Genomic DNA, 72,089 nt, shown 5'->3' with positions numbered 1-72,089 from the left:
CCTCCCCGAGGGATCCCACAACAGTGACACCCACTTGGTTTGTGTGTGAGGGAGGGGAAACATACGAGGCCAGCCTCAAGCACAGGGTTCACACCTGGCAACTACACAACCCTCACCACAACCTCCCATAGCCCACCACTGATCACCTCCCCTGGACATGACAAGAGGATATGAAAAATGCTTAGCGGGGGAAGAGTTGTTGTGTATGCATGCCTGTTTACTGTGTGATGTCTGAAACACCGTTATGCAACACTGAATGTACCCTTACACTGTACACACCTTATCTGCACACTGCAGGTAACCCAGTATAAAAAGGAACTCACAGCTTGTTGTCAGCACTCAGAAGCTGCAAATAAAGGACTACAGGTCTCCACAGTTTAAGTATCATACCCTGCCTCATTCTTGCAGGGATCATTAAGGCGGATTGCAAAAGTTTCTATAGATATGTAAAGAGAAAAAGGTTAGTAAAGACAAACATGGGTCCCCTGCAGTCAGAATCAGGGGAAGTCATAACGGGGAACAAAGAAATGGCAGACCAATTGAACAAGTACTTTGGTTCGGTATTCACTAAGGAGGACACAAACAACCTTCCGGATATAAAAGGGGTCAGAGGGTCTAGTGAGGAGGAGGAACTGAGGGAAATCTTTATTAGTCGGGAAATTGTGTTGGGGAAATTGATAGGATTGAAGGCCGATAAATCCCCAGGGCCTGATGGACTGCATCCCAGAGTACTTAAGGAGGTGGCCTTGGAAATAGCGGATGCATTGACAGTCATATTCCAACATTCCATTGACTCTGGATCAGTTCCTATCGAGTGGAGGGTAGCCAATGTAACCCCACTTTTTAAAAAAGGTGGGAGAGAGAAAACAGGGTAATATAGACCGGTCAGCCTGACCTCAGTCGTGGGTAAAATGATGGAATCAATTATTAAGGATATCATAGCAGCGCATTTGGAAAAAGGTGACATGATAGGTCCAAGTCAGCATGGATTTGTGAAAGGGAAATCATGCTTGACAAATCTTCTGGAATTTTTTGAGGATGTTTCCAGTAAAGTGGACAAGGGAGAACCAGTTGATGTGGTATATTTGAACTTTCAGAAGGCTTTCGACAAGGTCCCACACAAGAGATTAATGTGCAAAGTTAAAGCACATGGGATTGGGGGTAGTGTGCTGACATGGATTGAGAACTGGTTGTCAGACAGGAAGCAAAGAGTAGGAGTAAATGGGTACTTTTCAGAATGGCAGGCAGTGACTAGTGGGGTACCGCAAGGTTCTGTGCTGGGGCCCCAGCTGTTTACATTGTACATTAATGATTTAGATGAGGGGATTAAATGTAGTATCTCCAAATTTGCGGATGACACTAAGTTGAGTGGCAGTGTGAGCTGCGAGGAGGATGCTATGAGGCTGCAGAGTGACTTGGATAGGTTAGGTGAGTGGGCAAATGCATGGCAGATGAAGTATAATGTGAATAAATGTTAGGTTATCCAATTTGGTGGTAAAAATAGAGAGACAGACTATTATTTGAAAGGTGACAGATTAGGAAAAGGGGAGGTGCAGCGAGACATGGGTGTCATGGTACATCAGTCATTGAAGGTTGGCATGCAGGTACAGCAGGTGGGTAAGAAAGCAAATGGCATGTTGGCCTTCATAGTGAGGGGATTTGAGTACAGGAGCAGGGAGGTGTTGCTACAGTTGTACAGGGCCTTGGTGAGGCCACACTTGGAGTATTATGTACAGTTTTGGTCTCCTAACTTGAGGAAGGACATTCTTGCTATTGAGGGAGTGCAGCGAAGATTCACCAGACTGATTCCCGGGATAGTGGGACTGACCTATCAAGAAAGACTGGATCAACTGGGCTTGTATTCACTGGAGTTCAGAAGAATGAGAGGGGACCTCATAGAAACGTTTAAAATTCTGATGGGTTTAGACAGGTTAGATGCAGGAAGAATGTTCCCAATGTTGGGGAAGTCCAGAACCAGAGGTCACAGTCTAAGGATAAGGGGTAAGCCATTTAGGACCGAGATGAGGAGAAACTTTTTCACCCAGAGAGTGGTGAACCTGTGGAATTCTTTACCACAGAAAGTAGTTGAGGCCAATTCACTAAATATATTCAAAAGGGAGTTAGATGAAGTCCTAACTACTAGGAGGATCAAGGGGTATGGCGAGAAAGCAGGAAGGGATACTGAAGTTGCATGTTCAGCCATGAACTCATTGAATGGCGGTGCAGGCTAGAAGGGCTGAATGGCCTACTCCTGCACCTATTTTCTATGTTTCTATGTTTCTATGTTAAATGGAGTCATTACTAAAGTTGCCTGCATACACTACACCCTCAATAGCAAGGACGTCCTTCCTCAGATTAGGAGACCAGAACTGAACACAATATTCCAGGTGAGGCCTCACCAAGGCCCTGTACAACTGCAGTAAGACCTCCCTGCTCCTATACTCAAATCCCCTAGCTATGAAGACCAACATACCATTTGCCTTTTTCACTGCCTGCTGTACCTGTATGTCAACTTTCAATGACTGATGAACCATAACACCCAGGTCTCGTTGCACCTCCCCTTTTCCTAATCTGCCACCATTCAGATAATATTCTGTCTCCGTGTTTTTGCCCCCAAAGTGGATAACCTCACATTTATCCACATTGTACTGCATCTGCCATGCATTTGCCCACTCACCTAACCTGTCCAAGTCACCCTGCAGCCTCCTAGTGTCCCACTCACAGCTCACACTGCCACCCAGTTTAGTGTCGTCTGCAAACTTGGAGATATTACACTCAATTCCTTCATCCAAATCATTGTTGTATCTTGTAAAGATCTGGGGTCCCAGCACTGAGCCCTGCTGCACTCCACTCGTCACTGCCTGCCATTCTGAAAGGACCCGTTTATCCCGACTCTCTGCTTCCTGTCTGCCAACCAGTTCTCTATCCACGTCGGTATATTACCACCAATACCATGTACTTTGATTTTGCACCCCAATCTCTTGTGTGAGACCTTGTCAAAAGCCTTTTGAAAGTCCAATACACCACATCCACTGGTTCCCCCTTGTCCACTCTTCTAGTTACATCCTCAAAAAATTCCAGAAGGTTTGTCAAGCATGATTTCCCTTTCACAAATCCATGCTGACTTGGACAGATCCTGTCACTGCTTTCCATATGCGCTGCTATTTCATCCTTAATAATTGATTCCAACATTTTCCCCACTACTGGTGTTAGGCTAACCGGTCTATAATTACCCGTTTTCTCTCTCCCTCCCTTTTTTAAAAAGTGGTATTACATTAGCTACCCTCCGGTCCATAGGAACTGATCCAGAGTCGATAGACCAGGTTACCAGGTGTCACCCTCCCAACAATCCTCCCATCCTCAGGGTGCACCCTGCCAAGCAAGTCTCTGCAGCCCACAATGAGGCCTACAGATCTCCACTAAAGAGTCAGATCTGAAAGTTGTACAAAAAGTTCTGTCAAAACCTCTGAGGAGCACTCAGCAGGTTTAATGGAGTCAAAACAATTAATACAACTTACTGCACTTTTAATTCAAATTAAAAATGAATGAAACTATTTTCCGACCAAAAGGCCCCGATCATGGCAAAACTCCAGCGGTATCGAGTTCGTTCACTGACTGGAAATCCTTGCACGGGCACTACCTGAAGAAGTCCTCTGTTTTTGTAGCTGAAAATCGTGGGTGTGGCCGTTTTCCAGTGGCCCACCCGCTGACAACCTCACCGTGCCACTAATTCCTTCACCCTGCCGATTCCGGCGGAAGTGTGCACCCCTCAAATCCCCCCGAGCTGAATATGGCTGGGGGAGGGAAAAACACCCGATCGCCATGGCCTTCAGGGACGGTGAATTTCGGCTCCAGCATGTAAACACTCTCTCAAGCAATTCTAAGCGATTAAAGGATTTGCCTCAAGTTACTTCCCTTCCAGAGTGTGATGCTGTGCGTAAGGTCCCAAGGTGCCTGCGCTTGAGTTAGTGAAGTAATCGCATTTGTTGCATGCATATGCAATTATAAAGAAAGACTTGCATTTATATAGCATCTTTCATGATATGATAGGTCCAAGTCAGCATGGATTTGTGAAAGGGAAATCATGCTTGACAAATCTTCTGGAATTTTTTGAGGATGTTTCCAGTAGAGTGGACAAGGGAGAACCAGTTGATGTGGTATATTTGGACTTTCAGAAAGCTTTCGACAAGGTCCCACACAAGAGATTAATGTGCAAAGTTAAAGCACATGGGATTGGGGGTAGTGTGCTGACATGGATTGAGAACTGGTTGTCAGACAGGAAGCAAAGAGTAGGAGTAAATGGGGACTTTTCAGAATGTCAGGCAGTGACTAGTGGGGTACCGCAAGGTTCTGTGCTGGGGCCCCAGCTGTTTACACTGTACATTAATGATTTAGACGAGGGGATTTAATGTAGTATCTCCAAATTTGCGGATGACACTAAGTTGGGTGGCAGTGTGAGCTGCGAGGAGGATGCTATGAGGCTGCAGAGCGACTTGGATAGGTTAGGTGAGTGGGCAAATGCATGGCAGATGAAGTATAATGTGGATAAATGTGAGGTTATCCACTTTGGTGGTAAAAACAGAGAGACAGACTATTATCTGAATGGTCACAGAATAGGAAAAGGGGAGGTGCAAAGAGACCTGGGTGTCATGGTACATCAGTCATTGAAGGTTGGCATGCAGGTACAGCAGGCGGTTAAGAAAGCAAATGGTATGTTGGCCTTCATAGCGAGGGGATTTGAGTACAGGGGCAGGGAGGTGTTGCTACAGTTGTACAGGGCCTTGGTGAGGCCACACCTGGAGTACTGTGTACAGTTTTAGTCTCCTAACCTGAGGAAGGACATTCTTGCTATTGAGGGCGTGCAGCGAAGGTTCACCAGACTGATTCCCGGGATGGCGGGACTGACCTATCAAGAAAGACTGGATCAACTGGGCTTGTATTCACTGGAGTTCAGAAGAATGAGAGGGGACCTCATAGAAACGTTTAAAATTCTGACGGGGTTAGACAGGTTAGATGCAGGAAAAATGTTCCCAATGTTGGGGAAGTCCAGAACCACAGTCTAAGGATAAGGGGGAAGCCATTTAGGACCGAGATGAGGAGGAATTTCTTCACCCAGAGAGTGGTGAACCTGTGGAATTCTCTACCACAGAAAGTTGTTGAGGCCAATTCACTAAATATATTCAAAAAGGAGTTAGATGAAGTCCTTACTACTAGGGGAATCAAGGGGTATGGCGAGAAAGCAGGAATGGGGTACTGAAGTTGCATGTTCAGCCATGAACTCATTGAATGGCGGTGCAGGCTAGAAAGGCCGAATGGCCTACTCATGCACCTATTTTCTATGTTTCTATGTTTCTATGTTCACGACCATCGGATGTCTCAAAGCGCTTTACAGCCAATGAAGTACAAGTATAAAACATGTGTGAAGACATCACTAACACTATGCGTGCGCACATCAGGAAACAGTGAGATCAGGAAAAACTTTGTCTCTTTGCTGATTAGAATCAGGAAGAAATTAGTTTTTTTTAGCGATACGTCAGAGTCTGTGAAGTGATGGAAATGAATAAAATCAATTTTAAAGGGCTCCAAGCATAATGTACTAAACCTACTGTACTACCTAGTCCCCTATGTGACTGTGCCACTTGGTTCCTTGTTCTATATTTTAATAATGATATTCATTGGCTGACTATGTAGTAGCATAGCGAGCTGCAAACAATTATATCCTGCAATGCACTAATGTTTAATAAATTTAAACTGACTGAAAAATTGGTTAATTTGTCATAGTAATATCGCAGATGGAGATTCTAACCTCTCTAAGCAGCCTGCTGTGGGCATTATTTGAAATTGGCCTGGCAGAACAAACAAACAGCAATGCTGAATGGACGGATTCTTTCTGCTTTAATTACAAAAATGCTTCTCACCCATTTCGCTGTCAAATTTACTTAAAAGCTACTTGTCAGTAGTTATAGTATTAAATAATGGTTGATTCACTTCCCTATGTTACATTGCCTCTGGCATTAGATTGTCTCACTGCCATTTTCCTGCTTAGGTGAAGTAGGTAACAATTAAAATATTTAAATTGTTAATGTTGATGGACATGTTCCTAATCCCAAATCCCCTTTCATCACCGTCCTTTTCTATCGAGAAACTGTAACAAACGTTTAGTGATTTACAAAAACCACCAGTCATTAAATCCCTCCAAATATTTGCCCTCTTGCTGATTTTTAAACAATTTCTCTTTTCGTGTAAATTTCTGTTATCCGTACATGGAAATTATAATTTATTGTTCAATTATCTTTACTGTTGTAGAATATTCTTCTTGTAAGTTTCATGTCACTTTCATGTCAGTTTCATAAATTCATTAATGAATCAATGCAGAACAACCCATATACATAATGCAGGCATTTGTATCTGTCTTTCTGTGAGCTGGAGAGAGAGAGTGATTTAAGCTTTGCTCTGTTGACATTTGCAACTAATTGTTTCTGTGTATTTGCATTATACACCATAATATTCTAAACAGCAATTTGTGAGGTATTTCTATGGGGTATACCATGGTTACCGTCATGTCACTGTGCTGCTTGTTGTGGTTTGAACCAGAAACCTGTGTAGCCATGCCTGGCCACTGTTTGCAGCTAATGCCTGTGATGGAGCCTTGCTATTCTTCACACTGAATACAGAGGCGGTGAAATTGGTCTTGGGTGGGAGCGCAAAACAGGCGATAGCAAATCGGCAGCCCGTCCTGCTCGATTTTCTTTTCTATTGACTTCTCAGGCCACCACAGGAAACATGCTAAAATCACAAAACTGCAATGCAAAACGGACAAAACAGGCTTGTAAATTTTTTATCAATACAGGCTCTTTTTTTCATTTCTGTTGCCTTATAAACTCAAAATGAACATGATTTAATTGAGACAGAAGGCAGGTCACTGATGGAGCTCAATATGCTTAGTCTTAATGATTATCATTGGTTATTAAACACTGGTTCTGTCAATCATCGAGCCTTAGAATAGAAGAAAGAATGCGGGTAAATAGCCTAAGTGCAAAACAGATTGAAAAATAGTATGGGGGAGAAATTGGGGAGCGTCCCGTCTGGGCCCTTATCTTTTAAAAGTTAAAAAAATTACCGCTCGGCTAATGTTTTCAAAGCTTTAAAAAAAATTGCCGTTTGCAAAATCAAGTCCTCCATTTCCTTCCTGGAGTGGAAGAGGCAGCAGGTGGGGCGTTAACTGTGCAGCGCTGTACACTGGGCCATGCAGTGCTGCTGCGTTCGAAGGCCATCGCTGCAGGCTCTGCAAAAGAAGACTTACCTGGACCCCAACGGCTGCCGCGATCCGGCCCAATCAGCCCGATGCACTACAGCAGAATGCTGGGCTGATCGATCGCGGGCAGGAAATCAGGTAAAACATTTGAAACTGAGATTTGAACATGTTTTCCTACTTATCTTAGCCTCCTCGCCTTTAAGCATCGCCCCTGAAGCACCCAGCCCCCCGATGGACGCCTCCTGCAGCTGTCGGTGTTTCCGCTTGGCGATGCTGCCGGGGGCGGAATACAACTTCGGGTCGGGGGGTGCTACTGGGGTGAAGTGCACGGCGATGATATGATCTCCAGGCTGTACCACCACTGCAAAACTCCAGTCAAATATGGCAGGAGTTGATGTTATCGCTGCACCTGGTCAGAACCCAGTTAGCGCCCCATTATCATCCCCCGGAGGCTATAACAGGAGGTGCTAAGGAGGCCAATTTCTAGGTCAGTTTGTGTTAAAAACTTACTTCAATACCGATGATGTGGGTAATTAAATATTTCTCTTTAGCCGATCCTTGTACATGAGAAAAAAAATTATTGTGGGAGAACTGCTGTACCTTATGTAAATGTTAGCAGGCCCCCTGATGGCTCAGTGAGTTTATCCGATAAGTAGTTGATCCGTACAGACCAATCTCTATCCTTATCTACGTTGAAATCAGCTGGTCTCAGTTTGGGCTGTAATAGGGGCAGTTGGTCTCAGTGCCCCATAGTATACAGGTCAATGGTCCCTTTTCCCAATCAGTGACCCCTATTGGAAGTGTACATGTGTGGAGAGGTATCAGATGAGGGCAGGGTCAGCTGTGATAACATCTCTGATGAAAGGGGCTATCAACATGCACTGTCAAGGCTCACATATCAATACTGATTGGTTTGGAGGGTGCTTATTGCGATGAAACTGAACCCCAATGAGGTGTCAATCCTTCAGAAGATGAGCAGAGGTGCAAATTAGTTATGAAAAAAAACTAGGATCCTCGCAATGACATTGGTGCAATGCATCGATCTTATAAAAGTAAACTAGAGTGAATATTGTAAAAAGCATGGACAAATAAAGGTAATAATACTTCAAATAGCTTTTAGAAGCTTTTGATTTAGATTTTGGAATCAAAAACACAATTTCTAAATTTACAAATGACACCAAATTGGGGGAAGATAGTCAATACATAAGAACATAAGAAATAGAAGCAGGAGTAGGCCATATGGCCCCTCGCGCCTGCCCTGCCATTTAATATGATCATGGCTGATCTGATCATGGACTCAGCTTCACTTCCCTGCCCGCTTCCCATAACCCCTTTATTCCCTTATCACTCAAATACTGAGGAGGACTGCAACAAATTACAGGAGGACACGAATAAACTTGCAGAATGGGCATATAATTGGCAAAAGAAGTTCAACACAGATAAATATGAGTTATTACATGTTGGGAGGAAGAATATGGAAGGTGTGAGTCTAGGTGGGACAGAGGAACAAAACAATCTCAGAATACAAATACACAAATTGCTAAAAGTTGCGACACAGGTTAGCAAGGCTGTAAAAAAAAAAGCAACCAAGCACTAGGTTTTACTTCTAGAGGTATAGGGGCCGAATTTGGGCAAGGCCACCGCCCACCCGAGTGCCACCCAAAGCGCCACCAATGGCTGCCGAGGTACCGGACAGTATTTTGGGCAGGGTATTCATTGCCGAGGTCCCTCGAAGGTCAGCGGGTGGCAAATGAACGACATACGCTGCCAATCTGGGCGCTAGCGGGCGGGAGGTCTCATTCTCGCCGACAGAGGCGCTTGCCGCCCAAATGATGCCCATGATGGAGTCGGGCCCATGGTGGGTCAAACAGCTGAAAAAAAAACCATCAGGGAAAAAAAAAAGAAACTATCGGAAGCCCTTCAGGGGACCCCATCCAGATAAGTCGCTGTGGAAAAAAACTATATAAAATGTTCACTAACCTTTTTTTCATGATTTTCATACTTACCGTCGGAGACAGACCAGTCTCCAGCTAGTGGTCCACCCCTGTTCTGATGCCAACTCCGGCCCGCATCAATATGGGAGCTTGGTGGGCGGGAGGTCAGTTGCACCACACAGCCATTGGCTGACATCAGCAGGCGGTTCCCGGCGGCTCTCCCCTTCCGCCCGCTCCAGGCCACATCGAAAATAGCACTGGGCGGATCTTCACAAGGAATGTCGACGCGAGTGGCTGGCAGTCAGCGGCAGTGGGCGGTGAGTTGATCAATTTCAGCCCCACAGAATTAAAAAATGTAGGGAAGTTATGCTTAAACTGTATCGAACATTAGTTAGACCACACTGAGAGTACTGCATACAGTTCCAGTCGCCATATTATAAAAAGGATATAGATGCACTGGAAAGGGTCCAGAGAAGATTTACAAGGATGACACCAGAAATGCGAGGGTATACACATCCGGAAAGGATGAACAGGCTGGGTCTCTTTTCTTTTGAAAAAAGAAGGCTGAGGGATTACATAATAAAGGTCTTTAAAATTATGAAAGGTTTTAATAGAGTGGATACAGAGAGAATGTTTCCACTTGTGGGGAAGAGCATAACTAGAGGCCATCAATACAAGTTAGTCACCAAGAAATCAAATAGAGAATTCAGAAGGAACTTCTTTACCCAAAGAGTGGTGAGAATATGGAACTCGCTACCACAGGGAGTGGTTGAAGCGAATAGTATAGCTACATTTAAGGGGAGGCTAGACAATCATATGAGGGAAAAGGGAATAGAAGGTTACGCCGATAGATTTAGATAAGGAAAGACGGGAGGAGGCTCAAGTGAAGCATAAATGCCAACATGGACTAGTTGGGCTGAATAACCTGTTTCTGTGCCATATATTCTATGTAATGTAATCCTACATAATGGTTTACAACATGACGAATATAGATTTGAGATTGAAACAACTTAAATTCTTAACATAATGGACTGAAAATTGCAGCCTCTCTGGGTGTGTATGATGTGCGCACACACCCGAAGAGGCCTTGCAAATGCCGGTTGTCGCCGCATGCATTTTGCGATCTGTCAAATTCGCACACATCCCCGCAGGAAGGACATTCGCGAGCGGAGATTTGGGCTAATTGGGCAACTCTTGTCCAGCCAATACCCTTCAAACTCTTACCCCTAGTAAAAGCAGGTAAAACCGTAAGAGTTTTGAAACATAGAAAAATTAAATCTTATTATTTATTTTTATATTAACAACCCTGTCTATGATAAGTTTATTTTTTACACTATTAAACATTTTTTTAATTTCAAAAAAATTAATTTTTCTCGAAAATATTTAATTTAATGCAATTTCTATTAATTTTAAAAAAGTGGTGTTTTTTTATTTGTTTGTGTTTTATTTGATTTTAGGAGCTCCCATTACGATGAATTAGAATATTACATTGTGATTGGTGGTCCAGGCCCATGTGATTCCAGAAACATAGAAACATAGAAACATAGAAAATAGGTGCAGGAGTAGGCCATTCGGCTCTTCGAGCCTGCACCACCATTCAATAAAATCACAGCGGATCATTCACCTCAGTACCCCTTTCCTGCTTTCTCTCCATACCCCTTGATCCATTTAGCCGTAAGGGCCATATCTAACTCCCTCTTGAATATATCCAATGAACTGGCATCAACATAAGAAAATAAGAACATAAGAACATAAGAATTAGGAACAGGAGTAGGCCATCTAGCCCCTCGAGCCTGCTCCGCCATTCAACAAGATTATGGCTGATCTGGCCGTGGACTTAGCTCCACTTACCCGCCCACTCCCCATAACCCTTAATTCCCTTTTGGTTAAAAATCTATCGATCTGTGATTTGAATACATTCAATGAGCTAGCCTCAACTGCTTCCTTGGGCAGAGAATTCCACAGATTCACAACCCTCTGGGAGAAGAAATTCCTTCTCAACTCGGTTTTAAATTGGCTCCCCCGTATTGTGCCCCCTAGTTCTAGTCTCCCCGACCAGTGGAAACAACCTCTCTGCCTCGATCTTGTCTATCCCTTTCATTATTTTAAATGTTTCTATAAGATCACCCCTCATCCTTCTGAACTCTAACGAGTAAAGACCCAGTCTACTCAATCTATCATCATAAGGTAACCCCCTCATCTCCGGAATCAGCCTAGTGAATCGTCTCTGTACCCCATCCAAAGCTAGTATATCCTTCCTTAAGTAAGGTGACAAAAACTGCACACAGTACTCCAGGTGCGGCCTCACCAATATCCTGTACAGTTGCAGCAGGACCTCCCTGCTTTTGTACTCCATCCCTCTCACAATGAAGGGCAACAGTCCATTCACCTTCCTGATTACCTGCTGCACCTGCAAACTAACTTTTTGGGATTCATGCACAAGGAATCCGTCCAGCGAGGAAGCGCGTAGAGTTTTGTGGGAGGACCTGCCGAAGGTCAGCCCGGAGGGCGGCGAAAATCTGGAAGCTCCGCTAAGCCTGGCGGAGCTGACCGGTGCCCTCGCCCGGCTCTCGAGGGGAAAATCCCCGAGGCTGGACGGGCTGACCGTGGAGTTCCACAGGGCGTTCTGGGACGTCCTGGGGAGCGACTACGCGCGGGTCCTGGGGGAAAGTCTGGCGACCGGGGAGATGCCCCTCTCTTGGCGCAGGGCAGTCATCGTCCTGCTGCCTAAGAAGGGCGATCTCCGCCTCCTTAAGAACTGGCGCCCGGTCTCCCTCCTCAGCACGGACTACAAAATCTTCGCCAGGGCGATGTCTGCTCGCCTTGGTGCCGTGCTGGACCACATGATCCACCCCGACCAGTCCTACACGGTCCCGGGCCGGACAATCCACGATAACATCCATCTGGTCCGGGACCTCATCCATTGTTCCCAGGAGGCTGGTCTGTCGGTTGCCTTCCTATCCCTCGACCAAGAGAAGGCGTTCGACAGGGTGGATCACGACTATCTGCTCGGAACTCTGCGCGCTTTCGGGTTCGGGATGCATTTCGTCGCCCGGATCCGACTTTTGTACGCCGCCGCGGAGTGTCTGATTAAGGTTAACGGGTCCTTGACGGCGCCCCTTCGCTTTAGGAGAGGGGTGCGCCAGGGATGCCCCATGTCCGGCCAGTTATACGCCGTTTGCGTGGAGCCTTTCTTGCGGACGAGGTTGACGGGACTGGCTCTGCAAGGGCCGGGCGTGGAGGTCGTCCTCTCGGCTTACGCCGATGACGTGCTCCTCGCGGTAGAGGATCCCGCTGACCTGCGGAGGATGCGTGAGTGCCAGGAGATTTACTCGGCCGCGTCTTCCGCCAGGATCAACTGGGAGAAATGTTCCGGACTCCTGGTGGGTCAGTGGCGGGTGGACTCCCTGCCGGAGGAGCTCAGGCCTTTTGCCTGGAGCATGACCCATCTCCTCTATCTGGGAGTCTACCTTAGCCCCGACGAGGGAGCCTGGCCGGCGAACTGGCAGGAGCTGGAGGCCAAGGTCGCCGCTCGCCTAGGGCGCTGGACAGGACTGCTCCGAGTGCTGTCCTACAGGGGTCGAGCGCTAATCATAAACCAGCTGGTGGCCGCAATGTTGTGGTACCGGCTGGTCACTTTGACCCCTCCCCCTGCGTTTGTCGCCAAGATACAGAAGAAGCTGGTGGACTTCTTCTGGAACAACAGGAAGCACTGGGTCTCTGCTGCGGTCTTGAGTCTCCCGCTTGAGGAGGGCGGTCAGTCGTTGGTGTGCGTCAGCGCCCAGCTCGCGACTTTCCGTCTTCAGACCCTGCAGAGGTACCTTTACGTCGAGCCCCCTCCTAGGGTGCGCTCTGGCGAGGTATGTCTTCCGCCAGCAGCGCGACCTCAATTATGACACGCAGCTCCTGTTTGTGAACTTGGGGGGTGCCAGGACCGCCCTCCGGGAGCTGCCTGTCTTTTACAGGGAACTCATCAGGGTCTGGAACAAAGTCTCCACCAAGCGCAGCTCTCCGCCGGCTGGAGTGGCGGCCGTCCTGCAGGAGCCTCTGCTCGGGAATCCGTACCTCCACGACCAAGGTTTTAGGTGGCGGTCGGACGAGAGGGCTGTGGCTGGTGAGGTGACCAGGGTCAGAGACCTGCTCGATGGCGGAGGAGCGGGCTGGATGGCGCCAGACACGCTGGCGCGGCGCCTAAATTCTGCCAACGTCCGCCACGCGGCCGATGCCATCGAGTCGCTAAAAACAGCTCTGGGCCCTGACTCAGTTAGGTGCATCAAGGAGGCTCAAGCACGTGGGGAGATCCCGTCCGAACTGACCCCCGTCCGGACGGAATTCCTCATCGGCGCCAAACCCCGGAACCTCCCTCGGGGGCCGGCGCCTCACAACTTGAGCCGCCTCGGGGAAATCCCCTCCGTGCCTTTCAGTTCCGCGCGGAGGGGTTTCCTGTACGGGCTGCTCCTGCACACCCTCAACTTTGCCATCCTCGCCGGCCGTCCGGACACGCCATGGCGTACCATCTTGCCGTCCGGAGGAGGCGGGGGTCCCCGATGGAGGGCACTCTACGCAGGGGTCCTCCCACTATTCATCGGGGACTTGGCCTGGAGGGTGGTGCACGGAGCAGTGCCGTGCAACAAATTTTTAAGCCGGTTCACGGACTCCCAGGCCGCCTGCAATTTCTGCGGTCTGGAAGAGTCCGTGTTCCATGTTTTTATGGAATGCACAAGGTTGCAGCCCCTGTTTTATTATTTGAAGGGGCTGCTCCTGAAATTCTGGCTGCACTTCAGTCCCACTCTCCTGATCTTTGGGCACCCTGTGCGGAGGGGAGCGGGTAGGTCCGAAGGCCTCCTCGTAGGACTGCTCCTGGGCACGGCCAAGGGTGCCATCAGCCGGTCCAGGCAGCGGGCGGTCGAGGGGGTCGTTCAACCTGACTGCCTGCCTCTCTTCCGCTCTTACATCCGGTCCAGGGTGTCCTTGGAGATGGAGCACGCGGTGTCCACCGGTACGCTCGCGGCCTTCCGCGAGAGGTGGGCACCGGAGGGACTGGAGTGCATCATCACGCCCGGCAACCAAATTTTAATTTGATTTTACGTTTTAAAGTTTAATTTGTTTTAATTGCCGGTGCTTTTAGTGTCCCCTTCCCTTTTATAGGGGGCACTGGGGAAAAATTGTGATTTTAGTGCCCAAAAAAAAAGAAAAACACAAAAAAAAAAGGGCGAAAAAAAAGGGCCTTGTAAATGTCTGGAGTGTCACCCAGGTCGGGTGGCACCGTTTAATGTTTTTTTGTTTTGCAGATGAACTCCAAAAAGAGTTTCATGCACAAGGACCCCCAGGTCCCTCTGCACCGCAGCATGTTGTAATTTCTCCCCATTCAAATAATATTCCCTTTTACTGTTTTTTTTTTCCAAGATGGATGACCTCACATTTTCCCACATTGTCTTCCATCTGCCAAACCTTAGCTCATTTGCTTAACCTATCTAAATCTCTTTGCAGCCTCTCTCTGTCTTCTACTCAACCTGCTTTCCCACTTATCTTTGTGTCATCTGCAAATTTTGTTACACTACACTCTGTCCCCTCTTCCAGGTCATCTATGTATATTATAAACAGTTGTGGTCCCAGCACCGATCCCTGTGGCACACCACTAACCACCGATTTCCAACCCGAAAAGGACCCATTTATCCCAACTCTCTGCTTTCAGTTAGCCAGCCAATTCTCGATCCATGCTTATATATTTCCTCTGACTCCGCGTACCTTTATCTTCTGCAGTAACCTATTGTGTGGCACCTTATCGAATGCCTTTTGGAAATCTAAATACACCACATCCATCGGTACACCTCTATCCACCATGCTCGTTATATCCTCAATGAATTCCAGTAAATTAGTTAAACATGATTTCCCCTTCATGAATCCATGTTGCGTCTGCTTGATTGCACTATTCCTATCGAGATGTCCCGCTATTTCTTCCTTAATGATAGCTTCAAGCATTTTCCCCACTACAGATGTTAAACGAACCGGCCTATAGTTACCTGCCTTTTGTTTGCCCCATTTTTAAACAGAGGCGTTGCATTAGCTGCTTTCCAATCCTCTGGTACCTCCCCAGAGTCCAGAGAATGTTGGTCGATTATAACGAATGCATCTGCTATAACTTCCGCCATCTCTATTAATACCCTGGGATGCATTTCATCAGGACCAGGGGACTTGTCTACGTTGAGTCTCATTAGCCTGTCCAGCACTACCCGCCTAGTGATAGTGATTGTCTCAAGGTCCTCCCTTCCCACATTCCCGTGACCAGCAACTTTTGACATGGTTTTTGTGTCTTCCACTGTGAAGACCAAAGCAAAATAATTGTTTAAGGTCTCAGCCATTTCCACATTTCCTATTATTAAATCCCCTTCTCATCTTCTAAGGGACCAACATTTACTTTAGTCACTCTTTTCCGTTTTATATATCAGTAAATGTTTTTACTATCTGCTTTTATTGCTTTCTTAGTCATTCTTTGCTGTCGTTTAAAATTTTCCCAATCTTCTATTTTCCCACTAACCTTGGCCACCTTATACGCATTGGTTTTTAATTTGATACTCTCCTTTATTTCCTTGGTTATCCACGGCTGGTTATCCCTTCTCTTACCGCCCTTCTTTTTGACTGGAATATATTTTGTTGAGCACTATGAAAGAGCTCCTTAAAAGTCTTCCACTGTTCCTCAATTGTGCCACCATTTAGTCTGTGTTGCCAGTCTACTTTAGCCAACTCTGCCCTCATCCCACTGTAGTCCCCTTTTGTTTAAGTATAGTACGCTCATTTGAGACACTACTTCCTCACCCTCAATCTGTATTACAAATTCAACCATACTGTGATCACTCATTCCGAGAAGATCTTTTACTAGGAGATTGTTTATTATTCCTGTCTCATTACACAGGACCAGATCTAAGATAGCTTGCTCCCTTGTAGGTTCTGTAACATACTGTTCTAAGAAACAATCCCGTATGCATTCTATGAATTCCTCTTCAAGGCTACCCCGTGCGATTTGATTTGACCAATCGATATGTAGGTTAAAAGCTCCCATGATTACTGACGTTCCTTTTTCACATGCCTCCATTATTCCCTTGATTATTGTCCCTCTGCGGCAGGGAATTCCACAGGTTAACAACTCTCTGCGTGAAGAGGTTTCTCCTCATCTCAGTCCTAAATGGCCGACCCCTTATCCTAAGACTGTGTCCCCTGGTTCTGGACTTCCCCAACATCGGGAAGATTCTTCCCGCATCTAACCTGTACCGTCCCTTCAGAATCTTATAAGTTTCTATGAGATCCCCTCTCATCCTTCTAAACTCTAGTATATAAAGGCTCAGTTGATCCAGTCTCTCCTCATATGTCAGTCCTGCCATCGCTGCACTCCTTCCATAGCAAGAACGTCCTTCCTCAGGTTAGGAGACCAAAACTGAACACAATATTCCAGGTGAGGCCTCACGAAGGCTCTGAACAATTGCAGTAAGACCTCTCTGCTCCTATACTCAAATCCTCTAGCTATGAAGGCCAACATACCATTTGCCTTCTTCACCGCCTGCTGTACCTGCATGCCAACTTTCAATGACTGATGAACCATGACACCCAGGTCTCATTGCACCTCCTCTTTTCCTAATCTGCCGCCATTCAGATAATATTCTGCCTTCGTGTTTTTGCCCCCAAAGTGGATAACCTCACATTTATCCACATTATACTGCATCTGCCATGCATTTGCCCACTCACCTAACCTGTCCAAATCACCCTACAGCCCCTTAGCATCCTCCTCGCAGCTCACACCGCCACCCAGTTTAGTGTCATCTGCAAACTTGGAGATATTACACTCAATTCCTTCATCCAAATCATTAATATATATTGCAAAGAGCTGGGATCCAAGCACTGAACCCTGTGGCACTCCACGAGTCACTGCCTCCCATTCCGAAAAGGACCCGTTTATCCCAACTCTCTGCTTCCTGTCTACCAACCAATTCTCTATCCACGCAAGTACATTACCCCCAATACCATGTGCTTTGATTTTGCACACCAATCTCTTGTATGGGACTTTGTCAAAGGCCTTTTGAAAGTCCAAATACACCACATCCACTGGTTCTCCCTTGTCCACTCTACTCGTTACATCCTCAAAAAATTCTAGAAGATTTGTCAAGCATGATTTCCCTTTCACAAATCCATGCTGGCTTGGACCAATCCTGTCACTGCTCTCCAAATGCGCTGTTATTTCATCCTTAATAATCTGAGATGACCGAGATGAGGAGCAACTTCTTCACCCAGAGAGTGGTGAACCTGTGGAATTCTCTACCACAGGAAGTTGTTGAGGCCAATTCACTAAATATATTCAAAAAGGAGTTAGATGTAGTCCTTACTACTAGGGGGATCAAGGGGTATGGCGAGAAAGCAGGAATGGGGTACTGAAGTTGCATGTTCAGCCATGAACTCATTGAATGGCAGTGCAGGCTTGAAGGGCCGAATGGCCTACTCCTGCATGTATTTTCTATGTTTCTATAATCATTGATTCCAACATTTTCCCCACTACTGATGCCAGGCTAACTGGTCTATTAATACCTGTTTTCCCTCGCCCTCCTTTTTTAAAAAGTGGTGTTACATCAAATACCCTCCAGTCCATAGGAACTGCTCCAGAGTCGATAGACTGTTGGAAAATGATCACCAATGCATCCACTATTTCTAGGGCCACTTCCCTAAGTACTCTGGGGTGCAGACAATCAGGCCCCGGGAATTTATCAGCCTTCAATCCCATCAATTTCCCCAACACATTTTCCTACCTAATCAGGATATCCTTCAGTTCGTCCTTCTCACTCGACCCTCGGTCCCCTAGTACTTCCGGGAGGTTATTTGTGTCTTCCTTCGTGAAGACAGAACCAAAGTATTTGTTGAATTGGTCTGCCATTTCTTTGTTCCCCATCATAATTTCACCTGAGTCCGACTGCAAGGGACCTACGTTTGTCTTCACTAATCTTTTTCTCTTCACATACCTATAGAAGTTTTTGCAGTCGGTTTTTATGTTCCCGGCAAGCTACCTCTCGTACTCTATTTTCCTCCTCCTAATTAAACCCTTTGTCCTCCTCTGCTGAATTCTAAATTTCTCCCAGTCCTCAGGGTTGCTGCTTTTTCTGTCCAATTTATATGCCTCTTCCTTGGATCTAACACTATCCTTAGTTTCCCTTGTTAGCCACGGTTGGGCCACCTTCCCTGTTTTGTTTTTACTCCAGACAGAGATGTTCACTTGTTGAAGTTCAACCATGTGATCTGTAAATGTTTGCCATTGCCTATCCACTGTCAACCCTTTAAGTATCATTTGCCAGTCTATTTTAACCAATTCACGCCTCATGCCGTCGAAGTTAGTTTTCCTTAAGTTCAGGACCTTAGTTTCTGAATTAACTGTGTCACTCTCCATCTTAATAAAGAATTCTACCATATTATGTTCACGCTTCCCCAAGGGGCCTTGCACAACAAGATTGCTAATTAGTCCCTTCTCATTATACATCACCCAGTCTAGGATGGCCAGCTCTCTGGTTAGTTCCTCGACATATTCGTCAAGAAAACAATCCCTAATACACTCCAGGAAATCCTCCTCCACTGCATTGCTACCAGTTTGATTAGCCTAATCTATATGGAAATTAAAGTCGCCCATGATAACTGCTGTACCTTTATTGCACACATCCCTTATTTCTTGTTTGATGCTGCCCCAACCTCACTACTACTGTTTGGTGGTCTGTACACAATGCGCACCAGCGTTTTCTGCCCTTTGGTATTCCGTAACTCCACCCATACCGATTCCACATCATCCAAGCCAATGTCCTTCCTTACTAATGCATTAATTTCCTCTTTAACCAGCAACACCACCCCGCCTCCTTTTCCTTTCTGTCTATCTTTCCTAAATGTTGAATACTCCTGGATATGGAGTTCCCAGCCTTGGTCACCCAGGAGCCATGTCTCCATGATGCCAATTCCATCATATCCAATACCTGCTATCTGCGCAGTGAATTCGTCCACCTTATTCTGAATGCTCCTTGCATTGAGGCACCGAGCCTTCAAGCTTGCCTTTTTAACACACTTTGCCCCTTTCGAATTTTGCTGCAATGTGGCCCCGTTTTGTTTTTTGCCTTGGGTTTCTCTGCCCTCCACTTTTACTATTCTCCTTTCTATCTTTTGCCTCTGTCTCCCTTTTATTTCCCTCTGCCTCCCTGCATAGGGTCCCATCCCCTTGCCATATTAGTTTAACTCCTCCCCAACAGCACTAGCAAACACTCCCCCGGGACATTGGTTCCGGTCCTGCCCAGGTGCAAACCGTCCAGTTTGTACTGGTCCCACCTCCCCCAGAATCGGTTCCAATGCCCCAGGAATTGAATCCCTCCCTTCTGCACCACTCCTAAAGCCACATATTCATCTGAGCTATCCTGCGCTTCCTACTCTGACTAGCACGTGGCACTGATAACAATCCTGAGATTACTACTTTTGAGGTCCTAATTTTTAATTTAGCTCCTCTCTCCCTAAATTCGTCTCATAGGACCTCATCCCGTTATTTACCTATGTCGTTGGTACCTATATGCACCACGACAACTGGCTATTCACCCTCCCTTTTCAGAATGTCCTGCACCCGCTCTGAGACATCCTTGACCCTTGCACCAGGGAGGAAACATACCATCCTGGAGACTCGGTTGCGGCCTATCTATTCCCCTTACAATCAAATCCCCTATCACTATCGCTCTCCCACTCTTTTTCTTGCCCTCCTGTGCAGCAGAGCCACCCATGGTGGCATGAACTTGGCTGCTGCTGCCTTCCCCTGATGAGTCATCCCCCTCAACATTCCCCAAAGCGGTGTATCTGTTTTGCAGGGGGATGACCACAGGGGACCTCTGCACTACCTTCCTTGCACTGCTCTTGCTGTTGGTCACCCGTTCCCTATCTGGCTGTGTACCCTTTACCTGCGGTGTGACCAACTCGCTAAACATGCGATTCACGTCATTCTCAGCATCGTGGATGCTCCAGAGTTCATCCACCCACAGCTCCAGTGCTGCAATGTGGTCTGTCAGGATCTGTAGGCGGATACACTTCCTACACACGTAGTCATCAAGGACACCGGAAGCGTCCCTGAGTTCCCACATAATACAGGAGGAGCATAACACGTGTCCGAGCTCTCCTGCCATGATTTAACCCTTAGATTAACTTAATTGGGTAACAACAGTGCTAAAGATTACTTACTGATAAAGGAAGAAAAGGAAAAACTATTTACCAATCACCAGCCAATCACTTACGCCCTTGGCTGTGACGTCACCTTTCAATTTCTTTCTACTTCTTTTTTGCCTTCTCACCCTGCTGTAGCTGCACCTGCTGGGCCTTTATAGGCCTCTGCCGATCCCCGGACTCACGCTTCAGCGAACACGAACTCCCGCTGCCTCTCGCGGCCTTTATAGGCCTCTGCCGATCCCCGGACTCACGTGTGAGCGACCACGAACTCCTGCTGCCTCTCGCGGCCTTATAGGTCTCTGCCGATCTCCGGACTCATGCCTCAGCGACCATGAACTCCCGCTACGCATACAATCCTGGAAGACATGTTCCCATATGCTGGACTGCGAATCTGCAATCCTACGTTCATCTGGGGCTGCTAGGTATTTTCGTTAAAAAAATGTTGGTTGGAAGCGTTTGCCCGCAGGAAGCCTCCAACCACGATTTTCCCCCAATATTATTCTCTATTTCAGAAAATACAGTTCATGTTCGAAGGTAGATTGCTAGTGTTGCTCACTAAAACTTCTACTAAGACTCTCCAGATTTACAAGATGACAAAATGGAATATTAAGTGGCATGGCTATGACATTTACGTGATCTCAATGATAAGCTCAAGAGGAATCATGAGCCCAGCAGGAGGTGATTTCAAATGATGCGATATGCTTGCTTTTGTAAAATTACTAAATTTGTTGTTGTTACAGATCTAAATAAAGCAATCTTAAATGTTTTATTGTGAAGTCGTGCATCCTCATTTAATTAATCAATTCCCCAATGCAAGCTAACAGAGGTTGGGTGGTCTTGGACCTGGCCTGGAGACGGCGAAGGTTGAACAGCTTCCCACTGGTTCTGTAGTTTAGTTCCACTAATTTCCAATACTGTTCGGATGAGACATTAAACTGAGGCCCCGTATGTTCATTAAGGTGGATGTAAAAGATCCCATGGCACTATTTCAAAGAAGAGCAGGGGAGTTATCCCTGCTGTCCTGGCCAATTTTTATCCCTCAATCACTGAAACAGATTATCTGGTCATTAGCACATTGTTGTTTGTGGGAGCTCGCTGTGTGCAAATTGGCTGCTGCGTTTCCTACATCATCATCATCATCATCATAGGCAGTATAAGGGGGTGGTCCCGAGGGTCAGGTTCACCTCTGACCAACTTGAGCGGTTCGAATCGCTCCCACTCCCTTGGGTTCTAGACTCTAGGTTTATTTGGGGGATGTGACAAAGTGCAAAGGACAACTAGTTTGATGCAAAAGAACTTTGACTTTATGACAGACAGGAAAATACAATGTCAAACTTATAATCATTCTAATAAAGAATAATACATCACACATTCAAAGGGGTTATAGTAAAATTACATCTCCCACCTCACTATATCTAATTCTAGCTAGGTTAGATTCCAAGGCAGGCATGGACTATCCTTATCAATCCTTTCTTGCCAGTTAATGGTTGTTCGCGATTTCGGGGTTTGTTGAAATCTGTAGGTTCTGCTTGCCGTACCCCGAACGTCGGAGAAGACTTCTAGTTGCGCAATCTTCAGTTGGGTTGAGTCCGCTGATGCGGTGAGGTGCGTTTTGGATCTATGGGGTAAGTACCCGGTTTTCTTCATTAGAAATAGGTTCAAAGTCTCTTTAGGTAATGTTTTCACCTGTTGGTAGTCAGGACTTAGATTGTAGAGTGGAAACTTTTCGATTCTTCGCTTTATTCCCATTGAAGTTTTGTTTCGAGTTTGGTTGATCGTGATGGTTTTTCGTTGGTACCACGTTGGCTGTGATCGGTTGCTGCCACGATGGTGATGTTCTTCCTTCCTTCAGGACTTCAGGACGTCGAGGCTGGAGAAGTTAGTTTTCAACTGTCGCGTTGGTTTCTCTCCTTGTCTTGATGACCTACGCGTGGTCTTGGTTGTATAGCAAAGTGTGTCATCTGAGGTAGTAGCAACCTTGTAGCTACCTAGCAACCCATAGCAACCCAACCACCTAACCTCTGTTAAAAACAGGGGCCAGATTTATGGTTTGAGTTGTTTTAATCTTCGCGCCAAATCAGTTCAGAATTCTTTGTTTAAATTTGGTGGGCTTGACTTTTCTTTGTAATATTTTGGCGGGCTTGTTAAAAGTTAATATGTCATGTGTGGGTTGCATTTCAAAATCTATTTCCTGATGGAAATATTAGCTTGGTAATCACAATGTCCTTTTGTGCTGGGTTTTTCGCATATAGGCTGTAGTGGGCCCTTTGTTCTTATTTATGTTGAAGATGGCTTTTCTCAGTTTGGTTTGATGGCTGGCCATCTCTGAGTTATTGTTGTAATGTAAATGTCTCTTGTGGAGAAGGGCTTTAGAATGTCCATTCCTCCACACAAGTTAACTTGGTCCCAACACCCAGACAGTTCTAATAATCAAGTGGGCTTCCTTTGTTCCCTAAGCCCGCCAACAGGCTTGAATTTGTCTTGTAAAAGTCCAAAATTCGATTAAAGTTCGTAGTTTCTTCCATGAGCACTTTAGGACTTTAAACTTTCCAGTAGATAGTCCCAAATTAAATTTCCTTTCGAATGAGCCCGAACACTGGGGGGGGTTCTTGTGAATTTTGCATCCTTTCAGCAGTTCCTCGGAATCGAGGAAGACTTGCTTCCACTCTTAGCATGAGTTCTTAGGTGGCTGTACAGTCTAATATGAGAACCACAGTCTCTGTCGCAAGTGGAACAGACAATGGTTGAAGGGACGGGTGGGCGGGGAGCCTGATTTGCTGCACGCTTCTTCCACTGCCTGTGCTTGATTTATGCATGCTCTCGGCGATGATACTCGAGGAGCTCTGCGCCCTCCCGGATGCACTTCCTCCACTTAAGGCGGTCTTTGGCCAGGGACTCCCAGGTGTCAGTGAGGATGTCACACTTTATCAGGGAGGCTTTGAGGGTGTGCTTGTAACATTTCATCTGCCTGCCTTTGGCATGTTTGCCATGGACGTGTTCCGAGTAGAGCGCTTGCTTTGGGAGTCTCGTGTCTGACATGTGAACTATGTGGCCTGCCCAGCGGAGCTGATCAAGTGTGGTGAGTGCTTCAATGCTGGGGATGTTGGCCTGGACAAGGATGCTAATGTTGGTGCGTCTGTCCTCCCAGGGGATTTGTAGGATCTCGCGGAGACATCGTTGGTGGTATTTCTCCAGCGATTTGAGGTGTCTACTGTACATGGTCCACATCTCTGAGCCATACAGGAGGGAGGCCGTGTAGACCATGAGCTTGGTGACAGTTTTGAGGGCCTGGTCTTCAAACACTCTTTTACTCTGGCAGATAAAGGCTGCACTGGCACACTGGAAGTGGTGTTGGATCTCGTTGTCAATGCCTGCTCTTGTTGATAGGAGGCTCCCGAGATAAGGGAAGTGATCCACATTGTCCAGGGCCGCGCCATGGATCTTGATGTCTGGGGGGCAGTGCTGTGTGGCGAGGACAGGTTGGTGGAGGACCATTGTCTTACTAATGTTTAGCGTAAGGCCCATGCTTTTGTATGCCTCAGTAAATACATCGACGATGTCCAGGATGTCAGCCTCTGTATGTGCACAGACGCAGGTATCATCCGCGTACTGTAGCTCAACGACAGAGGTTGGAGTGGTCTTGGACCAGGCCTGGAGACGGCAAAGGTTGAACAACTTCCCACTGGTTCTTTAGTTTAGTTCCACTCCAGCGGGGAGCTTGTCAATTGTGAGGTGGAGCAGCGAGGAAGATTGAGAAGATGGTGGGGGCGATAATGCAGCCCTGCTTGACCCCAGTCCGGACGTTGATTGGGCCTGTGATGGATCCGTTGGTAAGGTTCATGGCCTGCATGTCGTCATGGAGCAAGTGGAGGATGGTGACGGACTTTTGGGGGCATCCGAAATGGAGGAGGATGCTCCATAGACCCTCGCGGTTGACAGTGTCAAAGGCCTTTGTAAGGTCGAAGAAGACCATGTATAAGGGCTGGCGCTGTTCCCTGCATTTTTCCTGCAGTTGTCGCGCTGCAAAAATCATGTCCGTTGTGCCCCAGAGGCAACGAAATCCGCACTGCGATTCCGGGAGGAGCTCCTTGGCCACGGGGAGAAGACGGTTGAGGAGGACTCTAGCAACGACTTTCCCAGTGGCTTAAAGCAGGGAGATTCCTCTGTAGTTGCCGCAGTCGTACTTGTCCCCTTTTTTAAAAATGGTCACGATCACTGCATCTCTGTGATCTTCCGGCATACACTCCTCCCTCCAGATTAGAGAGATGAGAGCATGTATTCGTGCCATCAGTGCCTCTCCGCCATACTTTAGTGCCTCAGCAATGATTCCATCTGCTCCCGTAGCCTTGTTGTTTTTTAGCTGTCTTAAAGCTTTTTCTACCTCGTGCAGTGTTGGGGTCTCACTGAGGTGGTGGCGGGTAGCATGCTGCAGGATAGAGTCGAGAACACTCGAGTCAAAGGCAGAGTCTCGATTGGGGAGATCTTCGAAGTACTCCTTCCAGTGGGCCCTGACTGCCTCGGTGTCCTTGATGAGTGTTTCCTTTATGGGATCAGCGGGGTGTGGCCTTGGGTGTTTAGACCATAGGTGGCCTTGACTGCAATGAAGAATCCTCGCATATCATGGCTGTCGGCCAGCTGCTGTATCTCCTGTGCTTTCTCCATCCACCACCTGTTCTTTAGGTCCCGGGCTTTTTGTTGGACCTTAGCCTTTAGCTGTCTGTAATGCTGCTTTGCTGCTCCCAAGTTGGGTTGTTGTTTAAGGCTCAGAAATGCCCTGCGCTTGCGATCTATTAGCTCTTAAATTTCCTGATCATTCTCATCAAACCAGTCCTGGTGTTTCCTGGTTGAGTGACTGAGTGTCTCTTTGCAGGCACTGGTTATGGAGGCCTGGAGGGCAGAACAGCGCTGTAGGCATTCTGCGTCTCGGGGTCATCAAGGCACGCCAGGTTAGGTGTGAGGCACAGACTGAAAAGGGCTCTCTTAGCTGGGTCCTTACGTGCCCCGGCATTGACTTTTTTGCGACACTGCTTCTGCTGCCCCCTTCACTTTGGGGCTATGTTGATGTCAATAATGGATCGGATTAGGCGGTGGTCCGTCCAGTAGTCGTCAGCCACATCCTTGCGATCCCTGGCTTGAACGATGATATAGTCGAGCAGGTGCCAGTGTTTGGAGCGAGGGTGTTGCCACGGTGCCTTGTATTTGTCCCTCTGTTGGAACAAGGTGTTGATAAGTTCATGCTCTAAACATTTTGTCAGGTGTAGGGTACCGCTGGAGTTGGCTTTCCCTACCCCCTCTCTGCCAATCACGCCTCCCCAGAGGTCTGTGTCCTTGCCGACCCTGACGTTGAAGTCGCCGAGGAGGATCAGTTTGTCGCCCGCGGTGACGCAGGTCAGGAATTTTTCAAGGTTGAAGTAAAAACCCTCTTTGGCCTCATCTGTTGCATCAAGTGTTGGGGCGTAAGCACTGATGACTGTGGCACACTGGTTCCGGGATAGGGTGAGTCTAAGCTTCATGAGGCGTTTGTTAGCCCCGAAGGGGGAGCCTTCGAGGCGGTCGACCAGCTCGTTTTTGATGGCGAAGCTGACTCCATGGAGGCGGCGTTCTGCCTCTGGTTTCCCTTTCCAGAAGAAAGTGTAACCTCCACCTTGTTCCTTGAGCTGGCCTTCCCCTGCCCACCGGGTCTCACTTAGGACAGCGATGTCGATATCAAAGCGTCTAAGTTCCCGGGCAACTATGGCGGTGCGGCGTTCCGATCTGTCGCTGTTGGGGTTGTCCATGAAGGTCCTGACGTTCCAGGTCCCGAACTTCATGGTAGAGGAGTGGAAGATGCCTGTGCGTGAGTTCTTTTAAAGTGGGGTAGCTGTTGCACACCGGCTACTACACGGGCTAAGTTGAGCAAGGTCTTGGTCCAGTGGCAAGGCAGTCCAAGACGATTGGAGAACAGGCACTGCTGCATGGGCCTAGTTGCCTATGGCGAGATGTTGGCCGCAGGCTCGACGCTGGGTAGCGCCCTTGATGGTAGCTGGTCCAAGGCTTGGTTGGGAGCAGAAATTGAGGGGGCAAGTGGTCCACTGGGGTTCAGAATGGGGGGGTGGAGGGGGGGCCATTGTACTCACCACATGCTGGAGGAGGAGAGGAAGCCAGGCCATCAGTGGGGAAGGAGAGGTCCAGATGCGGGGGCAGAGGCGGGGGGGTGGCATGGAGGCCCGATTGCCAGGTCCAGCCTGGAGGCCCAGGTCATGTCTATTGTGTCTGTAAGCACTCTAGTAATGACTCCATGAGATAAAGTATTGCACTTGAACTGTTGTGACCTTAGTCCATTTATTATAGCTCCTGAATGAGGGTACAGTAAGGTGAGTTCCATTTTATAATTGTTTACCTGCAGCGTACAGGTGACCCCTAAGTCTCCACCAGTTGCACCCTCTGGTAGTACAGGCATAGTGTATACAGTGTGAAGATACTTTCAGTGGTCTAGTGTTACTGTACATTGAGTATACAGGGTAAATACTTATTTATACATACACAACATCACTCCCCCCTCAGTCTTGTGCCACTGGCCTTTGCACTGTGTGCTCTGGCCCTCAACTTGAGTGCCCAAAGCCCTTGCATCTTGTCTGTGCTTGGGAATAACTCTCTCCCTGTAGACCCCCAAGTCCTTACTGCCATGACATTGGGAAATGGTCAGCAGTGAAAGGTTAGAGGTTGCCATGGGGTTTGTGTGGGTTCTGGGTGTGATCCATGTGTGTCCATGGCTACATACATCCATTCCCTCCCCACCCCCATACATAGACCATGTGTGTGGCTCAACACCTGCATTTGCATACATGTACAGAGAAAAAAGAATAGGATTAGTTACATCACTGTTTGGGTTTAGCAGTAGTGGAACAAGTACATTTTACAGGTAAGGTACATACGTGGTGTTGCCTTCTTGCCCCTGGGGAGTAGTTGCAGGTGGGTGATGACGCTAGGTCCAGAGTGACTGGACTGTGTCCAGGTTGTCTGATGGCGGCGCTATGCCCCCTGCCAGCTGGGGGGGCTCGGATCGCTCACCTGGCTGAGTCTCAGGGCCTTTGCCGCTGCCTAGTGGTGGGCAGAGTGGTGTGGCCTCCCTGTCCTCCTTTGAGGGCTGCAGTGTCTCCCTGCTGCCCTGCAGTGGTAGTGGGAACCTGGTCATCCAAGTTCCCGTTGGGAGTGCTGGAGGATGCTGGCCTCTTATTCCTGGTACTGGCCCTGTTGGCCAGAGAGGTAGAGCCGATCTGGGGCAGGGTGCCAGTAGTGGTGCCTTTGCTATCTGCTGATCGCTGGCCCTGCAGTGGGTATGCTCCCTCTGTGTGTGGCCACACTCCCTGGGAAATCACATTGGTCCCGGAGGCGCAGGCTACATGATCGGGTAGCCCACTGGACCTGGGTTCTTCCGACGGGAGGATGCCCTCAGTTTTGTCAGCGTACAAGTTGAACTCGTCATCACACATCATTTCATCATTTACAGTCATGATACATTGGCTCCGGCTGCAATCACCCGATTCGACATTGTTAGTTGTCTTTACCTATTCGCATTTGTCACTTACATCTTCGCATTTGTCAATTACATCTTTTCTCTGTGTACTACCGGCATCGCTGTACAATGTTACATTTAGATACTTGCATTTGTCAAATGCATCTTTTCCATGTAAACTACAGTCATCGCAGTTCAAAGTTGCATTTAAATACTTGCATTTGTTAATTACATCTTTTAAATGTGTATAACCGGTATCGCTGTACAAAGAGTTGAACTGTCCCTTTAATTGTGCTGTGTGGTGTATGTAGCACACAAATCACTGACTCCACACGGTCTGGTGTTAATCTAACTGCTGTGACCTTCGTCCTTTATTGAACAGCTCCAGAGTGACTCTCAGGTGTGGTCAGCCTTTTATACTGCCTCTTGCAGGTACTTTCAGGTCTCCCAGCACAGCGCCCTCTGTGGTGTACCATTGTGCTTATATTACATTTAAGGTAGCGGGACGATACACACATCAATACATAACATCTCACTTCCCCCCCAGGATGCAGGACGATACACACATCGATACATAACATCTCACTTCCCCCCCAGGATGCAGGACGATACACACATCGATACATAACATCTCACTTCCCCTCACAGTCCCAAAGCCGTTGCCGGGGATCTCGACCTTGTTTGTCCAACGGAAGGCAGGTATGCATAGACAGTGCGCTTGTATGGTACATGTTATCTGGTACAGATGTTGCGTCAACGGGTTGCGGGTACACTGAGCAGTTACATTAAATAGTTATTAACTGGTAACGGATCCCTGATTTCCTTATTAGCTCTTATCATTAATTGTATTTCATATCCATTATTTTACACAAACACAGTGACCATTCAGCATTAAAATATTAATTCTTATTATAAATTCGCCATCTCACATTAACATAGCTCATTTTAGACTTGCTCTTTCCTTACAGAAGTCACTTTGTGGGGACCACCACGTGGTAAGGCCCTTTTAAGACTCCCGGGTGCATTTTCTTTTTAAGGCGCCATCTTTGATGCAGCAGGATTCCACGAGGCTTCTCCTTGGGCGCCGCCATCTTTGATGCTCTGCTGCTCTGGACACGAGGCCGCCGCCATCTTGCTCTCCGCCGCTCCGGATGCCCTCTGCCGCCGCAGCCTCTGCTCCCCTCCGCTGCCACCTGACTTGCCACCTCTCCTGCGGCCGTCATCATCGCTTCTCCGGCGGCCACCGTAGCCGCCTCCCCTGTGGCCGTCGTGGCCGCCGACCTCCAGCTGCTGCCGCCGCCCGACTCTCCCTCTGCGTGGGCCCGTCCGATCCACCGGCCATCCTGGATCCCTCGCACCCCGCCCGCTGCACCCTGCCGGCTCACCCACCCCCCCCCCCCTACACTAGGCCCGCCTCTGCAGGGCTGCTTGCCTGTGGGGACTAAGGCTGCAGGATCTCTGTAGCTTGAGGTCCGGGGCTGGGGCTTGCTCTGCTTGCCTGTGGGTGGATTGAGGTTGCAGCTTCAGCTCGGTCGGCGCTGCTCTCTGGGAACTCGGGGCATGGCAGCACCCCGGGGAGCAGCAGCCTGTGGAGTGGTGAAGTCTTCCCAGCTCCCACGGACTGTCCCCATCCACCTCCGGTTAAGGAGCATCGGCCCATCTCCTGCAACGACCCACAAAGGTAAACCATGCATCTCGTCCCCGTGGTTTACCTGCACTTCTGCTCTGCCAAGAACAGGTATCAGTTCCCTGGTGTAGGTACGCAGCTTCGCCGTGACCAGGACCAGCTTGGGTCGTGCAGCTGGGTTAATCCGCAGTTTATCAAAAGTTCTCTGACTCATCAACGACGGACCGGAGCCTGTATCCACTGCCATACTCACTGGGACTCCGTTGATTTTTATTTCCATTATCACTGGGGGTGAATCGTCGGTGCACGTATACAGTACAAACACCTCATCTTCTTCTGCCTGCTCCTCGCTGAACAGAGGATCATCCCCCATCTCCTCAGCCACATGGTGAGTCCGATTTCTTTTACACATATGCTGAAGGTGGCCTTTAACGTGGCAGGTATTGCACGTGTGCTCCGCAAACCTGCACCGGTGAGCCCCATGGCTTCCTCCACAGCACCAGCATGGTGCTGCTTGATTGGCCCCCCTTAGCGGACTCTGAGTTCTAGGACACCGAGGTCCGTGCTCTTTGCCCCGGGCAGAGCCACGGTCTGCAGTTTTGTCCGTGGTGGGCGCTATCCTGTGGACAGTGCCTGCCGGGTTCGAGACTGTGGATTATTTGCTTGGTGCTGCAAGTTGAGGTCATATATGCCCGGCTGATGGTGATGGCCTTTGTCAGGGTGACTGTGGGTTCCGTGCCTAGCAGCTTGTGAAGGAGGCCCTCGTGGCCAATCCCCATAACGAAAACGTCCCGCAAAGCCTCGTCAAGGTGTGCCCCAAAATCACATGGCGCCGCGAGTCTCCTGAGGTCCGCAGCATATTTGGTGACATCCTGGCCCTCAGGTGTGCAGTGATGGTAAAACTTGTATCTGGCAGTGAGGATGCTCTCCTTCAGTTTCAACTGGTCACGAATGAGTGCGATCAACTCCTCATATGACTTGTCCCTGGCGCTTTTGGGTGTCAGCAAATCCCTGACGTGACAGTAAACCTCATCTCCACAACTGGAGAGCAATATCGCCTTACGCTTATCTCTCATTGCGTCCGTGTCCTCCGTCAGGTCGTTTGCTGTAAAATAGAACTCGAGCCTTTCCATAAAGGCCTCCCAATCATTGCCCACGGTAAAATCCTTTAGCGAGCCCAGAGTAGCCATGGTTGCGTGGAGTTCGTCCGCTTCCTTGTCACCAATGTGGTGTATGTAGCACACAAATCACTGACTCCACACGGTCTGGTGTTAATCTAACTGCTGTGATCTTCGTCCTTTATTGAACAGCTCCAGAGTGACTCTCAGGTGTGGTGGTCAGCCTTTTATACTGCCTCTTGCAGGTACTTTCAGGTCTCCCACCACAGCGCCCTCTGTGGTGTACCATTGTGCTTATAAAACATTTAAGGTACCAGGACAATACACACATCAATACATAACATGCTGGGTTGCCGGTTTCCTTTAAGAGGGCCTTGCAATATTTACCCCAATCCAGTTTGCTGCTCGGCATCACGCGTTGCTCCCTCAACGCTACCCCTTGTTGTCTGGTCGCAGCCATCTTGATTTCAGACACTTCACCGAATAGTCCAGGCGCCATCATCTTTCTCCCCACGAGGTAGGCTGCGGTGATCCTTTTCTCCCCAGGTTCTGCCACGGAAGCAGGGAAATTACCTTAGTACCGATTTTCTTCCTCTGGAGTCCTGTCACTGGAGCCTGGAAGGTGAGGTCGTGTCATTTGGGCTGGATGATCTCGCCATTGGGTTGTGCGGTCTGTGTCATCGCCGCGCAGTTGAGTTGGATGGTTGGATTTTCAGTTGCTGTGATGAATCCAAATTTGGGGCTGCATAGGATGCCGATTGCCAGGGCCTGGAGGCTTTCCCAGCTCCAACAGATTTGGATTTGTTTCATCCATGTTCTTCCTGGCAGCGCTGGACCATCACTAGCGATGATCCCCAAAGGTAGCTTGTGCATCGCGCCCCTGTGGGACACCTGGACATCCACGCTGCCAATGACTAGGATGGTGTCGTTTGTGTAGGTGAGCAACTTCACCTGGATCAGGAGCATTTTAGGTCCTTTGATTGGATTGTCCCAGAGTTTCTCGAAAGCCGCCTGATTCATCAGCGATTGGCTCACCCCTGTGTCAACCTCCATCGAGATTGGGACACCGTTGATTTCAACTTCCATTTTCAACGGAGAACTCTCGGTGGAGCAGATAAACACTCCGTATACCTCTTCCTGAGCTGCCTCCTGGATTCTCTCTTCAGCTTCATCAGCGCTGGAGCCCGGGTGATCGGCCAACTCTTCAGCGACTCGGTGAGTAAAATTTATCTTACACCTTCGCTGGAGGTGGCCTTTCGCTTGCAGCCTTTGCAAGTATAGTCTTTGTAGCGGCACTGGTGGCCCTGTGATTTCCTCCACAGCATCAGCATGGGGCTGGCCGGTTGGCCACATGTGGCGGACTCAGGATTGCAGGACTCGGAGTAGCAGTCTTGCCTCTAAAGTGCGCCAGTCGGTTCACGGTACTTGCCGGGTTAGAGACCTGGGGGCTGAGTCATCATCCTCTTGGAATTGCAGACCGAGCCCATGAACGCCTAGCTGATGTTAATTGCCTTCTGCAGAGTGACCGTGTTGTCCGCAGAGAGTAGCCTGTGGAGGAGACTTTCGTGGCCGATTCCAATAACAAAGATGTCCCTCAGTGCTTCAGTGAGATGGTCACCAAAATCACATGGTGCAGCCATTCGTCTAAGGTCTACAGCATATTTTGCGATTTCATGACCTTCGGGCCGCCGGTGTGTGCAGAACCGTTGTCTAGCTGTGAGGATGCTCTCTTTAGGTTTGAGCTGTTCCTGTATCATCGTTACGAGCTCAGTGTACGTTTTGGTTGTGGTCTTCTCTGGGACTAGCAAGTCCCTGACAAAGCCATAGACGGTGGGTCCACAACTGCTGAGCAGAATAGCTCTGCGCTTATCAGCCAGCGAGGTCGGTGTGTTTCCCGTCAGGTCGTTCGCGACGAAAAAGTGTTTGAGCCTTTCCACAAAGGCATCCCAATCTTCCCCATCAGCGAATTGTTCAAAGTTGCCCAGGTTAGCCATTTTTCGTGTGGAAATTCGTAATCTCGTCGCCAGTTATTGTGTCTGTAAGCACTCTAGTAATGACTCCTTAGGTAAGGTGTTGCACCTGAACTGTGGTGACCTGAGTCCATTAATTGTAGCTCCTTAATGAGGGTACAGTAAGGTGAGCTCCCTTTTATACTTGGTTACCTGCAGTGTACAGGTGACCCCGAGGTCTCACCAGTTGCACCCTCTGGTGGTAAAGGAATAGTGTATACAGTGTGAAGATATATTCAGTGGTCTTATGCAACTGTACATTGAGTGTAAAAAACATAGACATAGAAAATAGGTGCGGGGTAGACCATTCGGCCCTTCGAACCTGCACCACCATTCAATAAAATCATGGCTGATCATTCCCTCAGTAGCCCTTTTTGCTGCTTTCTCTCCATACCTCTTGATCCCTTTAGCCGTAAGGGCCATATCTAACTCCCTCTTGAATATACCCAATGAACTGGCATCAACAACTCTCTGCAGCAGGGAATTCCACAGGTTAACAACTCTCTGAGTGAAGAAGTATCTCCACATCTCAGTCCTAAATGGCCGACACCTTATCCTAAGACTGTGTCCCCTGGTTCTGGACTTCGCCAACATTGGGAACATTCTTCCCGCATCTAACCTGTACCGTCCCGTCACAATCTTATATGTTTCTAAGAGATCCCCTCTCATCCTTCTAAACTCCAAGTATAAAGGCCCAGTTGATCCAGTCTCTCCTCATATGTCAGTCCAGCCATCCCGGGAATCAGTCTGGTGAATCTTCGCTGCACTCCCTCAATAGCAAGAACGTCCTTCCTCAGATTAGGAGACCAAAACTGAACACAATATTCCAGGTAAGGCTTCATCAAGGCCCTGTACAACTGAAGTAAGACCTCCCTGCTCCTATACTCAACTCCCTTGGCTATGAAGGCCAACATACCATTTGCCTTCTTCACCGCCTGCTGTACCTGTATGCCAAATTTCAATGACTGATGAACCATGACACCCAGGTCTCGTTGCACCTCCCCTTTTCCTAATCTGCCGCCATTCAGATAATATTCTGTCTTCACGTTTTTGCCCCCAAAGTGGATAACCTCACATTTATCCACATTATAATGCATCTGCCATGCATTTGCCCACTCACCTAACCTGTCCAATTCACCCTGCAGCCTCTTAGTGTCCCCCTCACAGCTCACACTGCCACCCAGTTTAGTGTCATCTGCAAACTTGGAGATATTACACTCAATTCCATCATCTCCAACTTTGCAGATAGACTGTTGGATAATGATCACCAATGCATCCACTATTTCTAGGGCCACTTCCTTAAGTACTCTGGGATGCAGCCTATCAGGCCCCAGGGATTAATCGGCCTTCAATCCTATCAATTTCCCTAACACAATTTCCCGCCGAATAAGGATATCCTTCAGTTCCTCCTTCTCAATAGACCCTCGGTCCCTAGTACTTTCGGAAGATTATTTGTATCTTCCTTGGTGAAGTCAGAAATAAAGTATTTGTTCAATTGGTCTGCCATTTCATTGTTCCCCATTATAAATTCACCTGAATCCGACTGCAAGGGTCCTATGTTTGTCTTCACTAATCTTTTTCTCTTCACATATCTATAGAAGCTTTTGCAGTCAGTTTTTATGTTCCCGGCAAGCTTCTTCTCGTACTCTATTTTCCCCCTCTTAATTAAATCCTTTGTCCTCCTCTGCTGAATTCTAAATTTCTCCCAGTCCTCAGGTTTGCTGCTTTTTCTGGCCAATTTATATGCCTCTTCCTTGGCTTTAACACTATCCTTAATTTCCCTTGTTAGCCACGGATGAGCCACCTTCCCCGTTTTATTTTTACTCCAGACAGGGATGTACAATTGCTGAAGTTCATTCATGTGATCTTTAAATGTTTGCCATTGCCTATCCACCATCAACCCTTTAAGTATCATTTCCCAGTCTATTCTAGCCAATTCATGCCTCAAACCATCGAAGTTATCGTTCCAGAACCTTAGTTTCTGAATTAACTGTGTCACTCTCCATCTTAATAAAGAATTCTATCATGTTATGGTCACTCTTCCCCAAGGGGCCTCGCACAACAAGATTGCTAATTATTCCTTTCTCATTACACATCACCCAGTCCAGGATGGCCAGCTCCCTAGTTGGTTCCTCAACATATTGATCTAGAAAACTATCCCTAATACACTCCAGGAAATCCTCCTCCACCGCATTGCTACCAGTTTGGTTAGCCCAATCAATATGTAGATTGAAGTCACCCATGATAACTGCTGTACCTTTATTGCATGTATCCCTAATTTCTTGTTTGATGCTGTCCCCAACCTCACTACTACTATTTGGTGGTCTGTACACAACTCCCACTAGCGTTTTCTGCCCTTTGCTATTCCGTAGCTCCACCCATACCGATTCCACATCATCCAAGCTAATGTCCTTCCTTACTATTGCATTAATCTCCTCTTTAACCAGCAGCGCCACTACACCTCCTTTTCCTTTCTGTCTATCCTTCCTAAATGTTGAATACCCCTGGATGTTGAGTTCCCAGCCTTGGTCACCCTGGAGCCATGTCTCCGTGATGCCAATTACATCATACCCGTTAACTGCTATCTGCGCAGTTAATTCGTCCACCTTATTCTGAATACTCCTCGCATTGAGGCACAGAGCCTTCAGGCTTGTCTTTCTAACACACTTTGCCCCCTTAGAATTTTGCTGTATTGTGGCCCTTTTTGCTTTTTGCCTTAGGTTTCTCTGTTCTCCACTTTTACTTTTCTTCTTTCTATCTTTTGCTTCTGCCCCCATTCTACTTCCCTCTGTTTCCCTCCATAGGTTCCCATCCCCATGCCATATTAGTTTAACCCCTCCCCAACAGCACTAGCAAACACTCCCCCTCGGACATTGGTTCCGGTCCTGCCCAGGTGTGGAGACCGTCCAGTTTGTACTGGTCCCACCTCCCCCAGAACCGGCTCCAATGTCCCAGGAATTTGAATCTCTCCCTTTATACCACTTCGCAAGCCACGTATTCTTCTGAGCTATCCTGCGATTCCTACTCTGACTAGCACGTGGCACTGGTAGTGTACAGGGTGTATACTTACTTTATACATACACAACAGTGAGGAGTCGATGCAGGAGGTCCAGCCGGAAGGCCCAGGTCGCATTGGGTCACCACAGGGGGTCCAGCCCGGAGGCCCTGGTCACGCCGAGTCGTCCAGTCACCGCAGGAGATCTAGCCGGGAGGCCCAAGTCACATCGAGTCACCGATGTGTGGTGTGGCGGGAGGCCTGAGGTAGGCCTGAACTTTTGGGATTCGCGAGGTTGGGGTTAGAGTGGGGATTTATGTGTTTAAGACCCACTTTTAGTGTCTATTAGGGCTAGGGCTGGGGCTTGGGGAAGTTTAGACAGTGGGAGGGGGGAGGTTGAGTGTGGAAAGTTGCCGAGGAGCTGTTTAGCAGGAACTCCCTCGGGAGCTGCTACCCCGACGGCCATTTTGGATACAACCAATCTACTGCGTTTCCTACATTACAACAGTGACTGCACTCCAAAAAGTACTTCATTGGTTGTAAAGTGCTTTGGTTGTCCTGAGGTCACAAAAGGTGCTATTATATATGCAAGTCTTTTTTTCTTTCATATTACCAACACACCAACATGTGTAATTAAGAATACAAAGTGGTACCAAGTGAGAGACAGTAATTTAAAATTCAATTTAAAAGTTTTTTTTTCAAAACTAAAATATCAATCACAGCTTTTGACTGCCGCAAAAAATGAAACCTGTGACCTTGCTCAAAACAGACTGCCTCAGGGAGATTTCCATCAGGTTTGTCAGTAGATTATTAGTGTGGACAGTCAAGTGAAGAGGTTAATTGTAGACATCATGTAAAGGTGAGGTTACCTGAGACAGAGCAAGAAAGAGCAAGTGTCTTAATGAGTTAGATCAGCATAGGCCATTTGCAGAAGACAATCCTTCTTCAAGGTATTAAGGAGAAGCAGGGTATCATCATCATCATCATCATCATTGTCTCGGTGGGTGGGGGAAAGGGGGGAATGTTCAGGGTATTCAAACACCCCCCTGATATTTCTATGATTTTTTATTTTAATTGGCCCACTACTTTTGATAGAATGTGCCTTGGAGCAACTGATAGAACACAGAAACAACAGATATCCATCCAAAGTCGGTCAGTTCTGCAATTCGACCAGTCTCAACTCATTAGTTGGTTTGCTCTTCTAAAGCCTTCCCAGGGTATTGTAGTGAACAGTAGCGACATTATTTATAGACTAACGACACATTACTGGCACTTGGGCTCTGCGCTTTAAGGGGACGAAATTGGGCTCGATAGTGCCTGCTTTTTGGGCGCTACCTGTGCCAATTGGATTCCAAAATGGTATCCATGGCACAGGTGCACACTTCTGATGTGAAGCGCGGCTGATGTCATCTTGACAACTGGCAAGGATAGCGCAGGTGACAGCTCACTTGAGGGCAAGGTCGCACACAAGTTCTGCTGCACAGGACTCAGATGAGGACTTTGATGGGCCAGGCTACCTAAGAAGGCTGATGGGTAGACACAACAATATTGTGCAATTAGAAGCCTGAGAGAAAGCCTGCGTTCCATGTCAAGAGCATGGAGAAATCCGGCACCGACTTGGCACAGGACTTTGCGCAGAGCTTGGAGCCCATCCTTTCCAGCATGGAACTGGTGGCCAACTCCATCAACACACTTGAGGACACAACCATGATCCTACCCCTGCTACTTCGCCAGTACCCTTGCTGTTGCCTGTTAGCCAGCCAGCCCAGACTGTTGCTGCCCATGCCGAGATGGTGCAGTCTCCCAGCTGGGCCTTCTAGGCAGTTCTTGGGTATCTGAGAGGAAAAAGGGAAATGTTGTGTTGAGAGGAGAGGGGAAAGTAAGAAGTTCATGCTTACACCATCGGTAACTTGTAAATCAGAAGAGATTATGGGGAGGAGTAAATGAAAAGGAGGATTATATATGAGAATACTGTCATCTTCAATCGATTCAGCTCAATTGCTGGCTACAGCCTCAGCAATGCCCTTCCTGTAATGGACAATATCATCTGCTGCATGGGGGGTAGAGCATGCAGGTGTGCTTCTCCCCCTCCAGTTAGTTCTTGCTGCCTCCAGTTATGCACCAACTTTTCCTACAAGGAAAGTTTGTCAGTGAGTCTGGTCCAAGTTGTTTGGGTGATGTTGCTGTCATTGTTGAATAGTTGGCAGTGTCTGCAAGCTATGAGATGTTGGAATGAGGCTTGCAACAACGTTAAGTGTGTGAGGGTGAGGGGAAGCTATGAATGTTCAGTATGAGTGATGATTGATAGAGATTGTTGGTAGGTGAGTGATGGGGTGTTGTCGAGCTACAGTACGCTGATGACGCCTGTGTCTGCGCACATACAGAGGCTGAACTCCAGGTCATAGACGACGTAATTACTGAGGCGTACAAAAGCATGGGCCTTATGCTAAACATCCATAAGACAAAGGTCTTCCACCAGCCTGTCCTCGCCGCACAGCATTGCCCCCCAGTCATCAAGATCCATGGCTCGGCCCTGGACAAAGTGGACCATTTCCCATCCCTCATAAGCCTCTTATCAACAAGAGCAGACTTTGACGACGAGATACAACACTGCCTCCAATGCGTCAGTGCAGCCTTCGGCCATCTGAGGAAAAGAGTGTTTGAAGACCAGGCCCTCAAAACTGCCACCAAGCTCATGGTCTACAGGGCTGTAGTAATATCCACCCTCCTGATTGGCTCAGAGACATGGACCATGTAGCGTGGACACCTCAAGTCGCTGGAGAAATACCACCAACGGTGACTCTGCAAGATTCTACAAACCCCCTGGGAGGACAGAAGCACCAACATTAGCTTCCTCGACCAGGCCAACATCCCCAGCATTGCAGCACTGACCACACTTGATCAGCTCTGTTGGGCAGGCCACATTGTTTGCATGCCAAACATGAGACTCCCAAAGCAAGCGCTCTACTCGGAACTCCTTCATGGCAAACAAGCCAAAGGTGGACAGAGGAAACGTTACAAGGACACCCTCAAAGCCTCCCTGATAAAGTGCAACATTCCCACTGTCACTGGCCAGTCCCTGGTCAAAGACCAACCTAAGTGAAAGAAATGCATCCGGGAGGGCGCTGAGCACCTTGAGTCTCATCGCCGAGAGCATGCAGAAAACAAGCACAGGCAGCGAAAAGAGCATGCGGCAAATCTGTCCCACCCTCCCTTTCCCTCAACTACCATCTGTGCCACCTGTGACAGATACTGTGGTTCTCCTATTGGACTGTTCAGCCACCAAAGGACTCATTTTAAGAGTGGAAGCAAGTATTCCTCGATTCCGAGAGACTGCCGATGATGATGTGGTGAAATGAGCAGTGGCTGAGACTAGTGTTGCAGCTGGTGGGATGTGGTATTTGAAGATGCATTCACTAATCTTGACCACTCTTGTGAGATCATTAAACTTCTTGCGGCACTGCATTGTTGTTGTTGCTGTTGCTTCCAGGTCCTCAGGGCTAAAGTAAGAACATAAGAACATAAAAAGAGGAGCAAGAGTAGGCCATATGGCCCCTCGAGCCTGCTCCGCCATTTAATACGATCTTGGCTGATCCGATCATGGACTCGGGTCCACTTCCCTGACCGCTCCCCATAACCCCTTATTTCCTTATCGGTTAAGAAACTGTCAATCTCTGTCTTAAATTTATTCAATGTCCCAGCTTCCACAGCTCTCTGAGGCAGCGAATTCCACAGATTTACAACCCTCTGAGAGAAGAAATTTCTCCTCAGTTTTAAATGGGCAGCCCCTTATTCTAAGATTATGCCCTCTAGTTCTAGTCTCCCCTCTCTTCATCTACCTTGTCAAGCCCCCTCATAATCTTATACGTTTCGATAAGATCACCTCTCATTCTTCTGAATTCTAATGGATAAGTCAACCCCCTCATCTCCGGAATTAACCTGGTGAACCTTCTCTGAACTACCTCCAAAGCAAGTATATCCTTTCTTAAATATGGAAACCAAAACTATACGCAGTATTCCAGGTGTGGCCTCACCAATACCTTGTATAGCTGTAACAAGACTTCCTTGCTTTTATACTCCATCCCCTTTGCAATAAAGGCCAAGATTCCATTGGCCTTCCTGATCACTTGCTGTACCTGCATACTATCCTTTTGTGTTTCATGCACCAGGACCACCAGGTCCCACTGTACTGCAGCACTTTGCAATTTTCTCCATTTAAATAATAATTTGCTCTTCGATTTTTTCTGCCAAAGTGCATAACCTCACACTTTCCAACATTGTACTCCACTTGCCAAATTTTTGCCCACTCACTTAGCCTGTCTATGTCCTTTTGTAGAATTTTTCTGTCCTCCTCACACATTGCTTTTCCTCCCGTCTTTGTATCATCAACAAACTTGGCTACTCAGTCCCTTCTTCCAAGTCATTAATGTAGATTGTAAATAGTTGGGGTCCCAGCACTGATCCCTGCGGCACCCCACTAGTTGCCATCCCGAGAATGAACCATTTATCCTGACTCTCTGTTCTCTGTTAGTTAGCCAATTCTCTATCCATGCTAATATATTACCCCAACCCCGTAAACTTTTATCTTGTGCAGTAAGCTTTTATGTAGCACCTTGTCAAATGCCTTCTGGAAGTCCAAATACATGACATCCACTGGTTCCCCTTTATCCACCCTGTTCGTTACATCCTCAAAGAATTCCAGAAAACTTGTCAAACATGACTTCCCTTTCATAAATCCATGCTGACTCTGTCTGAGTGAATTATGTTTTTCCAAATGTCCTGCTACTACTTCTTTAATAATGGATTCCAACAATTTCCCAACCACAGATGTTAGGCTAATGGTTCTATAGTTTCTTACTTTTTGTCTTCCTTTATCTCTGTGGCTATCTGCCTGATTTGTCTGCCTTTTATGGCTACAGAATATCTCTCCTCCATTCCCCCTCCTCCACAAAAACCTCCAGTGCAGCATCAGAATACCTTATTGCACACTCTCTCCCATGTTCATCCATTGTTGTTGGTTGCACAGCACTATTCCGAATTATATCAAAACCTCCACCAGCCATAATGCACCTTCCCCTGAAGAGGTGCAGGCAAGCTTTAAAGGCTAGCTCTAATTAGCGCTAGCAAGTAATGATATTGGGCACCCTGTTGATGTGCAGCCAGTGAACAATACGGTTAGTGCTAGTTACACACAGCAATCATTGGGCTATAACTTTTGGCCCCTACAGATGCGTACGAGATGTACACACTCCCATCGGAGCCATGCAAGTTCTGAGTTTAGGCATGCGCCAAAACCTGCAACTAGCTGTTATATATGTAAACCTGTAAATACCTTGTTTAACCACCAGAGGGTACATCCCCTGTAGTCCTAATGGATCCCACAATCCCTTGGAAGCACCTGTACTTAAGGAGGCCTCACACTCTGGAGAGGCACTCTGGAGACCTGCAATTAAAGACTAAGATCACACTTTACTTTGAGCTCACAGTATCTGGTCAGTCTCTTTATTCATACACTACAACTGGCAACGAGACACAGATATCGAACCCCACCGCAGCAATGCAGAGAACAGTGGGCATCCTGGAGAGATTTTCAGAGGGAGATGATTGGGAAACCTTTGTGGAGTAACTCGACCAATACTTCGTGGCCAACGAGCTGGAAGGAGAAACGACGGGCGATTCTCCTCACTGTTTGCGGGGCACCAACATATGGCCTCATGAAAAATCTGCTTGCTCCAGCGAAACCCACAGAGAAATCGTATGATGATTTGTGCAAACTGGTCTGGGAGCATCTTAACCCGAAGGAAAGCGTTCTGATGGTGAGGTACCGGTTCTACACGTGCAAGCGGTCTGAAGGCCAGGAAGTGGCGAGCTATGTCACCGAGCTAAGATGCCTTGCAGGACATTGTGAATTTGAAGGGCATTTGAAGCACATGCTCTGGGACTTCTTTCTACTTGGCATTTGTCAGGAAGTAATATTTTGCACTTTTGACTGTAGAGACCCCAACATTGAGTAAAGCCATAGCGATAGCCCAGGCGTTCATCGCCACCAGTGACAATACCAAGCAAATTTCTCAGCACACGAGTGCTGCTACAAGTACTGTGAACAAAGTAAAGTTGCTTTCGAATCGTATCGTACAGGGCAGGCCTCACATGCCTGCAGCTGCACATCCGCAGATGTCTCAGAGTCCACCATCAAGGGTGATGAATGCTAAGCCATTAACACCTTGTTGGTGTTGTAGGGATGATCATCATTTCCATCCATGCTGCTTCAAAGGATACGTTTGCAAGGGCTGTGGAACAATGGGACATCTCCAACGTATGTGCAGGCGAGCTACAAACCCTGCTAATCCTGCAAACCACCATGTTGCAGAGGAGGACAGATCCACGGCGGATCACGACGAACCAGAGCCTCAGACTGAGGAGGCAGAGGTATATGGGATGCACACATTTACCACGAAGTGTCCCCCAATAATGCTGAAGGTTGAATTAAATGAACTCCTGATGTCAATGGAGCTGGATTCGGGTGCAAGCCAGTCCATTATAAGCAAAAAGACTTTCAATAAATTGTGGTGCAGCAAGGCCTTAAGGCCAGTCCTGACTCCCATTCATACTAAACTGAGAACTTACACAAAGGAACTGATTCCTGTAATCAGCAGTGCTACTGTAAAGGTCTCCTACGATGGAGCGGTGCACAAGTTACCACTCTGGGTGCTACCGGGCGATTGCCCCACGCTGCTCGGCAGGAGCTGGCTGGGAAAGATATGCTGGAACTGGGATGACATCCGAGCACTCTCGTCTGTCGATGACACTTCATGTGCCCAGATCCTAAACAAGTTCCCCTCGCTGTTCGAACCAGGCATCGGGAAGTTCCAAGGAGCAAAAGTACAGATCCATATAATTCCGGGGGCACGACCCATCCATCACAAGGCGAGAGCAGTATTATACATGATGAGAGAGAGGGTGGAGATCGAGCTGGATAGGCTGCAACGAGAGGGCATCATTTCGCCGATCAAATTCAATGAGTGGGCCAGTCGATTGTTCTAGTCAAGGGAGACGGCACCGTCAGAATCTGTGGTGATCACAAAGTAACTATCAATCATTTCTCCCTGCAGGATCAATACCCACTACCAAAGGGAGATGACATTTTTGCGATGCTAGCGGGAGGAAAGACTTCGGCCTACATGGCGCAGGAGCTGGAGGAGTCATTGAAAGGCTTCACCTGCATCAACACGCAAAAAGGCCTCTTCATCTACAATAGATGTCCGTTTGTGATTCGATCAGCCATGTCGATATTCCAGAGAAACATGGAAAGCTTACTGAAGTCGGTCCCGCGCACCATGGTCTTCCATGATGACATCTTGCTTACAGGTCGGGACACAGTCGAGCATCTGCAGAACCTGAAGGAGGTTCTTAGTTGGCTTAATCGTGTGAGGCTCAGGTTAAAACGCTTGAAGTGCATTTTCCTGGTGCCTGAAGTGGAGATCCTGGGGAGAAGAATCGCGGCGGACGGCATCAGGCCCACCAATTCGAAGACAGAAAGCAATCGAGAATGCACCGAGGCCGCAGAACATGACGGAGCTGTGGTCATTTCTATGACTCCTGAACTACTTTGGTAACTTCTTCCCGGATCTCAGCACACTGTTAGACCACTGCACGCTTTACTGCACAAGGGAGATGAATGGGTATGTGGTAAAAGCCAAGAAAATGCCTTTGCAAAAGCTAGAAAATAATTATGCTCAAACAAATTGCTTATGTTGTATGATCCATGTAAGCGATTGATACTAGCATGTGATGCGTCATCATACGGTGTCGGGTGTGTATTGCAACAAGCTAATGAATCTGGGAAATTGAACTGGTTGCTTATGTATCCAGAAATCTGTCTAAGGCTGAGAGAAGCATTAGTGTGTGTTTATGGGGTAAAGAAAATGCATCAATATCTGTTTGGGCTCAAATTTGAATTGGAAACTGACCATAAGCCGCCTATATCTCTTTTTTTGAAAAGTAAGGGGATAAATACGAATGCATCGGCTCGCATCCAGAGATGGGCACTTAAGTTGTCCGCATACAACTACGCCATCCGCCATAGGCCAACCACAGAAAATTGCGCCGATGCTCTCAGTAGGCTGCCATTGTCCACCACGGGGATAGAAATGGCACAGCCCACAGATTTAGTTATGATAATGGAAGCATTCGAGAGTGAGCAATCACCTGTTACCGCCCGACAGATTAGAACCTGGACAAGCCAGGACCTCTTACTGTCCTTAGTAAAAAACTGTGTGCTTCACGGGAGCTGGTCTAGTGTCCCGTTAGAAATGCAGGAAGAGATAAAGCCATACCAGCGGCGCAAAGATGAAATGTCTTTAAGGCAGACTGCCTACTGTGGGGTAATCGGGTAGTGGTACCCAAAAAGGGCAGGGACACTTTCATTTGTGATCTCCACAGTACTCACCCAGGCACTGTAATGATGAAAGCGATAGCCAGATACCACGTGTGATGTCCCAATATTGATGCGGACTTTGAGTCCTGCGTGCACAAATGTAACACATGTTCACAGTTAAGCAATGTACCCAGGGAGGCACCACTAAGTTTATGTTGTTGGCCCTCCAAACCGTGGTCCAGGATCCATGTTGACTATGCAGGCCCGTTCTTGGGAAAAATGTTCCTAGTGGTTGTAGATGCGTACTCCAAATGTTTCCCAATACCCCCACTGAAAGCCTGCGGGCCATGTTCGCCACGCAGGGCCTGCCTGATGTCCTTGTGAGCGACAACGGGCCGTGTTTCACCAGTGCTGAGTTCAAAGAGTTCATGACCCGCAATGGGATCAAACATGTCACATCTGCCCCATTTAAACCACCATCCAATGGTCAGGCAGAGAGAGCAGTGCAAACAATCAAGCAGAGCTTGAAGAGGGTAACTGAAGGCTCACTGCAGATTCACCTATCCCGAGTCCTGCTTAGTTACTGCACGAGACTCCACTCGCTCACTGGGATTCCACCCGCTGAACTGCTCATGAAAAGGGCACTTAAGACAAGGCTCTCATTAGTCCACCCTGATCTACATGAACAGGTAGAGAGCAGGCAGCTTCAACAAAGTACATATCATGAACACGCAAATGTGTCATGCGAAATTGAGATCAATGATCGTTTATTTGTGTTGAACTATGGACAAGGTCCCAAGTGGCTTCCCGGCACTGTCGTGGCCAAAGAGGGGAGTCGGGTATTTCGGGTCAAACTTTCAAATGGACTCATCTACAGGAAACGCTCAGATTTATGGACTATCCAGAGCAACCCACATTGGACCCTACCTTTTTTGAGCCCCCAACACACACACCAGTGGCAACCGACACAGCGGTTGACCATGAATCAGAACCCATCACCCGCAGCAGCCCAGCAGCACTCATCACACCAGCAAGGCCAGCTGCACAGCAGCCCAGCGAGGGCCCAACAAACCAGCATTTGCACCGAGACGATCAACCTGGGAAAGAAAGGCCCCAGATCGACTCACCTTGCAAATAATTACACTATTGACTTTGCCGGGGGAGGGGGGGGCGGAGTGTTGTTATATATGTAAGCCTGTAACCTTGTTTAACCACCAGAGGGCTCATCCCCTGGAGTCCCAAGGGATCCCAGAATCTCTTGGGAGCATCTGTACTTAAGGAGACCTCACAGGCTGGAGAGGCATTCTGGAGACCTGTAATAAAAGACTAAGATCACACTTTACTTTGAGCTCACAGTATCTGGTCAGACTCTTTATTCATACACTACACTAGCAATCTGTCAAGAATTCTCTTCGCAAGTCTTCAGCATGCCCGGGAAAAAGGCCTCCGCGGGCTATTTGGCCAACCTCTGCCCACTGAATACCCGTGAAATTCTTCTTTTTTAAACATAAAAATTACATTTTATCAATCATTTATACATTAAAAGCCCTGTGCAATAAGATAACCACTCATCGTGAACCCCCCCGCCCGGTTTTTGGAGCAATCCAATTTAGACTTCTCGAGATTTTGTCTGAGAAGACATTTTATTCTTCATTGAATTGTTAGAATGATGGAAGTAATGTTTATATCGAACTTTATTGTGACATTCCTATTTTAAAAATAAACCTTTTGAAGTTGTTGTTTTTGATCTGCAAGCTGATATCCAAACATCTCCCTCCCCACCCCCCACCGTGCCCCTCCCCGCCCCCCCCACCTCCCACCCTGAAATAAAATCATACCTAAGCCTCTGTTGGGGAAGGCAGAGCATAACTCCGACTAGTAATAAGCTCAAAGTTATAATCGAGCTGCGAGCTATGTAATTAGATGAATCAAAACTACTTCCCAATGACTTGGATGGCCATTTGGTCTTAAAAGTTAACCTTGGTGTAGAATCTCTGTCATAGGATTGGCGAGAGGAGACAGCAATGCCTCTGACCTTGCTGGCAGTTGAATATCAAGGAATAAAGGATGTGGTAATTACTTATTAATTTCTGGCCAAAACCAGGAGGTTGAAATACGTGTAATCTGATTCTCCAAAGTCACTTTGCAGTGCAGCGAAGATTCATTTGCAGTAGCTGCATATTATTAAATGTGTCCAGATCTCTGTTTGAAAAATTAAGATCAGTATTCAGTGTTGGTAAGAAAGAAGAATAATTATTGAGTGCTATCAAGCACATTATTCACCGGTTTGAAGCATAATTGAATTATACATGCCCCACTCATTTGTAAGTTTCTTTTTCTACAGAGATTCATTGTGTACCATGTTGATAGTGCATATTGATGAGGTTTAAGAAGTTATTTTTCTAAGGTTGAGGCAACGTGATGGTTTTGTACTATTGCAACTTAGTATTGCACAAGACTTGCTTTATGACATGTTTTAATTGTCAAGTTCCAGGTTGAGGCAGTTTGGCTGATAGAAAGTATCTGACAGACTTTTATCTTTTCTTTTCTCTTATCTTAATAGTAATCTTCCATGAATGGACATTGATGCATTCATTAACAACCGAATCTGGTGGAAAATATTGGCAAAAAGGAGGATGTTTCAGAATCTGAATTCATTACTAGTGTCTTGGGATGCATCCTGCAATTCTGGGAATCAAAATATGCTGCTTTTTCAGAGCACTGTACAGCAAATAAAGTAATAAAGTGCAGCATTGACATTACATTGCTTTCATCTAAGTATGTAATGCTGGCATTCATTATTAAGTATGGAAGAACTCCACAAGACTGAATACTGTGAACTAAATCTGATGTGACCTTTGTCTCTTTAATACAACTCCAAAGTGCTTAAGCAGTATGACAGACAACCTTTTATACTCCCTTGCAAGAGGTGTGCAGGTGGCACTTGGGCCCAACAGTTGCGCCTTCTGGTGTCAAGTCTTACCCAGTTACAATGTTACATAACATAACTCCCACCCAAAGTTTTTGATACAAATTATTTACAAGTTGAGACGATCTGGGGCCCTACGCTCCCTGGTTGATCATCTGAGTTCAAACTCTGGCATGGGTGAGTTGGTCGGACCATTGCTGCACTGTGGCACGGCTGCTCTGACAGGACTGTTGGGAATGGTGGGTTCACAGCGAGATCGATTGCTGGTTGGGTGTATGTTGGTGGATCAATGATGGTAATGTCCTCTTGAGGTTGTTCCTGGTTGTCGGTGAAACGCAGTTTGGTTTGATCCAAATGCTTTCTGCACGTTTGTCCATTCAATCGTATGATTATAAACACTCTATTTCCCTCTTTGGCCAAGACAGTGCCAGCGACCCATTTAGGACCATGACCATAACTAAGGACAAACACAGGGTCGTTAACATCGATGTCATGAGATACAGCCGCGCGATCGTGGTACATGTTTTTCCGGTGACGCTGGGTTTCCACATGATCATTTAAATCTGGTTGGACTAGGGAGAGCCTGGTTTTGGGTACTCTCTTCATTAACAATTCTGCATGGGGAACCCCAGGGAGCGAGTGGGGTCGCGTCCGGTAGCTGAGCAGAACCTGAGATAAGTGGGGCTACAAGGAGCCTTTCGTCATGCGTTTCAAGCTCTGCTTGATAGTTGGGATGCGGGCTTAAACGGGGCAGACCTGACATGCTTGATGCCATTGCGGGTCATAAACTCGTTGAATTCCAAGCTGGTGAAATATGGTCCATTGTCACTGACAAGGACGTCGGGCAAGCCATGGGTGGCGAATGTAGCCCGGAGGCTTTCAATGGTGGCAGTGGATGTGCTGGATGACATAATTATGCATTCAATCCATTTAGAGTAAGCGCCCACTACAACTAAAAACATCTTTCCGAGAAAGAGGATAGCAAAATCTGGGCCACGGTTTGGAGGGCCATGACCACAGACTCAATGGAGCCTCCCTTGAGTGCATTGCTCAATTGTGAGCACGTATTGCACTGGTGTATGCATGACTCTAAGTCTGAGTCAATGCCGGGCCACCAAACATGCGACCTGGCTATTGCCTTCATCATGATTATGCCGAGGTGGGTATTGTGTAGGTCACTGATAAATGTTTCCCTGCCTTTTTTTGGCAAAACCACACGATTACCCTATAAGCGACAATCCGACTGGATGGACATTTCAGCTTTGCGTTGGTGAAAAGGCTTAATTTCATTTTGCATTTCCCCAGGAACGGCCGAACAGCTCCCATTGAGGATGCAACTTTTTACAAGTGATAGCACAGGATACTGGCTAGTCCAGGTCCTGATCTGGCGAGCAGTGACAGGTGACCCTTCGGTCTCAAAAGCATCCATGACCAGCAGCAAGTCTACGGGCTGTGCCATTTCCACCCCGATAGTGGGCAAAGGTAGCCGACTGAGGGCATCAGCACAGTTCTCCGTGCCTGGTTTATGGCGGATAACATAGTCATAGGCGGACAATGTTCGTGCCCATCTTTGGATGCGGGACGATGCATTGGTGTTTTTACCTTTGCTTTCTGAAAACAGCGAAATGAGCGGTTTGTGGTCGATTTCAAGCTCAAACCGAAGCCCAAATAGGTATTGGTGCATTTTCTTAACCCCATATACACATGCTAATGCCTCTTTCTCGACCATACTATAGGCTCTTTCAGCCTTAGACAGATTTCTAGACGCGTATGCAACTGGTTAAAGTTTGCCCGATACATTGGTTTGCTGTAACACACAGCTGACCCCATACGAAGATGCATCACAAGCTAGCACTAATCGTTTACACGGGTCATACAGTACAAGTAACTTATTAGAACAAACTAGGTTTCTGGCCTTCTCAATGGCTGTCTCTTGAGATTTACATAGAAACATAGAAATTAGGTGCAGGAGCAGGCCCTTCGAGACTGCACCGCCATTCAATAAGATCATGGCTGATTATTCAACCTTAGTATCCCTTTCCTGCTTTCTCTCCATACCCCTTGATCCCTTTGGCCATAAGGGACATATCTAACTCCCTGTTGAATATATCTAACGAACTGGTCTCAACAGCTTTCACCGCTGGAGAGTTCCACAGATTAACCACTCTCTGAGTGAAGAAGTTTCTCCTCATCTCGGTCCTAAATAGCTTACCCCTTATCCTTAGGCCGTGACCCCTGGTTTTGGAACTCCCCAGCAATGGGAACATTCTCCTGCCTCTAACCTGTCCAATTCCATCAGAATTTTATATGTTTCTATGAGATACCCTCTCATTCGTCTAAACTCCAGTGGATACAAGCCCAGTTGATCCAGTCACTCCTCATATGTCAGTCCTGCCATCCCGGGAATCAATCTGGTGAACCTTCGCTGTACTCCCTCAATAGCAAGAACGCCCTTCCTCAGATTAGGAGATCAAGACTGAACACAATATTCCAGGTGAGGCCTCACCAAGACCCTGTACAACTGCAGTAAGACCTCCCTGCTCCTATCCTCAAATCGTCTAGCTATGAAGGCCAACATGCCATTTGCCTTCTTCACCGCCTGCTGTACCTGCATGCCAAGCTTCAATGACTGATGTACCATGACACCCAGGTCTCGTTGCACCTTCCCTTTTCCTAATCTGTCGCCATGCAGATAATAGTCTGTCTCTCTGTTTTTGCCACCGAAGTGGATAACCTCACATTTATCCACATTATACTGCATCTGCCATGCATTTGCCTGCTCACCTAACCTGTCCAAGCCACCCTGCAGCCTCTTAGCATCCTCCTCACAGCTCACACCGCCACCCAGCTTAGTGTCATCTGAAAATTTGGAGATATTACATTCAATTCCTTTGTCTAAATCATTGATGTATATTGTAAATAGCTGGGGTTCCAGCACTGAACCCTGTGGCACCCCACTGGTCACTGCCTGCCATTCTGAAAAGGACCTGTTTATTCCGACTCTGCTTCCTGTCTGCCAACCAGTTCTCTATCCACGTCAATACATTAACCCCAATACCATGTGCTTTGATTTTGCACACTAACCTCTTGTGTGGGACCTTGTCAAAAGCCTTTTGAAAATCCAAATACACCACATCCACTGGTTCTCCCTTGTCCACTCTACTAGTTACATCCTCAAAAAATTCGAGGAGATTTGTTAAGCATGATTTCCCTTTCATAAATCCATGCTGACTTGGACCGATCCTGTCACTGCTTTCCAAATGCGCTGCTATTTCACCTTTAACAATTGATTCCAACATTTTCCCCACCACTGATGTCAGGCTAACCGGTGTATAATACCCTGTTTTCTCTCTCCCTCCCTTTTTAAAAAGTGATGATACATAAGCTACCCTCCAGTCCATAGGAACTGATCCAGAGTCAATAGAATGTTGGAAAATTATCACCAATGCATCCACTATTTCTAGGGCCACTTCCTTAAGTACTCTGGGATGCAGACTATCACGCCCTGGGGATTTATTGGCCTTCATTCCATCAAAAGTTCCCTAACACAATTTCCTGACTAATAAGGATTTCCTTCAGTTCCTCCTTTTTGGTAGACCTTCGAACCTCTAGTATTTCTGGAAGGTTATTTGTGTCTTCCTTACTGAAGACAGATCCAAAGTATTTGTTCAATTGGTCTGCCATTTCTTTGTTCTCCATTATAAATTCACCTGATTCTGACTGCAAGAGACCTACGTTGGTCTTCACTAATCTTTTTCTCTTCACTTATCTATAGAAGCTTTTGCAGTCAGTTTTTATGTTTCCTGAAAGCTTCCTCTCATACTCTATTTTCCCCCTCCTAATTAAACCCTTTGTCCTCCTCTGCTGAATTCTAAATTTCTCCCAGTCCTCAGGTCTGCTGTTTTTTCTGGCCAATTTATATGCCTCTTCCTTGGATTTAACACTATCCCTAATTTCCCTTGTTAGCCACGGTTGAGCTACCTTACCCGGTTTATTTTTACTCCAGATAGGGATGTACAATTGTTGAAGTTCATCCATGTAATCTATAAATGTCTGTCATTGCCTATCCACTGTCAACCCTTTAAGTACCCTTTGCCAGTCTATCCTAGCCAATTCATGTCTCATACCTTCGAAGTTACATAGAAAACATAGAAAATAGGCCTTTTCTTAAGTTCAGGACCCTCGTCTCTGAATTAACTGTGTCACTCTCCATCTTAATAAAGAATTCTACCATATTATGGTTATTCTTCCCCAGGGGGCCTCGCACAACAAGATTGCTAATTAGTCCTCTCTCATTGCACAACACCTAGTCTCGGGTGGCCAGCTCTCTAGTTGGTTCCTCGACATATTGGTCTTGAAAGCCATCCCTAATACACTCCAGGGAATCCTCCTCCACCATATTGCTACCAGCTTGGTTAGCCCAATCTATATGTAGATTAAAGACACCCATGATAACTGCTGTACCTTTATTGCATGCATTCCTAATTTCGTGTTTGATGCCATCCCCAACCTCACTTCTGCTGTTTGGAGGTCTGTGCACAACTCCCACAAGCATTTTCTGCCCTTTGATATTCCGCAGCTCTATCCATACAGATTCCACATCATCCAAGCTAATGTCCATTCTTACTATTGCGGTAATTTACCCCAAACCCAATCATCACCCTTACGAAGCAACATGTGCAATGGTTCCAGCAAAGTGCTTAACCTTGGTAGAAAGTTACCAAAATAGTTGAGGAGTCCCAGGAATAAACGTGCATTCTTGATAGCCTCTGTCTTTGAGTTCGTGGGTCTGATGCCATCTGCCGTAATATTTCTCCCCAAAAATTCGACCTCTGGCACCAGGGAAACACACTTTGAGCATTTCAGCCTGAGTCCCACTCTGTCTAGTTGACTTAGAACCTCTTCCATGTTGTGCAGGTATTTGGTGGTGTCACGACCGGTGATCAGGGTGTCCTCTTGAAACACAATGGTGCGCGGAACCGATTTCAGCAGACTCTCCATGTTCCTCTGGAAGATGCCAGCAGCCGAGCGAATTCCAAAAGGGCCTTTGTGCGTGTTGCTGCACGTCAATCTTTTCGAAGATTCAGCCAGCTCCTTTGTCATGTAGGTGGAGGTTAGGTCCACCTCGGTGAACGACTTCCCTCCCCCCCCCCCCCCCGCTAACATTGCGAACAGGTCATCCGTCTTGGGTAGCGGTTACTTGTCTTGTAACGATGCTCGGTTGATCGTTACCTTGTAGTCTCTGCAGATTCTGACTGTGCCATCGCTTTTCAACACTGGAACAGTCAGACTGGCCCACTCATTGAACTCGACTGGCGATATGATTACCTTTCGTTGAAGCCTGTCCAGTTCGACCTCGACTTTCTCCCTCATCATATATGGAACCGCTCGAGCCTTGTGATAAGTGAGCCTTGCATCAGGGACTAGATGGATCTTCACCTTGGCGTCTGTGAAGTTGCCAATGCCTGGTTCAAATAGCGACAGAAACTTGCTCAGCACTTGGGTGCACGAGGCATCATCCACTGAAGATAGTGCTTTGATGTCGTCCCAGTTCCCTCAAATTTTTCCCAGCCAGCTTCTGCCGAATAGCGTTGGGCCATCGCCTGGTACAATCCACAGTGATAAATCATGCACAGCTCCTTCATACGATACCTTAACTGCTGCACTGCCAATGACTGGTATGAGCTATTTGGTGTCGGTGCGCAGCTTTGTCTGAATTGGGCTCAGTTTGGGCCTTTGTGCCTTGTTGCCCCACAGTATCTCAAAAGCCTTCTGGCTCATAATTGACTGACTCGCCCCCATGTCCAACTCCTTTGAATTTGACTTTCAGCATGATAGGAGGGCTCTTGGTGGTGAAGGCTTGCATCCCATACACTTCTTCCTCGGTTTGAGTTGCCTCTCTTGTTTGTTTTGCAAGATCCGCGCCGGATCGATCAATCCCTGCCGACTCTGCCACGTGGTGAGTCGCAGCACTCTTGCACATTCGCTGGAGGTGCCCCATTGTTTCGCAGCCTTTGCACACGTAGTGCTTGAATCAACATTGATGGGCTCGATAATTACCCCCGTAGCGCCAACATGGTGTTAATGGATTTGCATTCACGCCTGAGTCATCCTAGGTCTTGCAGCTGAAGACGTGTAGGCCCTGCAATATGCAGTTCTGCCTGCTAGCGATGTTATTTTATGCACAGTACTTGCCAGTGAGCTTCGATGCTGGGAAGATATCTGTCTGGTATTATTGCTTGTGGATATGAATGCCTGGGCTATCGTGATGGCCTTGCTCAGGTGTAGGGATTCGGTGGACAGCAGCTTGCGAAGAATGATCTTGTGGCTGATGCCAAGCACAAAAAAGTCCTGCAGCATTTCCATCAAAAATCCAGCAAATTTGCAAGTTCCCGCAAGGGGTCTCAGGTCAGCGACATAACTCGCCATGTCCTGGCCCTCGGAACGGTGGTGCATGTAGAAGTGACACCTGGCCATTAAGACACTCTCCTTCGGCTTGAGGTCGTTCTGAACCAGCGTACACAACTCTGTATATGTCTTCTCCACTGGTTTCTCTGGTGCTAGCTAGATCCTTGATGAGGCCGTATATTGTGGACCCACACATGGTGAGGAGAATTGCCCTGCGCTTGATCGCTTTATCGTACCCATCCAGCTCATTGACCACAAAGTACTGATCGAGATGCTCAATGAAGGCTTCCCAATCATCACCTTCTACAAATCTCTCTAAAATACCAATGGCAGCCATGATCGCATGAAAATTCATAATCTGTTACTCGTTGCTAATTGTTAAGTATGGAAGAACGCCACAAGACTGAGTACTGTGAGCTAAAACTGATGTGACCTTAGTCTCTTTAATACAACTTCAGAGTGCCTAAACAGCATGGCAGACAACCTTTTATACTCCCATGCACGAGGTGTGTAGGTGACTCGTGGGCCTCCAACAGTTGCGCCCTCTGGTGGCAAGTCTTACACAGTTACAATGTTTACATACATAACATTCATGAAATTCCATACAGCGGTGTAAGCACACTTAAGTTTTATGGCTCCACTAAAACTCAGCGAATTGAGCAGCTTCTATGTTCTAACATGTTATATTCTGTTCCACAATGCTAATATTGACAACCTGTTTGGTATTACATGGTGAACTCAGCAATCTCCTGCCTCTAACAGCAAGCCAAGCTCAAAGGAAACATTGGTTGAAATATCGGTGCTGCAGTGTTGTAGCCGTATCTCCTGCCCTGGGGTCAGCATCTCGATGTTTGTGCTTGTGTGCTCCTATCACCCTAAAAGCTATGTCACTGGGTGTATAACTTCTGATAGGACCGCCCAAAATCAAACGGGCTGAAAGGTAAGAGCCAGACTAAAGTCGGTCCACTGGTTCTCCTGATAATATGTTGTGAGTAAGGCTAATGATCAACCCACGCAAAAATACAACCCAAAGACAAGGTGTGTCTATTATAGATTTGAAAGTATAAACATCAACTTTGGAGAGCCACAAACTACTGGAGGATAATCCAATGGCATCAAATATTTTGCTCTGGAAATTAGGGAACATAAGCCATTCATTTCCTCGAGCTTGTTCCACCTTTCAATTAGATCATGGATGATCTATATCTTAACTCCATCTGCCTGTCTTGGTACCATAACTCTTAATACCCTTACCTAACACAAATCTATCAATCTCAGTTTTGAAATCTACAATTGACCCAGCCTCAGCAGCTTTTTGCAGGGAGAGAGATTCAGATTTCTGTTGGACATCCTGGAGCGTTATATGCTGGCTGTCTTGGACAGTTAAGGGTTAATAATTAAACTTCTTTGTAACTTGGAACAACAGGCTTTCCAAGATAAACAAGAATGCTTCGGGGTGTCACAGGAGGAAGAATAGCTTATCTTTTGCTTTTAATGTCTGTGTATTATCTACAAGAAATGCTTGTGGAAGGAAATAAGTGACTGGGAAGACATCAAGCATGAGTGATTAAAGTGTAACTTTATTGGTTAGTGTAATAAACATAGGCAGAGGGATCAGTTAACTATAGTTATAGAAAGGTAAGCAGTTACTAAACTTACTCCTCAAAGGATTTGAGAACAGTTAAATCAAAAGTCTTGTTTGAGAGAAATATCTCTGAAGTAAACAACTGGGTCTGTTTTCAAAGGATTCATGAACAGATACATCATGAAGTCTTATCTGTGACATGTACCTTTGATGTAGGCAAACAAAGGTATATAACGGAGCATGGTTTTCAACAGTTATTTGGAGAGTTCGAAAGATATAGAAACCGGAAAGCTGCTCTCTGTGTACAGTTAGATTAATCACCTATGAGTATATGAATAAAGTCTGTTCCGTCTACTCCATCATCAAGTGTCTCGTGCTTACTCAAAGCATGTTGCTGTGAACCATACAAGGAAGGAGGCTGCCTAACAGTTCATCCGTAACATTCCACTACCCTTTGTATGAAAAACTGCTTCCTGACATCACCCTTGAACAGCCTAGCTTTAAATTTACGATGTAACTATTTGTACTGCATTTTTTTTGACAGACACGTGACAAGTCCTGCCCCCTGTCAAGCTCCACCCACCCCCCCCCCCCTCCACGAGCCGAATCATTCCCTCCACGTGGTGCCGAGAAGCAGGACCTGAGGCTCCGACTCTCTTCACCCGCTCAGGCCCCGGCTGGGGGAGTGATGTACTTGCGCTGGGGTAAGGCACTTTGGCTGGTCCTTGCTGTCTTCTGAGGAGCTCTGCCCTCTGTTGCTTCAGGCAGTCAAAGTGGATCAAGTTACAATTTGCAAAGGTCAGTGAGACCTTGAGAGGGACGGTTCCAGTTACATATTCCTGTGAAACTTCAGAGTGTGGCTTATCCTCCAAGGAGACCAATCATAGCCAAAGAGTCTATTGGCAGTACAAATAAGCATGTTCTTAAACTTAACATTATGCCACCTTGTTCTGGACTCCTCCACCAGATGAAATAGTTTCTCTCTATCTACCCTATCAACTCCTTTTACTCATCTTAAACATCTCAATTTAATCACCCGTAATCTTCTGCACTAGTCCTAGTCTATATCACCTGTCCTCATAATTTAACTCTTTTAGCACCAGTAACATTCTGATGAATCTGCACTGCACCCGCTCCAAGGCCAATATATCCTTCCTGAGGTATGGTGCCCAGAGCTGGATGCCGTACTTTAAATGGTGCCTAACCAAAGCTTTATATAACTGTATATATAAAGTTTACTGAATATATAAACTTATACCAAAGTCTGTTGAATAAACGTAATGATTCTCAGTACTGTATCTGTAGCCTATTGTAACCTGTCACACCACAACTCCCCTCCTCTGGTGTGACCTGTTCAATGTTTCATGTCATGGCCATGGAACTGGAACTGGCTATGACAATAGTGCCATTTTTGACTTTGCGTGCAAACTCAACAGTTACTCGAAGCAAAATCATTCATTGTAGCCTCTGATACTTGTGTGCGTTATTAAAGCCAGCACAGAGGGATTCTTAAACATTCATGCGTCTTCAGTTAAATTCTGTCAGTAGAGTTGCCATAGACCACGTGCAGATATTCCATGTAATATAATTTATTATTCTGTGCATTTATTATTAACATGAGAGATTGATGAACAAAATATTACTTCCAGTTATACCCAGAGACAAATGGGCAATGTTGTAACATTACTCAAATTAAGCCCTAAATCAGAAAAGTGTCACTTAATGTTGAAGTGTCACCCCACATTAATATAAATGAATATGATTCTTTCTAAAGTGCCTTTAAAACAATGACTAACTAAGCTTGAGAGTTTCTCAGCAAATCTACATACAACAACCAACTACCCAGCAGTTAAGAAAGATTGAAATACAGCCAGTAAGAAACTTGTGGATCCCCGTGTTGAATATCTCAATAATAGGACAATGGACTCCACCAGTGATACTACGAAGAGAATGGAGAATTTTGAAGAAAGTTCCAGATTCTCATAATTCTCTGGGTAAATAAGTTTCTCCTGAATTCCCTATTTGATTTATTAGTGACTATCGTATATTTACGTCCCCTAGTTTGCTCTACACCATCAGTGGAAAGATCTTCTCTACATCGATCCTATCAAGCCCTTTCATAATCTTAAAGACCTCTTTTAGGTCACCCCTTAGCCTTCTCCTTTCGAGAGAAAAGAGTCCCAGGCTGTTTCACCATTCCTGATAGGTATAGCCTCCCAGTTCAGGTATAATTCTTGTAACTCTTTCGTTGCACTTTCTCCAGTGCCTCTGTAACTTTTTTAGAATATGGAGACCAGAGTTGTGCATAGTATTCCAAATGTAGTCTAATCAAGGTGCTACACAGCTGGTAACAGAACTTCTTTGTTTTTTCAATTCTATCCCTCTGGAAATGAACCCCAGTGCTTTGTTTGGTTTTTTTTAATGTCCTTTTCTATTCCTTTTCGAATTAACTTTTATAAATATCTACTAGTGCCTCTGGTATCTCTTCCCTAACTTCTTTCAATATGCGCAGAAGAAATCCATCCGGACCAGGGTTTTGTTCCTCTCTAAGTTGATTTAATTTGTCAATTATCTGCACCCCCTTTCTATCTTGACCGTCGTTATCTTTTTTGATCATATGGAAGAGAGTTTCCTGGGCTTCCATTTATTTAAATGGAAGAGAATCAGGTGGGCTCCTTTACAGGTGTGTGCGACAATCCATCTGACTTTCCAATATTCACTACGCCCAGGTCATTCAATGCACCTGCATGCAGACCCAGGAAAATCTCCAGGTATTTATCATAACCATAATTGTCATGTTTGATTAAAGAGATTGGATATTGCCGCATTTCTTTAAAGGCACATTCACATCAAGAATTCACATTAAGGAGAACTGTGATAAACAAGCACCTTTAAGAAAGTGTTGATACAATGATTGGTTGCAGGGTTTTTGTCAACCAGTGCCACCTGACTGCATTTTAAGGCAAATGTTACAGTTGTCAAAGAAGTGAATGAACACCTGAGAAATAACTTGACAACTTATATGCCCTGTAATTTAAAGGGTCACACTAAATAACTTCACCAGCCCTCCTTGGTGAGGATTATGAGGCTGAGAAATCAAGAACATCATTCATTTTCAGGTGTTAATGACTGCCTTTAAGCAGTAATGGTCTTTTATTCCTGTTGCTGGATTGTAATGGTAAACCTAGTATTAGTATTAGTATTAGGCGGTCCCTCGTATAGAGGATGACTTGCTTCCACAACAAAAAGGGATGAGTTCACAGGTGTTTCAATGAAGGACCTAATATTCCAGATCCCGAACTACATCCGGAAGGGTGGAAAATGCCTGTGCATGGATTTTTTTAACGTGTGGTGGCCGTTGAACACCAGCCACCACACGGGCTTGACAGAGCTAGGTCTTGGTCCAGTGGCAAGAGTTATCCAAGAAGACTGGAGACCAGCTCTGCTGCTTGGCTGTCCCGTGCCCTAACTCGCATCTATCCAACTACTGTTTGGGGCAGTTTTCACGGCAAAGATCAAGATATGTAAATGCCTACCAAGCAATGTTCTAGTGGTGTGTAGAATGTATTTTGCACAGCAAGGAGAGGGCAAAGTGTTTATATGTGCAGCAAGTCGGATCCCGTCTGCAAGCAGTGAAAGCTTTTTTTTTGCGACCTTCAAAATCCGTTTTGAACTTATACCGACATTTAAGTCCTATCGAGGACTATAAGCAGATTTGAGAAGAGAAGGGACTTTATTGTTACAGTGTGGTATTAAGGCAAATCTTCACTTTCAAAGAGTCGGCACAGACACGATGAGCCGAATGGCCTCCTTCTGTGCTGTACAATTCTATGATTCACTTAACTATGTTACTATTGACATAAAAGAAATGGAGAAGCATTTTTAAGTTTTTATTTTTATCGGCTCAAACATCTAATTTCCTGAATTGTTGGGTGCTTAGACTGAGTAGATTTCTTAACGTTCTTCCAACCATAAGTTATAACCCAGTGGAGCCAAAAGTGAAGCATACTTGGCTTGGGCATAACTCTACGTCCTTCCCATGGAAAACATCTCTAAAGTTCCTTTAAAACTGGCAGCCTAAATCCTTTTTGTATTCAGGTTTCTGAGGTCCAGAATCGATCAAAACCCTCATGTTGTCTTTGGGCTACTTGGCCATGTCGCACTTCTTTTATAAGATGAGAAAATATTAATGAATCATTGATTTGATGATGGGGACCCCACTATAGCATAAATGTATTTCGGCAACACAATTAAGATGGCCACTCTGGGTCCCCTGAAAATCATTCCCTCCAGTTGCCTGTTGAATCTGATTATGTGGCCGCTCACTGGGATATCTGCTCCCAGTGCTGGCAGACAAGGTTTGGTTTGATTGAGAAGAATGGGATGTGGCTTTGTATCATCTGTAGACATTCAAGTCTAGAAATTGTCGCAGGTATAATCTAATTAGCAGGGAGGAATAGCAATTGGAGGTATTCTGAGCTTCTTGTGCATCCTGTCGGCTGAGCATCTGTCATAGAATTGCTCGGGGCTTTTCAATGAATGGTGTGCATCAGTGCACAGGCTGTGCAATGAGGAGTGCACCTCCAGCGTGATCCCACCATCAATCACATCTTTCCCTCCCCTCCCCTCTCACCATTCTGAAGGGGCTACTCCCTCCGCGACACCCTGGTCCATTCCAGTCATCCCCAGCACTCCCTCCCCTTCCTACAGCACCTTCCTGTGAAAGTCCAAATACACCACATCCACTGGTTCTCCCTTGTTGACTCTACTAGTTACATCTTCAAAAAATAGAAGATTTGTCAAGATTTCCCTTTCATAAATCCATGCTGACTTGGACTGATTCTGTCACTGCTTTCCAAATGTGCTGCTATTACAACTTTAATAATTGATTCCAACATTTTCCCCACTACCGATGTCAGGCTAACCGGTCGATAATTTCCCGTTTTCTCTCTCCCTGCTTTTTTAAAAAGTGGGATTAAATTAGCTACCCTCCAATCCATAGGAACTGATCCAGAGTCTATAGAATGTTGGAAAATGACCACCAATGCATCCACTATTTCTAGGGCCACTTCCTTAAGTACCCTGGGATGCAGACTACAAGGCCCTGCGGATTTATCAGCCTTCAGTCCCATTAATTTCCCTAATAAAGATTTCCTTCAGTTCCTCCTTCTTGCTAGACCCTCGGTCCCCTAGTATTTCTGGAAAGTTATTTTTGTCTTCCTGAGTGAAGACAGAACCAAAGTATTTGTTCAAAAGATCTGCCATTTCTTTGTTCCCCATTATAAATTCACCTGATTCTGACTGCAAGGGACCTACATTGGTCTTCACTAATCTTTTTCTCTTCACATATCTATAGAAGCTTTTGCAGTCAGTTTTTATATTCCCTGCAAGCTTACTCTCATATTCTATTTTCCCCCTCCTAATTACACCTTTTTCCTCCTCTGCTGAATTCTAAATTTCTCCCAGTCCTCAGGTTTACTGCTTTTTCTGGCCAATTTATATGCCTCTTCCTTGCATTTAACACTATCCCTAATTTCCCTTGTTAGCCACGGTTGAGCCACCTTCCCCGTTTTATTTTTACGCCAGACAGGGATGTACAATTGTTGAAGTTCATCCATGTGATCTTTAAATGTCTGCCATTGCCTATCCACCGTCAACCCTTTAAGTATCATTCACCAGTCTATCCTAGCCAATTCACGTCTCATATCATCGAAGTTACCTTTCTTTAAGTTCAGGACCCGAGTCTCTGAATTAACTGTGTCACTCTCCATCGTAATGAAGAATTCTACCATATTATGCCCACTCTTCCCCAAGGGGCCTCACACAACAAGATTGTTAATTAATCCTCTCTCATTACACAACACCCAGTCGAGTTGGTTGCTCGACGTATTTTTCTTCTTTCGTCTCTTTTGTTTTCTCTTTGTCTATAATAGCAACTGGTCATTACCTTGCTATTCACACCCTGTCCAGAATAATGTTTTTTTACTTCTGTTATTGCCATTTCAATTCGGCTCATCGTCCCTTTTGTCTCTCTAATCTCTCCTACCTTCCACCCTATCACAAACCTTTCCTTTTGTTATTTCTTCCCCTCTCCTTTCAGTGCTTAAGAATGTGCTCTTTTCGAACATTTGGCAGTTCTGTTTCTCTCTCCACAGACGCTGCCTGATCCACTGAGGTTTCCAGCATTCTCTGTTTTTATTTCAGATTCCAATATCCGCAGTATTTTGCTTTTGTGCAATGAGGGGATTTGGTATGGCAAATGGGAACTTATAGCTACTTAAAGGGGAGGGGGGATCCTGAAAAAGTACTGCCTTCATGCACTACACATGCAATCCTCTCATCTTGCTGCTATGAAATGAATGTTACGAGTGCGCCCAAGTTCTCTTATGTCAGGAAGCATAAGTTAGGTGCAGCAATGCAAATCAGTTTTTGCTGACCAAGTATTCCGATCCCCAATCCCAGGTGGTGTCTGATGGTAGGGGAGCTTTGGGGTGGGGGAAGCACTCCTGCTAATGCTGGCCCACAAACAGTGCTGTAATGGCATTCCCTGAAACTGTCCTCGCTTCCCTTCAGCTGTTGGGTTTCCTGAGGCCCAGGAACCAGGCAGGCCACAGTTAAACCTGTAAAACAGATTAAATCAGAGGCCAACAGCTCATTAAATATTTAAATTGCCAACCTGCCTCCTGGGAGTGGGTTGACTGCCTGCCCCTTATCCCACCTCTGTTAAACCCGGAAATCGGTGTCTTGGGGTTGGGTTTTAACCTCTGGCCCAATTCCTACCCACCCAGTTTTGGGTGCTAAAATCCAGCTCATAGAGCACCAGTGGGGAAGAGTAATTGGTGGTGACATTTGAGGACCAGGCCTCTGCTCATGAGGGGCTCAACAATATACCTCTTTCAAACACAGTGCCTATAGATTCGGACCTCACAGGGCCTGATTATAAAGGGGGATTGCTGTCTGAGTGGGATCATCGACAGGAGTCATTATATTCTGTAAAAAATGCATTGCAAGGTCTGGCTAAGTATGTGGAGGAGACCACTAGCTGCACCTAGATAGCTGTTGTTGAACGGTTGTCTGCACTGCAGCCTGCGACAGAGCATTTGGCAACTCCAGGGGTAATTCGAACAGAGCACTCAGTAAATATAAGTAAATATTTTTTACAAAGCATACGGGCTCCTGGGCTTTTTAAATACAGACATAGAGTACAAAAGCAAATGAGTTATGATGAACCTTTATAAAACACTGGTTCAGCCACAATTGGAGTATTGTGTCCAATTATGGGCAATGCATTTTAGGAAGTATAGTATATGTAGGCACCTTTAGTAATGACTCCATGAGGCAGGGTATGATACTTAAACTGTGCAGACCTGTAGTCCTTTATTTGCAGCTCCTGAGTGACGACAACAAGCTGTGAGTTCCCTTTTATACTGGGTTACCTGCCGTGTGCAGGCAACCCCTAGGTCTCCAGCAGCAGCACCCTCTGGTGTACAGGCAAGGTGTGTACAGTGTCAGGGTACATTCAGTGTTGCATAACAGTGTTACAGACATCACACAGTAAACAGGCGTGCATACACAACAACACTTCCCCCCTAAGCATTTTTCATATCCTTATTGTCATGCCCAGGGGAGATGATCAGTGGTGGGCTATGGGAGGTTGTGGTGAGGGTTGTGTGGTTGCCAGGTGTGACCCCTGTGCTTGAGGTTGGCCTCGTACGTTTCCCCTCCCTCACACACAGACCATGTGGTTGTTACTATTGTGTGATCCCTCGGGGGGTAGCCACAGCAGCAGTGGGTGGTGTGTATACACTGTGATGTGGGTAGTGGTGGGCAGGGCAACAAGACTGGGTGGGCTACTTGTCCACTGTTGTTGTGGGGTGGTGGGCAGGGCCACAAGACTGGGTGGGCTCCTTGTCCACCAATTGGAATGAGGGTCAGGTCATCCCAGCATTTGCCAGGGAAGCTGGAAGGTATTGGCCTCATGCTCCTAGTGTTGGCCCTGGTGACCAGGGGTTGTAGGGCTGGTCAAGAGCAGGTTGCCATTGGTGATGGCTGGGCTGCCCATTGACCACTGTCCCTGTCGTGGGTCTGCTCCCACTGCCTGTTTGTGTGTCCTGCAACGGGCATCATATTCGTTCAAAAGGTCCAGGCTACATGGTCAGGTAGTCTGCTGGACCAAGGGGTCTCTCACTGGGGGATTCCATTGGCATCAGCATGGACCCTGTAGGACCCAATGTCATTTGGCAGTGTCCTACCGGTATACATGACAACTTGGCTCTGATTACACATAGTCGAGCCTGCATTGTACATTCTAGCATTTGCATCACTTTTGGGTGTCCTGGTTTCAACAGACATGGTTACATTAGGCATTTCACAATCTCTATCATTACTGTTAAGCATAATAAACTTGTTCTTAACCTTACTGACACCTGCATTCATTTCATTAGTCACATTAGTTAAACCAGCATCACAATTCATGGTTACATTGCATACATTTTCATACTTGCACCCTTTAATTGCATCTTTAGCTTTTAAGTCCGTGTACTCAAATAGTTGAAACTTCCCCTTTAAATTTTTTTGCTTACCGGTCTCCTTTAAGGGAGCCTTCAAATCCGATTGGCCGCTCGATGTCACATGATGCTCCTCCATGTTCACTCATGGCATGGCGGAGGCCATTTTGATTACAGGTTCTGCTGCTTGTGGTGCTGCAGCCATTTTATGGTCTTGCTGCAGGTAGGCTGTGGTGTTCTTTTCTTCTATAGGTTTGATCCTGGACATCGGGAATCCATTTCTTTCAATGCTATTCACCTCTTGGAGTCCTGCCCCCACCCAGAAAATGAAGTTTGAATCCTTGGTCTCGGAGATTTTGCCAGGGCGCTGTGGGCAGTCGAGCTGGACAGTGGAATCTCCGGATGCTGCGATGGATCCATGTTCGAGGTCGATTGCCGGAGCTCGGAGACCTGGGAGCAGCTTCACTTGGACAGGCTGCCATTGTGGTCGATTGGTGGGATTCATCCAAAGTTCTTCAAAGGTCACTTGGCTCATCACAGACTGGCTCGCCCCTGTGTCGTTCTCCATAGAAACTGGGACCACGTCGACGTCTACTTTCATCGGAGCAGGTATGAGTTCCATACTCTTCTTCCAGGGGTTGAGCAACTTCACCTTTCTCTGTGTCGGAGCTCTGATGATCAGCCAACTCATCAGAGACACGGTGAGTAAAGCTTTTTCTGCACATTCTCTGAAGGTGCCCTTTCTCTTTGCAGCCTTTGCATGCATAGTCTTTGTAGCGGCACTGGTGGGCCCTGTGGTTTTCTCCACAGTGCCAGCATGGTGCCATCCAGTTTGCCCTATGTGGCAGACTCAGGGTTGTGGGACTCGGGGCAGCATTTCTGCCTTTAGAAGTATCCATGCGGTGCACTGCGCTCGCCGGTTTAGAGTCCTGGGTCAGTATTCGCCTGGAGTCGCTGGCCGAAACCATGTAGGCCTGGCTCACTTGAATTACTTTCTGCAGGATGACCGTGATGTCAGCCGAGAGCAATTTGTGTAGGAGGCCTTCGTGGTCGATTCCGATGACAAATATGTCCCTTAGTGCTTCATTAAGGTGGTCACCAAAATCACAGGGTGCAGCCAGTCTTCTTAAGTGTGCAGCATACTTGGCAATTTCTTGGCCCTCAGGTCGCCAGTAAGTGTAGAACCGATGCCTGGCTGTGAGGATGCTTTCTTTCAGTTTTACTTGTTCCTGTACGATTGTTACAAGTTGCTCATAGCTCTTAGTGGTTGTCTTTTCCGGGGCTAGTAAGTCCCTGACGAGACCATAGATGGTGGGCCCACAACTGCTAAGCAGGATGGCCCTGCGTTTGTTTGGTAGTGTAGCCGGTGTATCCCCGTCCAGGTCGTTGGCTATAAGAAGTGTTCCAATCTTTCCACAAAAGTGTCCAAATCTTCCCCCTCTATAAATTGCTGAAAGTTGCTGAGGTTAGACATATTGAGCGTGTAGTTCATGACCTCGTATTCCCGTCGCCAGTTATATTATATGTGGGCACCTTTAGTAATGACTCCACGAGGCAGGGTATGATACTTAAACTGTGCAGACCTGTAGTCCTTTATTTGCAGCTCCTGAGTGACGACAACAAGCTGTGTGTTCCCTTTTATACTGGATTACCTGCCGCGTGCAGGCAACCCTTAGGTCTCCTGCAGCAGCACGCTCTGGTGTACAGGCAAGGTGTGTACAGTGTAAGGGTACATTCAGTGTTGCATAACAGTGTTACAGACATCACACAGTAAACAGGCATGCATACACAACATGAAGGATGTGAAGGCTTTAGAGATGGTGCAGAAAAGATTTACAAGAATGGTTCCAGGGATGAGGGACTTGAGTTACGTGGATAGACTGGAGAAACTGGGGTTGTTCTCTTTGGAACAGAGAAGATTGAGAGGAGATTCGATAGAGGTGTTCAAAATCATGAGGGGTCTGGACAGAGTAGATAGAAACTGTTCCCATTGGTTGAAGGGTCGAGAACCAGTGGACACGGATTTAAGCTGATTGACAGAAAGTCCAAAGGCGACATGAGGAAAAATCTTTCTATATAACGAATGGTTATGATCTGAAATGCTCCTCCTGAAAGGGGGATGGAGGCAGATTAAATAGTTGCTTTTAAAAAGGAGTTGGATAAGTACCTGAAGGAAAAAAATTGCAGGGCTACAGGGAAAGGGCAAGGGAGTGGGGCTCGCTGAAGTGTTCTTGCAGAGAGCCAGCATGGGCTCAATGAGCCAAATGGCCTTCGTCTGTGCTGTAACCATTTCTGTGATTCTATGATTCTATTCCTGATGCTTGTGTTAAGCTTCATTGGAACATAGGTTCGTTAGACGTGACCTACCTTTCACAGAAACTTATGGATGCGATGAGAAAGGCTTGCGACACCATACAAAGGTTTGACCCAGGCTATGGAATATAACTATAAATCAACAAAATTCTTTTACAAATTGTAAAAATGGCATTTTAGTCAATTCTGACTTGCCTTATGTAGTGGCGTAACTTGCATTGAATCAGCAGGAGAAAAGCATTGGAGAAGACAGTTTTGTAAGTGTAGCAAAGTCTTTCCTGCCTGAAAACTCTTAAAAGGGGAAGACCCTTTTTAATCCTTCTGATTTTCCCATATTCTTGTCTTGCTGGAGTGTGGAATGTAATCGAATGAAGATGAATGTAAAAATACCTGCTGGTAAAGGCTGGCCTCTCGTGATGACCAGGTTGTGCAGCATACAGCACACAATGGTGAAGATGGACACTCTATCAGGTGAATGCTGAAATGCCCCTCCAGAGCGGTCAGGGCAGCAGAAATGCTGCTTCAGAACCCTGGTAGTTTGCTCTATAATGGTCCCGGTTGTGGTATGGCTGGTGTTGTAGCGCTGCTCGGCAGGGGTGGTGGGATTGCAGAGGGGTGTCATCAGCCAGGAGGTGAGACCATATCCTTTGTCGCCGATGAACCAGCCACGCCCTTCATGCGGTGGCTGAAACAGTCATGGCACACTGCTCTCCCGCAGGATGAAGGCAGCGTGGCAGCTGCCAGGATATCGGGCATTGACAGTGAGGTTCATCTTCCTGTGATAGCAGACCAGCTGGACATTGAGGGAGTGGTAGCCCTTTCGATTGCAAAACACGTCTCCATTGTGAAGCGGAGCCCGCAATGCCACATGCGTACAATCAATGGCTCCCTGAACCATGGGGAAGCCCGCTATCCTGGCGAAGCCATGGGAGTGCTCATCCTGGGTTTCCCTGGACATGCTGAACTTGATGTAGTCCATTTGTTTGCTGTAGAGAGCGTTGGTCACCTGGCGAATGCAGCAATGCTGCTACCTGCGAGATATTGCATAGATCGCCGACAGGAGACTGGAAGGAGCCGATAGCATAGAAGTTGAGGGCGACTGTCACTTTCACTGGCACTGACAGCAAGGTCCTGGTGCCGATGTCAGCTGCGAGGTCTGTCTGCAAGAAGTGGCAGAGCTCGGTGATCACCTCCTTGCGGAAACGCAGCCTTCTTAGGCACTGCTCCTCAGACACATCAAGGTAAGATTAATGTACACGGTAAACCCACCGTCTGTATGGCCTCCTACCCCGAGGTCTGGGGTCTCTCCTATGGCGTGGACCGATACTGGGCTGAAGCCGTCTCTGTAGACAGCCCCTTTCAAGTCTTCGCTGCGGGGTGACGTGGTGTGCCATCACTACCCCCATTAAGTTGCAGAAGGTACCCGCGATATGCTAGTCGCCAATGTATCTGACCTGAAAGCCACCAATGTGTGCGAAATGCTAGTTGTGAAGCTGAGTAGTCGCAGCACACCAACACCTACGCACTCTGTGACGAGAGAACGCAGAACTGACCGCGAACTCCATGACTCAGCTGAAACTCTCTTTACTACCCCAGAATCTTTACTACAACTTATAATGCCAACCTTTTGTGGTATGTTCCCCACCAGCCGGTAAGTGAGGCGGCAAAAGTGAATTTGGCGAGCCCGGCACTGAGGAGACCTTGCACGCGTACTGACATCAGGATTTCCATGTCAGTAGTCAGCGGGGCAGCAAATCTGTACGCTCTTGAAAAAGAGAACCGAATTTCCCATCAGGCAGCACTCATGCTTAACGCCGCCGGCCAGCCGTTCACGCTCCATTGCTGCCTCGCTCAGGTGGTATCAACTGGCCGCAGCAACCGAATTTCAAACCCTGAAACCCTGCAGCAAAATGTTTGGAAACAAATAATATCCAATATTATACACGTTATTTGAATGGGTCATTTGGAGTTCACCCTATTATATTAATCAGATAATATCATCTTCATGTTTGATTTAATGAATTTATTAGTTAAATTATGAAGTGGATGCATAATATTTTGCAATTACTGAGTTAGATTGTGAGGGAAATTAAGCTGAACAAAATGATTTTATACTGCTGACTTCATATAGTTAAGATGATGAGAATATTAAAAAGCACTAACATTATAAATAAGTTCCAATTTAACAAATTAGTCTCACTTTATCAACAGAACATTTGGAATATTAACTGGATCATTCTTCATTAAATATATATATCACTGTAAAATAACATTTGAATGTATAATTATAAAAATGTCAAGCGTAGCACCTTATAGAAAATCTGTTCCTTTCTTTTCCCCATTCATTTTATTAGAACTTGCCAATTTTGTAAAATGGGAACTATCAATTAGTGTGAATGATCTTAAAAATCAGAAATGACTGATCATGTGAGATTTCTTAAATTTCTTAACAATAAGATTTTTAGGCCACCAACTCCCTATTAGGAAGCAAGCAGCTAACTTCAGGGAAGGGATCAGTCCAGATGGATGTGCAGATGTCACATGGCTATCATTGCGCAGTGTACCGCATGCAACTGGATACAAATGGCATAAAATCGATGCTGATCACACCAGTTAATAATAGCTCTTATTTCAAATGATGATTATCTGTGGACATTAGTTTCTGTAACACATAAAAGTTTCAGAATTCACTGCAATGTTCTTCTTTTAAGCAAACAAATACTAAGGAAGGTGGAGCCCACCTCCTATCTTTACTGGGACGAAATTCAGTAAGTGGCAGAAATACACTTTAAGGTTGACTTACCTACCTGAGCAACCTCCTGTATGTTATCCCCCTGTTTCTGCTGCATAAAGTAAATTATTTTTCATTTAATATTATTGACAGATTTTGTTATTTTTCGAACACTGACCCCACACCCCATTAAAAAGATGGCAAACTCTATTGTAAATTGGACTAAAAATTTGTGCGCAATTTTGCATTGATTTTTGGAATTCCTTTGTGTAAAAATAGGAGATGGTGAATTGAGATCTTCATTTTGTTCATTCTCAAACAGTATGCAGACTTTAAAAATTATTCTTGAATTCTGAAGCACCTGTACATGTTCAGATTGGTTTAATTGTAGGTGATAATAAAATAATAGCATGTCGTGGACAAATTAATTTGAGAAACAAAGTTGCTGTAGATTTGTAGCCTTGTAACAATTCAGTCTTACCAATTGCATAAATGATGTATAATCTAGCATCATAATCTAATTTAAAATCTTTATTTAAAAATATATATAACGGTTAAAAAAAAATACATTTACATTCTGCAATTGACAAATAGGTGGAATTGATGAAAAAAAATTTTTTGTGTATCTATGATCTGTTCCATGGCAAGGAAAGTCATTATTACACTTGTGTGGGCTGCAAACTGGAGAAGTATTTTCAAAAGAGCTGTTATGTCATACCAGCTTAGTGACTCACAATGATGTGCAATTGTTTCTTGTGCTTTTCCAGCTTTATCAAATGAAGAAAAATATTTCTTAAAAAAATTGAAGCCAAAGAAGTGCTGTAAATATGATAATCACAACAGACAACGCCTCCACATGAAATACAGCTTTAATTTCCGCCCACTAGCTTGTGACAGGCATTGAATCTTCCATTCAGATAGAAAATACCCAATGTTAGCTATAATTTGCACTGAAATTAAAACCTGGTAGAATTTCGATGTCAATTCTGAAATCTAATTAAAGGAAACTTACATTCAATCTCAGAGCCTGCAGGCTTTAGACTATACCAATGGTGGGCAGAATATGGGCCCCGTCAAGGCCAGGCTACGAGCTTCGAACATCCGCCGCACCTGACCCCCAACCTGACCCTGCCCCACGTGACATCAGGAGGCGAATCATTGTCTCCAAGTCAGCAGGGGATTCAACATAGCGATGGGCCTTAGAGACAGGAGGTGAAGATATGGAGGCTGAGGTGGCTGAGGTGGACAGAATGCGGCCGGGAGTCGCGGATTGGGCCATGGCCCTCCGGGTGAGGGCCTTTTACCGATGACCCCTAAACCAGTGGAGTGCGATGAGTGCAGCAGCGGCAAGAATGGAAGCCTGCCCCCCCCAGCCCAGGTCCAATCCGAATGAAGGGGTGACTAATGGATGATAACAGTTAACCAGTTATTAACTATCACCTAACTAATTTGTACAAAACTGATGGGTTTACTAATTAGCAATTTAATTATCTCAAATTTATTTATTTGACACTGATTATTTATACTAACTGATAATTAGTAAATTTGTTAACAGATTTATTCACTAACTTAAAACCCTCTGCTTGTAAGGCAATTGGTGTGCAATTTAATTGTTCTCATTACTGTACTAATTGCATAGCTAATAATAACAACAGACTACTGAGTTATTTATTTAACTCTTAATTTTTACTTGTGTACAACTAATTTACTGATCATAGACTATTTACTTACTACCTTACCATACGCCCTGCTCTTCAAGCAATTGGCCAGCAACTTAACTTGTGCTTACAGGGGGATGGGAATCTGAGAACCAATTCAACAGGGAAGGAAGTAAAGCTGAACTTGCAAAGCAAGAATGTAGAAAGTGAATTTGTAAGACAGCAGAAATAAGGGTTAGTAAGTAGTGATCAATAAGGTCTTCTTGTGCTAAATGGTATATACTTTGATGCAAGGAGTATAGCAAATAAGGCGGATGAACTGAGAGCACAGGTAGACACTTGGGAGTATGACATTATAGCCATTGCAGAAACATGGCTGAAAGAGGGGCAGGTTTGGCAGCTCAATATTCCTGGCTGCAGGATTTTTAGACAGGAAAGAGAGGGGGGTAAAAAGGGGTGGCGGGATTGCGGTATTGATTAAAGAAACTATTACAGCTGTGAGGAAGGTTGATATGTTAGAGGGATCATCAAATGAGGCCATATGGGTCGAACTGAAAAATAAAAAAGGGGCGATCACACTGCTGGGCATGTATTATAGACCCCCAAACAGTGGGAGACAGATAGAAGAGCAAATATGTAGGCAAATTGCTGTGAAGTACAAAAACCATAGGGCAGTAATAGTAGGGGATTTCAACTATCTTAATATTGATTGGGACAATTATAGTGTGAAGGGTATAGAGGGTGTGTAATTACTAAAATGCATTGAAGAGAACTTTTTTAGTCAGTGTAACAAACCCAACATGGGAGGGGACGGTTCTGGATTTAGTTTTGGGGAATGAAGCTGGGCAGGTGGAAGGGGTATCATTGGGAGAGCACTTGGATGCTAGTGACCATAATTCAGTCAGATTCAAGGTAGTTATAGATAAGGACAAGAATAGACCAGGAATAAAAGTCCCAAATTGGGAAAAAGTTAACTTTGTTAAGTTGAGAAGTGATTTGGCCACAGTGAACTGGAAACAGCTACTTGTAGGTAAATCAGTGCCGGAACAGTGGGAGGCATTCAAGGAGGAGAGCTGGAGGGCTCAGGTCAAACATATTTCCTTAAAGAAAAAGGGTGAGTATAACAATTCTAGAGCCCCCTGGATGTCTAGGGACTTACAGGGCAGGATAAAGAAAAAAAGGGAAGCTCATGTCATATACCGATGACTAAATATTATCGAATCTCTGGGGGAATAGAGGAAGTTCAGAGGTGAAATTAAAAAGGATATTAGGAATGCTAAGAGAGAGCATGAAAAATTCTTGGCAAGTAAAATCAAGGAAAACCCAAAGATGTTCTATAAATATATTAAGAACAAGAGGATAACTAAAGAAAGGGTAGGGCCTATTGGAGACCATAAGGGTAATCTGTGTGTGGAGGCGGAAGATGTGGGTATGCTTCTTAATGAATACTTTACGTCTGTTTTCACAAAGGAAAGGGGCAATATAGATACTGCTATTGAGGAGGAATGTGAAATTCTGGACAAAATAGACATAGTGAGAGAGGAGTTATTGGGGGTTTGGCAACTTTGAAAGAGGATAATTTCCCAGGCCCGGATTAAATGCATCCCAGGCTGTTGAGCGAAGCAAGAGAGGAAATAGCAGAGGCTTTGACCATCGTTTTCCAGTCCTCTTTGGATTCAGGCATGGTGCTGGAGGACTGGAGGACTGCTAATATGGTATCCTTGTTTAAGAAGGGAGAAAGGGATAGGCCGAGTAATTGTAGGCCTGTCAGTCTCAGTGGTGGGAAAATTATTGAAAAAAATCCTGAAGAACAGGATAAATCTACATTTAGAAAGGCAAGGATTAATCAGGGACATTCAGCACGGATTTGTTAAGGGAAGATCATGTTTAACTAGCTTGATTGAATTTTTCAAGGAGGTAAGCAGGAGGGC

This window comes from Pristiophorus japonicus, chromosome 7, assembly GCF_044704955.1.
Source record: "Pristiophorus japonicus isolate sPriJap1 chromosome 7, sPriJap1.hap1, whole genome shotgun sequence".
Classification (NCBI taxonomy): domain Eukaryota; kingdom Metazoa; phylum Chordata; class Chondrichthyes; family Pristiophoridae; genus Pristiophorus; species Pristiophorus japonicus.
Note: the sequence above shows the minus strand (reverse complement) of the source record.